Here is a 72,089-nt window from a genome sequence, read left to right on the forward strand (position 1 = left end):
TATATATCTGTAGAGTCTATATAGATGGATGAATATATATCAGTAGAGTCTATATAGATGGATGAATATATATCAGTAGAGTGTATATAGATGGATGAATATATATATATCTGTAGAGTGTATATAGATGGATGAATATATATCTGTAGAGTGTGTATATAGATGAATGAATATATAACTGTAGAGTGTATATAGATGAATGAATATATATATATATATCTGTAGAGTGTATATAGATGGATGAATATATATATATATCTCTGTAGAGTGTATATAGATGAATGAATATATATCTGTAGAGTGTATATAGATGAATTTATATCTATAGAGTGTATATAGATGGATGAAAATATATCTGTAGAGTGTATATAGAAAGATGGATGAATATATATCTGTAGAGTGTATATAGATGGTTCAATATATATCTGTAGAGTGTATATAGATGGATGAATATATATCTGTAGAGTGTATATAGATGCATGAATATATATCTGTAGAGTGTATATAGACGGATAAATATATATCTGTAGAGTGTATATAGACGGATGAATATATATCTGTAGAGTGTATATAGACGGATGAATATATATCTGTAGAGTGTATATAGATGGATGAATATATATATGAAGAGTGTATATAGATGAATGAATATATATCTGTAGAGTGTATATAGATGGATATATATATATATATATATATATATATATATATATATATATATATATATATATATATATATATATATATATTGTATATAGATGGATGAATATATATATGTGTAGAGTTTATATAGATGGATGAATATATATATATATATATATCTGTAGAGTGTATATAGATGGATGAATATATATATGTAAAGTATATATAGATGGATGAATATATATATGTAAAGTATATATAGATGGATGAATATATATATGTAAAGTATATATAGATGGATGAATATATATGTATAGTGTATATAGATGGATGAATATATATGTATAGTGTATATAGATGGATGAATATATATCTGTAGAGTATATATAGATGGATGAATATATATGTATTATAAACATTTTATTTACAATTATACCAATACAAATCAATAACCATACAGTTGAACAATAATGATTACAAATCAATGACCATATACATATATATATATAGTGACAATCCAATTACAGAGGACACAAAGGGAATCCTTACCCTTTGTTTGTTGCAGAGGTACACCATACACGCCCACTACCTAACTTTACAACAAAGACCTCTTTGGGTGACCATGCCATCCCCTGCAAAGGAACCCACCGCTTTGGGGACCCAGCAATTCAACTGTCCATCTATATAAGCCTATACAAATCAATTCTCCAATGCATAAAGCACAATAAACTGAAAAACGTAACACTATCGCTTACTTACAACAATAAAACAATTAGTCTAAAACAAACTCATAAATATAACAAAACACAGATTTTTTAAAACACTTTAACTAGAATAAAGCCCAACCATCATGATACAACTCTGCTTTAAAACCCTTATGTATTTAAACACCTTATGTACAATAATACCAATACAAATCAATAACCATACAGTTCAACATTAATCAATAGAAATCAATGACTATATACATTTCTGTAGTGACAATCCAATTACTGAGGACCCTAAGGGAATCGTAAACCTTTGCATATTGCTAGTGGTCACATCTTCAGAGGTCCAGAATACCCACCCTCTAATTAACCTCACATGAAGGACCTCTTTGGGTGAGCATGCAACCCCCTGCAAAGGGACCCATCCCTTGGGGAACTAGCATTTCCATTGTCTAACTATACAAAGCAATTGTCGAATACACTAAGCACAAAAACCATGAAAATGAAACACTATCACTTATGAATAACAAGAAATTAATATATAGAGAATAAATATTCTAAAACTAACTAACAAAACACAGATATATTGAAACACCTTATCTAAAATAAAATCCAAACCATAACAACATAACCCTGGATTTAAAGCCCTCATCTATTAAAATGTAAAATCTAAGAATATAAATTCTCAATAATAATATACGTATGGAATAAAAAAATATCAGCTTTCTAAAACTGCATCTTAGGTTTTCTAAAAATGATTTACATTGTTTTCATCTGTTTCTTTCCATAGTTTTTGACTATGGTTTAAGGCGGGGGTCAGCAACCTTTACTATCAAAAGAGCCATTTTGCCCCTCTCCCACTAAAGAAAAATAGTCTGGAGCCGCACAACATAACACAGCTTATAAAATTTATTTAACCTTTTTTTAATTTTAACTGTTACAACAACAGAATACTACAAACAGAAGTGCATTGTGTATATGCAGGGCTACTTTGAAATAAATTAAACACTGAATAGCCCTATTAAATGCTAGTGTTCTCATCTGTTTAATGTGACTTCTATTTCTGAAGCTCCATGCTGATCGTCTCTCTCTTGTCTTGATTGTGCGACCGTGGTAAGGACCATGATGAATCATCTTGCTGTGGCTCAGTCTTGCCTGTCACTCCTGAGATGTCTATACAGCCCTCGCACCTGCTGGCGGCTTCTTGAGTGTGCTTACCGCGGTCGCACACTCAAGAAGCCACCAGCAGGTGCGAGGGCTGTAAATACGACCTAACAGGCAGAGCCGAAAGACTGAGCCGCAGCAAGCAGGATGAAGAGCCGCATGCGGCTCTAGAGCCGCAGGTTCCCTATCCCTGGTTTAAGGGCTTGAGCCCAAATTAGGCATTAAAAAAAATTGTTTTCCAGGCTATTTTACACCGTTCACTCACCTGCTTAATATGGCAGCTCAGTGGCAGTTATAAACTGTCCCATAATAACAATGCATGGACATATATAGCAACATACATAATTGAAAATGTGTCTATTTGCTGGGTTTTCCCATACCAAAAATTGTCCCTGACAAATTACATTTTTTTTTTTTTTTATTGAACATGTGTAACAGAACCTAGCCTCTACTCCAATAACAAAGATATGCATGGTTTATATGATTTATGTATGTAGTTAATCAAACTATTCACTGACAAATTAAATTTTGGTCCAGAAAATCGAAAATCTATTCTCAAAACATGTGTTTTCAAAACAAACGCTGCTGCAAAATCACAATACACAATTTAGTTAATTAACAAGAAGCAAAAAATCATTTTACCAAATGCATAAAATCAGCTTTTTAAAAATAAAACTTACTTGCTTGTTCTTCTCTTTACATTACGTTATTTTATTTCCATTCTTTTCCATCTCTTTTAGCAAGGTTTGAGACCATGGGCCCAAATTAGCTAAAACAATTTTGTTTGCGAGGAGTCTCTCTTACACCATTCACTCACCTACTCAATATGGCAGCTCTGTGGCAGTTATAAACTGTCACTAGACTTTGCACACAACATCCCATGATTACAACGCATGGACATATTTACCAGCATACATAATTGAAAATGTGCCAATTTGCTGGATTTTCACAATACACAATAAAGTTAATTAATAAGAAGCAAAAAAAAAATTATTAAATGCAAAAAAAATTCTGCTCTTTAAAATTGCAACTTACTTGCTTCACACCCCTGCCCATTCATATCTTCTAGAGGTTTGCAAAATATCTTGCTCTTCTTCAAAAACCTTTTATTTTTATTTCCTTCCTTTTCCATCTCTTTTAGCAAGGTTTGAGGCCATGGGCCCAAATTAGCTAAAACAATTTTGTTTGCGAGGAGTCTCTCTTACACTGTTCACTCACCTACTCAATATGGCAGCTCTGTGGCAGTTATAAACTGTCACTACACTTTGCACACAACATCCCATGATAACAACGGATGGACATATGTACCAGCATACATAATTGGAAATTTGCCTATTTGCTGGATTTACACAATACACAATAAAGTTAATTAATAAGAAGCAAAATAAAAATTACCAAATGCAAAAACATCTGCTTTTTAAAGTTGCAACTTACTTGCTTCACACCCCTGCCCATTCATATCTTCTATAAGTCTGCAAAATATCTTGCTCTTCTTGCAAAACCTTTTATTTCCATTCATTTCCATCTCTTTTATCAAGGATTGAAGCCATGGGCCCAAATTAGCTAAAACAATTTTGTTTGCGAGGAGTCTCTCTTACACCGTTCACTCGCCTACTCAATATGGCAGCTCTGTGGCAGTTATAAACTGTCACTAGACTTTGCACACAACATCCCATGATAACCACTCATGGACATATGTACCAGTATACATAATTGAAAATGTGCCTATTTGCTGGATTTTCACAATACACAATAAAGTTAATTAATAAGAAGCAAAAAAAAATTACCAAATGCAAAGAAATCAGCTTTTTAAAATTGCAACTGGATTCTCTATGGAACTGTATGGTTTATACGCTGTACGTATTTAGTTAATCAAACAACCCTTCTGCTAAATCAAGATTTACACCAGAAAATGGAAAAAAAAAACTATTCTCAAAACATATGTTGTCAAAAGAGCTGCCGCAAACTCACAATAGAGTTAATTGACAAGATTTAAAAACAAACAAACAAAAAAATCACCATAAGCATGAAATCAGCATTTAAAATTGTATCTTACCTACTTCCCTCTCCTGCCTGCTCGTCTGCTTTCATGATTTTTTTTACAGAGACCTCTCTTTTCTACCCAGTGTTTTCCCCTTGTTCCCTACCTTTGTCATCTTCTCTCTTTCATCTCCGTTTTCCAATTTTTGACGTGTCAGGACCAAAACTGCTGAGGAAATCACCTGTTCTTCGGCTGATCGGCTCTCCTAACTGACAGAGAAACGGCAGTTATCTGGGACATGTGACCATGGATCATGTGATCACGGCTATGTGTGTTTCTCTAGAGTTGTAATACTTGGATATTTCTTTTAATCAGAAGGTTAAAAAGCCACGGCTCACACTCCTGGCATCTCAGCAGAAAGTTCCCAGGAAGTCTCTTAGTAAATACATTTTAGCCCTGGGTCTAGACTAGAGAGTTGTGTTTCCCTCAGGCTTCCCCCCTTCCTGCAGCTCACACCATATTGACTAATAATGATACATTTGCACATACATTATTAAACACTTGAGATATTGTTCAGCAATAATGACAATTTGGCCCCATGATCTTTGGCCACTTCACAACTCCCGGCTGCACTCCCTGACAGCCAGCCTGTTACTTTATAATCCTGGTATAGCTTTATGGCAATGACAGAATATTTGACATGAATCTTTCAGGGGGTTAAAAAAATATCCACCGATGGTTGTCATGCCAGACATTGGTCATTGATCAATTGACATTGATCATTCACTGACATTTCTCAGCGGCGGTGAGCAGACACTGACAGGGCAGCAATACAGGTCGCTGGCCTCAGATAACACGACCCAAATTTGAAGTATAAAAGGGACGGGAGAGACGGAGGAAGAAGTGCTGATGATAAGGGGGCGGGGTTAGCTGGCCCGGGGGTGTGAGGGGAGCCCGGTACTAACTTTTCACAGAGTCCCCTGGGGAAGTAGTGAGGCCACTGCCAGTGTCTGCATCTATTGCCGTGCCGATACCCTACCAGACTAACTCAGCGCAACAAGTGCAATTAGTGAAATAATTAAGTGCTACTTCCTGTCATTCGGCGCGATGGCTCGGGGACATTTCCACATGTTCCTCAGCTACTCGTCTCGGCTCCTGGAGATGGATGTAGGCAGCCGCATCACGTTTTCCTCACAACTCCATGGCGTAAGAGATGCAAAAGCAGCAGCGTGACGTGCAGTTACTTACTAATCACTGCTTTGCCATTGCATTGGGCACGTGCTGAGATTACAGCCTGAGCTAATACCGGTCTCCCTTAGTTACACCTGTACCATAGAGTCTGACAGCGGGACAGGAGTCTTTCATGTCAATAACAGTAGCGTCCTGGCGCGTAACACGCACTCCAGCTTCTGATTGGACAGAGATAAGGGACTTGTACCCTGAATTCTCATTGGCTACCCGCAGTGAATCCAACAAGTGTCAGAGTGTGGCTGCTGCACCAGGGAACGGCACAGGTTACTGCCCCAGCGCTGACATGAATTCCCCGGCACTGAACAAATGGCCAGAATGACCAAAGGTCTGTTTTCCAACACAGAAACCTGTACTGTAGCCCCTGAATAGCAATTCGCTGGTGTTAGAGCTCTGTGTATGAGGCCCCTCTCCCGTTCAGACACGCAAGTTAAGAAGCGACAGGAGACACTACTACATGGCCATATTCTGCCCTATTTTCAGACAGTCGTGTTAGTGAGGGCGCAGTCGGGGGGGACCTCGGGACAAGAGTGACCCGCACAGGGTCCTGGTGAACAAGCGAATGGCGGCAGCCGGAGGAGGCGGAGGACTGGCAGGACCGGGAACAAGATACGGAGTAGGAGATATCACTTGAGTTCTGGCAGGGCTCCATACAGCAAGAGCCGACAGCAGCAGCAGCAGGTTTGTGTACAAATGGCGGAGAGGCCGGGACACGTGAGATTATCCACATACTGATTCCTTGCTAAAGGCAGCAAATCGCCCAGCGAACTTCAGTTTGTTAGAGGTGGTCAGCAATTCTGTGCCGGGGGTGTCGGACGTGTGTTGAGTGGGAGAATAGGGAGTCGGCCCATTTGTCACAAGCAGCGGCGTGATTCCTGCTCGTGTCAGTCACGTTCCTACTTGATGTCCCTGTGTATTAACAGGACCCACTGCGGACTCCGTTCTACTTATTACACTTTAATAGCGGGATAAGACAAGGACTTCCAGTGTACAACTGCTCACTACCCACCGGTTACACCTGCTGAACTCACTGTGTGTCGCTTTATGACGATCCTAACTGGCTACTCTTTAGTCAGCCTCGACTTTTGGCACAATTGTGACATTAGTTGTCACCTTAGTGTCTGCATGTTATAGACCCCAGTTTAATTGGGCTAAAATATATATATATCTGCATTCTATATTTTATAATCAAGGAGATGGGAAACATCAATGATTTTACTCACCTGGCAGATTTGTATGTCATTAAACAGTTCCCTTGGTTTACAGGTGCTTTCTGGATTGTTTGTGATGTTTGTCATATTTGCAAATCATTGTTTTGTGTGCTATAGGCAAAATATTTAACTGATCTTTTTTTCACCACTATCTGGGTTGTTTTATTTATTTACCAGAAGGCGAAGTCACACCTATCACAACATAAATCCTCAATTAACTTGGGAAATGCAAACCTGCCTGTGTCAAAACATTTTTGGGACTTGGGTCATAATGCAGACCAATTGAAATGCACGGTTTTAGAAGGAATTCCACCCCTTAAACATGGAGGAAACCGTGAAAACAGATTGAAACAGAGAGTGGTATGGTGGGTTAATAAAATGAATTTACTGACACCATACAGACTCTGTAGGGATTATGAGAGATAGATATATAGATAGATATCCCACATGGGCAAGTCAACTCATACACAACATACTTGGAAGTACATGAGTAGTGTCCCATAACTGAACTGTATGGCCTGTACCAGGGTGCACAAATTCCTTACCCTTGATGACATAGCGGTATTGTGTACAACCCATACACATATACATCCCAGGAGTCCTCAAACCCCAAAATGTATCTTTGTTCCTGTTCTTTCTTAATTTTATATGCTGCTACCAATAGTCCTACCCCTTCGATACGATTGTATGATTGCAAAGGAGGCTATCCAAATTCCCTAATGTGGGGCATATGTTCGCTGTAAAATAGAGCGAGATATATATATATATATATATCAATTGAAGATGGACCAGCACTCCGTTTTCTTTATCAAAAGTGTTTATTCAATACACTGTGCATCCAACGTTTCGGCCCACATTGGGGCCTTTATCTGTCCAATCAGAAGCTGGAGTGCGTGTTACGCGCCAGGACGCTACTGTTATTGACATGAAAGACTCCTGTCCCGCTGTCAGACTCTATGGTACAGGTGTAACTAAGGGAGACCGGTATTAGCTCAGGCTGTAATCTCAGCACGTGCCCAATGCAATGGCAAAGCAGTGATTAGTAAGTAACTGCACGTCACGCTGCTGCTTTTGCATCATCCTTGATAAAGGCCCCAATGTGGGCCGAAACGTTGGATGCACAGTGTATTGAATAAACACTTTTGATAAAGAAAACGGAGTGCTGGTCCATCTTCGATTGATACATATCCTTTTGACCGAGCACCCGGCAAGGAACTACAGAGGATAGAGTGCAGGTGTCTCACATTGAATTATATATATATATATATATATATACACACACATACATATCCACTCATATATATATATATATATATATATATATATATATATATATATATAGGGCTTAATATCCTGAATGTTTTGAAAAATGGGTGCAAAATGTAGCTTCCTGGCAAGACCAGCAGTATCTGAAACTGAAACAGTATTTTTATACACCAGATCAATTATTTACTTTTACAATAGAGGTGAATCTGTGGACCACATTTAAAATAAACATCTTGGCCAACCACCATTAATGAAGTTTCTGAATGCTGAACTGTGGTTAAACAGTCACAGGCCATGCAGACAAATGCTTTTTGTAGTTTGTGAAGGAGTAGGATCCATCTTCAAGTGAGACACCAAGTACCTTTTGTGCATGCAGCTTGGCTGTGTTCTGTTAATTCTCCATAGCAAGGATTGCCATTAAATAGTCTGTTTGGGGTTTACTATACAAACTAGATACAAACTAAATTTATACTGTTTTTTTGTTTTTTTTAAGTAGCATATCTTGTGACTTTTATCCTATGATCTAAAGCAGGGGTCCCCAACTGCTGGGCCTTGGACAAACCTGAACTGGGCTGCCGAGCCTGCATTTGAAGTAGTGCCCCAATTTGACATGGCGCGTGCGAAATTTATGCGAAATCTTTTTTTGTTGGACATTGTATGTGTTATAGCTGCTTTGCACGAATGCCTACTTTTCAAACATCTTATTTAGCTTGCTACACTATAGGGCTGCATCCACATTGTTTTGCCTCTGCATTTCTTTCCTATCCTTCAGTTTGTGACTGAGTAGATTTCTGCAAATCCTTTGCCCAAAGGGAAAATATACAGCCCTTTTTGACACAAGCTTGTTTAATTGGGCTTATATAGAAAAGGTCCACAAACGATATTCAGATTTCCAAATTGTAGTATAGTATAATGGTTTGCTTCAGAAAGATTTTATAGTTTATCCTGTGCCTTTTCTCCATTTTCAGCTTTAAATGGCTGTCTCCACAACTACCCAGCACCTTGTTTATATAAACCATAGTAGAGTTGCTGAACAGGGATGGGCGAATTTGACCCGTTTCGCTTCGCCAAAAATTCGCCGCCGGCGAAATGTCGCAGACACCCATTAAAGTCTATGGGCGTCAAAAAAATTTGTCGCGCGGCGAAACTGGTTTGACGCGCGTCTTTTTTTTTGACGCACGCTGCCATACGAGTCTATGGGCGTCATTTTTTCGGCGAAAAAATTCGCCCATCCCTATTGCTGAAGCAAACACACCAGTTGTACCAGTGCAGGCCAACAGTACATTCTATTTTAATTAAATTAATACACTTTCATTTGTTGGTGTTTCTGTTCCTTTAATAATCTTATCAGTCTAAGGGCAGTGGCAGGCTTGGAGATTTGTCATGGTGGAGAGATCTCCTGAAAATGCCTCTGTTAGAAATAATAAAGTTTCCTCCAGAGGCAAGTTTGGGCGACTTGTTTGGTCTCCAATCGGATTCTCCACAATCGTGTGACCCTAGACTAAGGATAAGCACTGGCTGAGAAACAGCCCCTATGCGCAGATCTACTGTCTTCGCCTTGAATTACTGCGTCTACTCTGGTACGGATGTACGGAGTCGATTTCGGCAGAAAAATATGTGAGAATGGACTTCAGAGCCTTAATCCACTCTGTGTGTGTCTGCACCTGGGCTAGCACAGTGGCTCCAGTGCAGATATTAATGGAGGGACTGTTTCTTGTCCTGTGCTTATACGTAGGCCCGAAAACAGTCCAGTGTGGCATTAACCTAACCCTTCAAAATAAATTGTTGTAAAATGATTCAGAGTGCTTCTAGGCAGTTCATGATTTATTTTAAAATTTGCAATTTTTACATATTGAGATGAAAACTTCACTTGTGGTGCTGATCAATTCTATGAGCTATCTGCCGATTGTATGTCTTTACCCAGATGTATTAGAGGGCAAACCATGAGTAAATGTATATAATGTGAGTAAATTTTATACATTGTCTGGCACTTATACTTCTTATATCTGGTAAGTAGGACATCTCCCCAGAGGGGCACATATCACTGATATATAATCAATTTTACCTATGGTGTGCAGTTGTGTGCTATAATATAATTCACTTGTCTTGAAATTCTATACTATGTACTTTTTTATTTTGCACCTTCCCACAGAAGTCATTCTCCAGTGCATAAATAGTGTATCTTTCAGATCAATGTTTTTGTCATGGATAACATGCAAACAGTCACATCTAATTGCACACATAGCTACAGACAATACAAACCTTCAAACTCACCCCTGCAACAAATACCGACCTGCATATTCAAACGTAAACTCTCCATTCTCGAAGCAGCAAAAAATTAGTTTTTAAAGTAATAAAAATATAATGTAGTGTTTCCTCAACTGGTCAACCTGTTGTTTGTTTCAGAAACACTTAATATTGTTTATGTAAATAGGATTCTGTGTAGCAATGGGGGCAGCCATTCAAAGGAGAAAAGGCTCAAGTTACACAGTAGATAAGCTCTGAAGAACATAATGGTGTTATCTGTTATCCACTACTTAACCTGCGCCATATAGCCTTTTTTCAATTTCCACCATTGCTACACAGCAGCTTGTTTATATGAACTATAGTAGTGTTTCTGATGCAAATAGATTCGTTTTACCAGTGCAGGGCAACTGTACATATTTGCATTACTTTTAAACACTTTCATATTTTGCTGTTACTGTTCCTTTAAGCATGCCTTTCCTTTATGCCTTCCCTGGATACATGTTGCCCTTAGCACTCCCCTTGCAGTCCTTCCAGCAGGGGCTCCAACCTTTTTTACTCCTGCATTCAAATGTAAAAGGTGATGGGGAGCAACACAGGCATGAAAAAAGTTCACGGGGATGCTAAATAGGGGCAGTCACAAATCCCACAAACAGGCTTGTAAAATAACTTTTTTAGCCCATAAAGTAAATTATTACACAGCCTTGTGTGTTTTGTGCCTTTAGGCTCTGATCATAGGCTATAACAAATTGATGGTTTTGAGGTATGTATTTGGTATACCAATCACCGAAGTACATTAATTAACCAATAGGATAGAACAAGGGATGAGCGTGAAAAACTATAAATAAAAAGGAGCTCGGCAAGAACTAAAACATAACGGACCAACTTTCCTGTTTCTTAAGTATTTATTATAAAAAGGAGGGGAATTTTTTAAAATGCATACTTGAGGGAACAATGAACATTTTTCTTTTTTTTTTTTTTTTGGCAAGCACCAACACAACCCTCTATTCGATTGTCTAATGAACACAAATCAAGTGCAAAAAAAAAAAAGCATGTTGTGTTTAAAAAAAAAAAAGTCTGATCGCAATAAAATGCAGTTCTGAATGAATAAGTACAAATTGACAGAATATAGTGGAATCAGCTGTTGCGTTTAGGCACACTCAGACCTGCATCTGAAATGCGATGCACAAAAGCCCATGTGGAAGAAGAACTTTGCTTCTTTTATTCTCATGATTTTTTTTTTTTTTTTTATTATTCCTCCTCCTACCTGCCAACATCAGTGCTTTTCAGCACTTGCAAATGCGCACACATTCAGTTCTCTTGAGACAACTTCAAGTGATTTTGGGAGGCGACACGTGGGTTTTACCATCAGAGATTCACATTATTGCCAGTGGGAAAGCTTTTACAGGAGATAAGTTGCCTGCACAAACAGACGCTTATCGCTGGCAATCATTGCCCTGAAAAGCACTTGGCTCTAAAGGTTCAATAGCTCAAATAAATAAATACTTTTATATAATATAGATTATAGCTATATTTTTGCTCATTTTCTTTTCATGCAACACAAGACCGCAGATAACGTTCATGCTGCTTTTAATAGTTCCACTAACTTCGCCAAGAAACAAAAATATTGTTTCCATAATTCCCACCTGGTTTCAGTGTTTCTCTGGACATCACAATTACTGGCCATTGTAGACATGGAAATTATGTTCTGTCGTTTCTATTTAAAGGGGAACTAAAGTCTAAAATAGAATATGATTGGAAATGCTGTATTTTGTATACTAAAATTAAACATTCTGAACGCACCAGCCCAAAGGTTGAGAAGCCTAGTAAAACAAGCAATTTATGCTTTCAAAGTTGGCCACGGGGTCACCATTTTGTAGCTTTGTTTGACCATCTTTGCAAGACCAAGACTATGCGCATGCTTCATGTGCTCTTGGCTGCTTGTGGGAAGCAAAGCTTGGGGATCTTAGTAAATTATCACAACAGCGATGCACTGGTTCTTGTGTTGCCATATATTGAAATGTGGGCTTTATAGTTTTGTATTTAAAACTTTTCTAGTTCTCCAAAGCCAGAGAATTGGAGAATGCAGTTAAAGCCCGATATCCTGCCCAAAGACTGTTTTATAGGAAACTGCAGTCTTACTGCCCAGTCAGTCTTATCATTCTGTCCATATATAATTTTTATCATTTACACTTTTTTTTTTATTGAAAAAATATACTTGCATATATACATTTTAATATATAAAAACAAAACCATTACAGCACTCCTATTGCACATACGTTTTGTTTTTTGAAACCCGGAGACCGTGCTTTCCCTGCGAGTCTTACCCGAAGGCATGGGCTCTGATACCCAAGTGTCCCAGGCCAGGCCAAAGAACAAGTGAGTAGATGGGCTCACCTTCGCCGAAGCTAGGGTGAACCCCATCTTCCTCAACCCCCCCCGGCACACAAGGAGCAGGCAGGGGACTAGGGTCGTTGGGCTCCCCTTCGCCTTGCGTCCAGTGGGAGTCCCATCTACCCTGGCTTCTGCCGAAGCTTCCCCCAGGGCACAAGTCTTGACCTGGGATCAAGCACAAAGGACTATGACCCCCATCCAGTGAGTGAAAAAGTGTAAAGTGCCTGTTAAGGCTCCGGCTTGTGGATGGAATAAAGAAAAAAATTCCTTGCCTACCTAATGGCCAGAGCAGAGGAAGTGATTAAAAAAGAGTGATAAACGAAAAGTGTAAGTGCCAATGTGTGTAACCCAGCAGTAAGTCAGGAACCCCCCGTAGGGGGCACTGCACCTCCGCTTCCATCATGCTTTAGGCCTCTGGCCAGAGGACCAAGTGTTTGTCCGTCTCATCAGAAGGGTCTGCCACCCCCAACTGACAAGAACAGATGCTGCACGTGATCTTAGCCAAAAGGCAGAGAAGCACATACAAGTAATGCATATGGTTTCTCCTCCCCCTCTAATACTTGTCTACTCTACCTGTATAGATTCATTCGACCGACTCCTTAATTATGTGAGGGAATAAATACTAACACAGTTCAGGAAACTAGGGATGGATTGAATTAAGAATTGTTCAGTATAAAAATAAAAACTGAGTAAATGGGCTGTGCAAAATAAAAAAAATTCTAATATAGTTAGGCAAAAATATAATTTTATAAAGGCTGGAGTGACTGGTTGTGGCACAGAACACTACTTCCTGCTTTTCAGCTCTCTTGGTCTCCACTAACTGGTTAGTGACTTGAGGGGGGGGCGACATGGGTCATAATTGTTGCTTTTGAATCTGAGCTGAATGCTGAGGATGAATTGCAAACTCACTGAACAGTTATGTCCCATGTGGCCCCCCATAAAGTCGCTGACTAATTTTAGAGTTAGCAAGATGAAAAGCAGGAAGTTGAATTCTGGCTATTATATTAGACATCCAGTCACTCCAGCCTTTATAGATTACATTTTTGCCTAACTGACTATATTAGAATTTTATTTTGCACAGCCTATCCACTTATCCAGTTTTTATTTTTACACTGACCTGTTCCTTTAAAGTCAAGCTCTAAGTTCAATGTGTAACAGCTGGGCAGCCAGACAGGGCTGTGGTTGGCTTGTATAAATGTTTAATAGTGAATACGCAGTGACTAAAACAAGCTGGCAGAGGAAAGCAGAATATTGAGCCTGTCCTTAAGTTCAGGTCACTGACCTTAGCCAAGAGCAGAATGAGCATGTGCAGTAGTTTGGAAAGGCAAAAGATGGAGAGCTACTGTGGGCATCTTCAGAGGCATGGGTCTTTATTTCTATAGAGCTTTGGTGACTTTGAGTTGGGATAAGAGCCCAAAACACACAGACAAACATTTCAAACCATATTCTGATTTAGGTTTTAGTGTCCCTTTAAATCCGTGAGAAACACCCTGATAGAAAACTGACCTATGTGATGTGATTTAACTAAAAGCACAAAAAGAACACAAATTGCATCCTGTTGCTCCCATTGACGTCAGTGGTAACTGCCTAAAAGCATCTGCATTGGGATTATCTAGTTGCATTTTCACACTAAGTAACGCTGCTTTCATGCATATTCATTTGAAACTTTAAAGTCGCAGGATTACGTTCTGTGTTTTTATTAAAAATAACACCTTTTCCTGGTGCTCTTCTTAAAGGACAAGGAACCACAAATTGTGGGATACCAATATGTTGGGTATTTCCCCATCCAGCCAGAGTCAATATCAATATCGGAGTGTTACAGGCAGCGATTGTTATGGGCTCCTATAAAGTTTAAGGCATATTGTGTTGCTTTTATAGACCATTTTTTGAGCTTTAGTTCTCCTTTAAAGTGCTACTGATAGAGGTACATTGTTCTAAATGCAGTAATTAGATCCTTAACCTGGCCATATATGAACTATTATGAGATTTAATTTTTCTCTGTTTGACCAGATCAAGGTCAGATGGGCACTATAACTAAATAAGCCGCTGACTCTGACTATACGGAGAGTCACAAGTTTTTATCCACCCTGTATAGCCACCCAACTCTATTGAGGACACTTCTCACTTCCATTAGAACACTCATTTCTTATGTTAATATTTTAGTGCATTGTTATTACTCTTATAATTGTTAATTTGCTTTTCATTGCTTAACTCCTGGATGGTTGCAGAAGTATTTTAACAAACAAGAAGAGGAACGTGGCCGAGCACATAATGCAAGTGAAGTTATTGTGAATGATATTGAGGTCCAAGAAAATAATGCTGAACGCCATATATATGATGAGGATGAAGGAAACTCTGCCACTGATTGCAGAGTCACGCCTGAGCCAATTATTAATGTCGATGAAGAAGGTTTGTAAAAATCTCATTTGTACTCTTTTTCTTAAAGGGATTCTGTCATGATTTTTATGATGTAGTTTGTATTTCTAAATTACACTGCAAAAAATTCTCTCTACCATATAAAATTGAATTTCTGAACCAGCAAGTGTATTTTATTTAGTTGTAAAATTGGTGTGTAGGCAGCCATCTCGGGTCATTTTGCCTTGTCACGTGCTTTCAGAAAGACCAAGCATTTTAGGATAGAACTGCTTTCTGGCAGGCTGTTGTTTCTCCTACTCAATGTAACTGAATGTGTTGCAGTGGGACCTGGATTTTACTATTGAGTGTTGTTTTGAGATCTAATAGGCAGCTGTTATCTTGAGTGCTTGAGAGCTGCTATCTGGTTACCTTCCCATAGTTCTGTTGTTAGGCTGCTGGGGGGAAAGGGAGGTGGGTGATATTACTCCAACTTGCAGTAAAGATTGACTGAAGTTTATCAGAGCACAAGTTACATGGCTGGGGGCAGCTGTGAAACTGACAATATGTCTAGCCCCATGTCTGATTACAATATTAAATCTGTTTGCTCTTTGGAGAAACGGATTTCAGTGCAGAATTCTGCTGGAGCAGCACTATTAACTGATGCAGTTAAAAAAATAAATAAATACATTTTTCCCATGACCAGTTTTTGCTCTCATGGACATGATACACTGAGGTTGCACAAAACCATACTTTTTTTGCAATTTATATTAACATAGCTTTTTTAGAGGTTAATTAAACAAAATGACTAGCCTGCTTCCAAAAGTAACTACATCTGCATTTCATAGATTCCTGAGGAACCTTTGCACCATAGGTGAGTTGATAACTAGATCTGCTAAGCTTGTGTAGGACATGGAGAGACTAGGTAGCCCAGTACAAGAGATCAGAGCTAAAACTGAGATCTAGTAATTCCCCTAAATCAGGCATGTCCAAAGTCGGGCCCGGAAGGCCAATTGCGCCTCGTTTTCAAATTGACACCGGCCCTCGGCCTCCATCATGAAATTAATAATAATGTGGACCCAACAATATCTTCGGGCCCCCATTGGTCCTGCCCACCCCAGATCCAGCCCACAACACCGTTAAAAGACCACACAGACATCTGCGCTAAAAACAGTAAATCTCACACACAAGTTATAAAAAGCCATTGATGGCCAGGGCCCTCTATAAGTTAAAAAAAAACTGTGGCACCAGGGCCCCCCATAAAAATAAGATCGTTACTCCAGGTATTGTCGCGGCTGCAGGACTTCAGAAGAGACAAACACATTAACCTAACAAATTACCCTAGCAACCACACATTGATTTGAACTAAGAGACTGTGAATAGGAGAGGGCCTAAATATAGTAATAAAAAGTAGCAATAGCAATACATTTGTAGCCTTACAGAGCATTTGTTTTTTAGATGGGCTCAGTGACCCCCATTTAAAAGATCAAAAGAGCCAGAAGAAGGCAAATAATTAAAAACCTATAAAAACAAATAATGAAGGCCAATTGAAAAGTGTGTTTCAAGGTGGCTGTACTCACACTGTGGCAGGAGCTTCTCGTTCCGTTTCCCTTGCAGCTTCTTCTTGTAGCAGGGGAGGGGAAAGAAACGTGCAGTGTACAGCCACCGGGCCCGGGGCAAGTGTCCCCCCCCCCTGATGGCGGCAGTAATATTTGGGCATGATGATCTGCAATAGACACGTACTGGCATGTAGTGGCGCGCTGCTCTCGCATACTTCTTTAGGGCTGAAGGTGCAATAAAAGTACTAACATGCCAGTATAGTAAACTAAAGACATATGCGAGAGTGGAGCATCACTATGTGCCAGTACGTGTCTATTGCTAACACCTTCAGCACACCGGCAGCAATATAGACGTTCGTTTCACTAATGATGTGCCCAAATATTAATGCTACGGCTACGTGATTTCTTCTTTAAATGAGGTGCGGAGACCAAGTCCAAACAGACTCAACTTCTCCACTTCTTAAACGCCGTGTACACTAGAATCCTTCGCGGGTCCACTTTTTGGAACCCGTACTGTACCCACAACCTGCAGCCCGGAACCGCAAGCCGCATTCTTACCCGTTTGGACCCGGTACCCGACCTGCAGAACCGCCGACCCGCGTCGATACCCGGAACTTCTACCCGCAGGGTGCCGCAAGTTTTTGCGGGTACCCGTCCCGCTGCAAGACTCTAGTGTACACGTCCATCTCCAATAGTGAATTATCCTGATCACAAGCTAGCTACATCGGAATGGTTGTCAGGCTGAATGGTCAGCCCTCACACATTTTCACTTCACCAAATCTGACCTTTGTTACAAAAAGTTTGGACACCCCTGCCCTAAATGGTGCCATTTGTTATGTAGTTATTCTCCTGAAATGTTGGTACATAATTGTAATATAATAATTCTTATGAAATGTTTATAATGTAACTAGTGGCCCTGTCTTCTCATGTAGGCCTATGGCACTCAAGGTGTGTTCACATTAAGGGACAGATTTATCAAAGGTCGAGGTTAATTTTGGAATTGAAAAAATTCGAATTTCAAGCTATTTTTGTGTTCTTCGACTATGTAATAGTCCAAATTCGATTAGAATATGCAAAAAAATGTAATTTGAATATTGAAATTTATCATGTACTTTTCTCTTTAAAAATTCAACTAAGACCATTCGTCATCTAAAACCTGCCAAATTGCTGTTTTAGCCTATGGGGGACCTCCTAGAACCTATTTGGAGTCAAAATGCGCAATTCCTTTGATTCGAACGATTCAAATTCAGCTGCATACAGACCTATTCGATCGAAAATTGACCTCTTCGACTTCATTTCGGTAGGTCTTTTTGAATTCGAATTTCAACGTTTTTTCAATTAGAAATTCGACCTTGATAAATCTGCCCCTAAGAGGCAAAACCATGGCACGAATAAGTGTGGCTTTGCAGCCAATTCTCATTAATATTATGGGGAAACATATGTGCTGGACAGTTAAGCAGAAAGCCGAATGTTTTTTCCTAGTAATGAGAAACTGGTGTATGTGGTGGAAAGTTTGTTCTGCTATCGTTTTCCTGACAGGAGTGGCAAAGGCCTAACATTCTATATACAGCGGGGAAAAATAAATATTGAAACATCACCGGTTTTCTCCGTAAATCTATTTTTACAGCAATAAGGTTGCGAAGGTCTTGAGAGAGCTCCTTGCTTTTACCCATCATGAGATGCTTCTTGTATGGTACCTTGCTAAAGAGAAACCTTTTTATAGGTCATCAATTAAGACTAAAGCGTCTTATTTATTTACACAAGATTGCTTTCAGGCAGGTTTCTTGGTTTTTCATGCCTTTTTGCACCTCATTTTCTTCATACTGGCAGTCAGGTAATTGACAATTTACTGTTTATGTAGGGCAAGACCAGAAGATAGTCCTGCTTTGGAGGGGTCCATTTTCCCTGTCAAGTTGTGTGCCTTGTGGCTTTTTGTAAGACATTTATACCATAATAGCCAAGCTAACAGAGGTTAATTGGTAGTTGGTGGACTACAGTGCAATAGAAAAAACATTCAAGTTGTTTTTTTTTTTTTTTTTAAGGATAGATACCCTTTAGCTTGACCATCTTTAAAGGGATCCTGTCATCGGAAAACATGTTTTTTTCAAAACGCACCAGTTAATAGTGCTACTCCAAACGATACTCTCGCATACTCGACGCCGATCCAGGACACCATATGAGGACAACAGCGTTTGTGTAGAATTTTCAGCTTTATTTCAACAAACACACAGGTAAGGGTGCAGCGGTGGGTGTACAGGGCTGACTTACACGGTCTTGCCGGATCTCCCGGCACTTCCTCAGTCGTGAGATCTGGCAAGAAACGCGTGGCTGCACTTTAGGAGAGAAATGCTTTCTGGCAGGCTGCTGTTTTTCCTTCTCAATGTAACTGAATGTGTCTCAGTAGGACATGGGTTTTTACTATTGAGTGCTGTTCTCAGATCTACCAGGCAGCTGTTTTTAGGGAGCTGTTATCTGGTTACCTTCCCATTGTTCTGTTAGGCTGCTGGGGGGAGGGGGGTGATATCACTCCAACTTGTAATACAGCAGTAAAGAGTGATGTTTATCAGAGCACAAGTCACATGACTTGGGGCAGCTGGGAAATTGACAATATGTCTAGCGCCATGTCAGATTTCAAAATTGAATATAAAAAAATCTGTTTGCTCTTTTGAGAAATGGATTTCAGTGCAGTTTTCTGCTAGATCAGCACTATTTTTCCCATAACAGTATCCCCTTAAGTTACTTTAGCTCATATAGGCAAGTGGCTAGTAGGCATTTAGTTGGGCATGTCAAAATAAAGAGAGAAATTTACTGTGGGGTTTTTTTTTATGTTCACTTTATAGTTCCGTCCACTAGTCGGTCAGCAATAAGCGACACAGATGCCCTTGCTAGGCCATCATACACCGTGCAAGTCTAAACTTCAGCATATTTGACTCTACGGCACTGAACTGCCAGCCATCAACATATACATTTCCTATTGGCACATCTGGCTTCTCGCTTGTAAAAGAGATCAAGGACTCTACCTCGCAACATGATGACGATAACATCTCTACCACCAGTGGGTTTTCCTCTCGAGCATCTGATAAGGGTAACTAAATTGATCTACCATCAGTTCATTAAGTAATAGTTTTTACGTTATCAGTTTACCGTATATATTAGAGTATAAAGTATAAATAAAATGTGCTGAAAAAGTTAACCTCGGCTTATACTCGAGTCAATGGCTGCGCTTCAGCAGAACACACGCTCCTGCGTGCACGCCATTCACTTCCTATCTCCGCACCTCCCGCTGACTCACGCCGCCGTCAGTGATGTCATCAGAGGCAGCCGGCAACATGTCGACGGGCATACTGGAAGTTCCTCCTACTGCAGCCTCCCCGCCTCTGCAGTCCTACGGCACATGCGAGGACTCACGCTAGAGGCAAGTAAGTGGCTGGTGTTCTGCATGATGGGTATGTGGCACACTTCTTAGGCAAATGAGGGTGCAGAACATTAGTTCCATGGGCTGGGCAGCGCGCACACTCCCTCTTACCTTTCACCCTGTGACGTCACCGTCTGCTCCGGACGCCATGGCAAACCCGGGGGCAGAGTCTTCCTTACTATTCTCTGCTGCTGCTGGACCAGTGTGACGTGTTCTGTCAGTCTGTGCATCACTCTCATACAGCTGCTTGTGTCCCACACCACTATTATTATATATATATATATATATATATATATATATATATATATATATATATATATATATATATATATATATATATATATATATATATTAGTGACATCATTATCTACCCACTTACCTGTGGGACTCCTAAAGTCACCCCATAGTTCTCTACAGCACCCTAGGTGCATTCTGGGAAATCACACCTTCCTCTTGTACAAATTGAGTAGAACACATGTACTGTGCAGCACTTGCTGCCCATGGTTCTTCCCTAGCAGAGCTCATGCAGCTTCTGCTGAAGATGTCCTAAAATGCATTTCTCACCCCTAGACTTATACTCGAGTCAGTACGTTCTACAAGTTTTTGTAGGTTAAATTAGGTACCTCGGCTTATACTCTGGTCGGCTTATTCTCGAGTATATATGGTACTCTATTTCTGCACACTGTTAAAGGCTAGTACTGTCTTTTAGGTTATATTGGATGGATTAAGTATATTCTAGTACTTCCTAGAATGCCCTTGTGACATTTTTAGGAGTGCTGGTTTGTAATGTCTGCATCCTGCATGTCTCTAATACTGAATGCACATTTCTTTAGGGAAGGAAGTGTTGCTTAGAGTTTACTATGTTGATTTTTTTCCCCCTCAGATGTAGCAATTTCAAAAAAATGTCAGCATGCCACCTCTTTGGTCTCCTGAAGTTGATCGCTCATAGTCTTTGTCCCATAACTCCTCCATGACCTCTAATCTGTCTGCTTTCAGTTCTGTCACCAGTAAGTACTTTACTCTTGTGCTTGATAGCTGTTAACAGTATTGCCTTTAGTCTCGTTAGATATTGTTGCATGGAAGCATTTATTTTCTTAACTTGAATAATTTGACCCTGTAATAAACATTACTCCTTTTTTGTAATTTCAATGTTACTAGTTTAGCAATTTATTAACTAATGTAATAAAAAAAAAATCTTATAGGTACTTTACAAACTTTACTGGGGCAGGGACTAATATGAATGAGGTATAATTTCTGTAAATCGGTATGAAAATAGTGTTGGTGCTATATAAGTGCCAGGAACGATGTGCCACTTCTATCTAGAAATTGAGTTGAGGCTTCTGTTCTTTTAAATTGTGTAAAGAAAAAAAAAAAGGGTGTTGTTCACCTTTTGAGTTAACTTTTATTATGATGTAGAGAGTGATATTCTGAGACAATTTGATTTTCATTTTTTATTTGTTTTTCGAGTTAATTCGCTTTTTATTCAGCAGCTCTCCAATTTGCATTATAAACAATCTGGTAACTAGGGTCCAAATTAACGTAGCAGCCATGCATTGATTTGAATAAGAGACTGGAATGTGAATAGGAGAAGACCTTATTAGAAAGATAAGCAATACAAAGTAGCTGTAATAATGTGTTTAGCCTTACAGAGCATTTGCTTTTAGATGGGGTCAGCAACACCCATCTGAAAGCTGGAAAGAGTCATAAGAAAAATGCAAATAATTATAAAACTGTCAAAAATAATGAAAACCAAAGAAAAAGTTGCTTAGAATTGGCCATTCTATTACATACTAAAAGTTTACTTCAAGGTGAACTACCCCTATAAGGGAGTAACATCCTAGCAACAGTAATGCATTTAAAGGAATGTGAAAATTGTATTTATTTTTTTGGTGTTACTGCTGTTACCACAGTTCTTGTTTTGATTGTTACCATTTGTTATAGCACTACTGATTTGTAAATTGAACTAAATTGAAATAACCCCCATCGTTTATTCTCATTGTGTTCTAATTTGCAGTCTCTTGGAAACACATCTATCTTAAACAGTCAGCTTGGGGATTCTCCTTTTTATCCTGGCAAAACAACATATGAAGGTGCAGCTGCAGTCCGTCCCTCACGTGTGCGCTCCACCCCATATCAAGTAAGACCAGAAATTACTTTGCATGTTGTGTTGATATTCAGCTTATGAAAACCTGTGATCTCCAAGGGTAGTCATTATGGGCAAAATAGATCTGTCCAATTCCAAAGGTTTATCCTATATTTTTACTATACAAAGTTTAATTCATTACTTGCAAAGAAATTTTGACTCCTCCCCCTCAAATGCCTGCATTTGCCAACACATTATTGTGACTGGTTTGATAAGGCACAGTTAATAGTTTCAATTTTTATTCCATCATTAAAGGAACAAAAAAAAAATACAACTTGGTACAGACATAATATCTTCCCTTCTAAAGATACTTGGATAAAGTGAATTCTATGACATTAAAATTATGACTAAAATTCTTGTTTTTTATCATTGTGTTGCAAAGTAACGACTTGATAATCTGGCAATAGTAAAATCTGATGCTGTTCAAGTATCAAAGCTAATTCTGCTTGGTTTTTCAATTTTAATAAAAAGGGGCACTAATGTTAACTTATAAGATTTTTATGAGTGTGTGCTCTGTAATCCCTCATTAACAATGCAATGATAAACAGAGAATGATACCTCACAGATAAGGTCACATACACTAAAAAATAATTTGTGTTAAATGTGTTTTATATTGAATTGTTTCAGTGAATGAAAACAAGTAGGATTATGTGAACTCCTCAAAAGTAAATGAGGCAGTGCAGTGTCGGACGGGGGGGGGGCCCACTGGGCTGCCACATCAGGGGCCCGCACACACCTGACCTGGGCCCCAACTCCAGCCCCCCCCCCCTTTCCAGCCAAAATCCTCCTTCATTCACCCCATTCTCCTCCATCACCAGCATGTACCTGCTTTTCTTCTATTGGTTGGGGCAGGAGAGTTCAGGCACAGAGTTTCAAGCAGGGGGGGAGTGGATCTGGGCTGGTGGAGCTCAGAAGGCCCAGTGTTACCCTGAGGTAGTGATTATAAAAATCCTATTTTTTTTTATTTTTGCACACCGTATGACTAAGGCTTTAACTACCTCTACATAAATACACTACTACTGTACCTAAGTATTTAGAAATTCTTTTGACGCAAGTATTCTTTGACGCAAGACCACTAACACACACGGTACCATATGCTTGTTTATTGTATTTTTTATTTAACAAAATAAAAATTTCACCTTTAAAAAAAAAAAATAGCCAATGAGGGGGAAATACATCATTTTTAATACTGCACAGCAAATAAATGCAGGTGTTCTACTTTTCGTTTAACATTTTCAATAAATACCGTATTTACTCAAATATAAGCCGACCCGAATATAAGTCGAGGTACCTAACTTTACCTACGAAAACTGGGACTCGAGTATAAGCCTAGACACAACTAAGACCGTTAGACAAGCAAAATGGTACTTTCAGCACTAGGCTGCCAGTTGGTGCCTGAGGCTCAACAAAGACTGACAGGCAGGCATTTTACTTATTTAAAAAGGCTTGGTATTACAGGTTATGATACAGAATCGACCAAACCTATCCCTTTGTAATCGGATTGTAGGTCAAGTACACACCTATCATGATCAAGTAGCTTCTTTCTCATCATGACCTGAGAAATCCCAAAACGAGCTAGTTCAACTACAACTCCCAATATATAGCACAGCAGCCAAGTTGCAGATCAACAGCTGGAGAAGCATTCCGATCTCCCTGGTAATAGGGCACCGTATAGGGTACAGTGCTCCCAATTTTGAAATTATACACAGCCCCCTCTCTCCCAGCAGCGCACATTCTGCCAAAGCGACCCCCCCCCCCAGTGATCACCTGGACTTCTTTGCAAAGTTGATGGTGACAGAGAATTGCCAAATGGAACGCGTTACTGTGTGCATTGTCCCACTGCCATGTGTTCCAGCGCGATTATACCCCAGCCATCAACTACATCTATGCAAACGTCTGACAAGAAAACGCAAATCATTCGGGCCGACTTTGCACAGGTCCAATAAAGTCGGCTCTTCAATTCGCCGCGGCTTAAGTGTTAACAAAGTGCTGAGCTTTGTGCAGCAGCCCCTATTCCCTCGCACAATTGTTATAGAGGCACAAGCAGCAGACACTTTACCGCTCTATGCACAAGCCATTACCGTATGTTCTCACAGTTACCGTCCATGGTGTCAGAGCAGCAGGAGGCCTCCTGGGTGGACCCTTCATTCCTTCTCTCTTTTTTCACAGCTCGCTTGCCAAATGGGTTGCCCTTGGCAACCAGAGCAAGCTCTGATGTGTGCACAAGCTGTCAGTGAAGGCTAGCACAGGGAGGGAATATATCCACATGTGTGTCTGAGGCAGACTGTTAGCACACGGCACTGCTAGGTTATAAAAGAGTAACCCCGGCTTGCTGCTGCTGCACGGCGAATCACTGGGAGTTCATAGAGAGCCACGAGAATTATGCTAACATTGGGTAGCAGAAGGGGATGCACAGGGCCTTTATTTATGCGTGCGCATGTTCCTTTTTCTGATTAACCAATATAAAAATTAGTTCCGCTAAATAGTTTCTCAATAACTTTGTTTATACAGTATGTGGTTTCCTGGACTTGGTTCTCCTGGAGGAACAGTGCAGGGGCACGGGACTCCTGTCAGTAGCCCAGCCACTCGTATACTGACTCGAGTATAAGCTGAGGTAGACTTTTTCAGCACATTTTCGATGCTGAAAAACTCTTGCTTATACTCGAGTATATACGGTAAACTAGTGTCGCAGTTCTGACTCCTATATAATTAGGTGACTAATGAGATTTTGTATCGACACCTTTTTGCTTTACAGGTTAACTGCTGTTTATCTCATTTCAAGTTTTTCTCTTATTTTTTAATATAATTTGCATTTGGGGGGCTGGAGGAGCCACCCCAGAGAAATTCCTTCTTGGCCTGAGAGTCGTGACGTGACAGTTCAGTGCTTATTGGTCCAAACAGAGTTTTAGTTGTTCCTTCAACCAATGTAAACCTGACTTCGTAAGTATACACACAAATACCCCTTTATGGAGTTAAACAGTTTGGTTTGGGGTAATGGGGTTTTGTCTCCATTTATAGACTATGTCACACGGGGTATGCTCTATATTTTTTGTGCTGAAATTCACCATGTGTCTGCACCTGGGCCAATGCAATGGTTCCAGGTGAAAAAGTAAGTCCTGGGCAAAGAAGAAAGCTAATGTCAGCGTTGGAACTGATTCTCGGCCTGTGCTTTTCTACTATAGTGATTGGATGCTCAGTTACCCATTAGCGGCAGCATATGTCTCTAGAACTCCTTGACTTTGACCATTCCTTAGCTATTGTTTCTGTTGGCTCTCACAGAGCTGGCTGAAGCCAAAGGGACCATTGCATTGAGTATGTTTGGGATGAACATGTATGACTTATACAAAAAGTATTTTTGTGAACAGTATCTATACCTTTGGGTGAAGTGGTGCTTTGTTTATGGTGTACTTTTCACAATGCTTAAAGGGATACTGCCATGGGAAATTTCTCGCATCAGTTAAGAGTGCTGCTCCAGCAGAATTCTGCACTGAAAAACGTTTCTCAAAAGAGCAAACAAGATTTTTTTATATTTAATTTTCAAATTTTATATTTAATTTTGAGCTAGACATATTGTCAGTTTCCCAGCTGCCCCAAGTAATGTGACTTGTGCTCTGATAAACTTCAGTCACTTTTTAATGCTGTACTGCAAGTTCGAGTGATATCACCCCCTCCCTTTCCCCGCAGCAGCCTAACAGAACAATGGGGAGGTAACCAGATAGCAGCTCCCTAACATAAGATAACAGCTGCCTGGTAGATCTAAAAACAACACTCAATAGTAAAATCCGGTCCCACTTTGGCACAATAAATTACATTGAGTTGGAGAAACCAGCCTGCCAGAAAGCGGTTCCATCCTAAAGTGCTGGCTCTTTCTGAAAGCACATGACCAGGCAAAATGACCTGAGATGGTTGCCTACACACCAATATTACAACTAAAAAAATATATACTTGTTGGTTCAGGAATGACATTTTATATGGTAGAATGAATTATTTGCAGTGTAAACAGTGTCATTTAGAAATTAAAAACTACAGCATAAAAATGATGACAGCATCCCTTTAACTTTCCATTTTTACTCTCTATAGATCAACGACATGAGCTGTGATCAAGGAGTATTATTTAGCAGCCTTACAGAAGGTAATATGGGAGCTTTGCTGTGTTACCGCTATATCAAAATGGCAAATTTATGACTTGTGGTTTCAGCTCCATGCGAACTATATATTTTTTTTTATTGTCAGACATAAGATTGTGTGAGTCAAGGATTTGGTAATCAAATGTCTTCTTGCGCCCCATTCCTGTATAAGCGACCACTAAATCAACTGAAACAGAATGATAGTTGAATAGGTGTATGTCCAAACGTGATTCATTCAAAGAATTTACAAGGCCGACTTCATACTTGTGCTTGTCTTGCTGGCAAGAAGTCTCTTTTTGTGGGAATATTCAAATTTGGTCCATTTCTCCTGTAAATGTTACTATTGATGATTGTGATACAGTAATAATTGGTCTTTTGGTCTATAACAAAACCAAAAAAAACCCAGCCTTTCCTGTTTCATCTGTCTGGTTAGAAAGTTCCATGAAGCCTGTTATTACATAAGCAACCTAAATACCAAAACAATACAGACCAAACTGGTTTTCACTAAAATGCACATTATTATATACTGCTAATTGGGTCACCACATAGAGCAGAAGTCTTAATGGGGACCCGTCACCCCAAAAAAATAATCCAAATCCTATTTTAACATGTTAGTCAAGCAAAATGAACTTTAATTACACTGTGAATTATTCGAATCTTGTTTCCTTCAGTTTGTGAATTCGTAATTATAGCAAGCAGGCAGGAGCCATTTTGTGGACACTGTTATTAAGACAAGCCTTGCATAATCTCTGAATCTTGTTTGTGCACCAGAATGGGGGACCCAATGTTAGCCCTTTGGAAGAGACATTTTTGTAGCCTTTATCAGAAGTGTAGACCCCCCCCCCAAGATATCTCTAATAAAAGTACACTTGTATAGGCTCACTCATCTCTACACCAACAGCAACTTCTGCAGCCTTTGTTCCAGCTCATGTTCTGCACTCTATGATTTTCCTCCGCTTCCCAGGCAGCTTTTCAGAACCAAGATGGAAATCTATTCCACTTTGCTGCTATTCCCTGCTATTTTGGCAGAAGGGAAAGATTCTCAAAAGCTAAACATCCCTTTATTCCTTTTGATTGCTTGATCTCTGTCAAATATATCATCAATCATTAACTGGGTATCTGTATAAACTTGCACTGAAAACTCCAATATCTGTGACTGTAGCATAATTATTATGTGAATAAGTATATGATTTGTATTGCTTTTAAATGACATGGAGAACTTTGTATTTCAATTGAGTATTCCTTCATTCCTGGGCATGTCAATTTCACACAATTCTGGACCTTTTGATAAGTAGAGACAATTGAAACCATTGAAAAGTAGAGGCTAAAATATTCTAGATTCAGTGTTACTGCATCATATTTTGTATCATTTGTCTCACGTTTAAGGCAAATATAATGATTTACTGAAACAAAGTAGTCAAATAAGTGACTCACATTTAAAGCATTCTTCAACTATTTGGGTCTTCAAAAATATAACAATACTGGAGCCGTTACTGTGCAGTTTGATCTAATCATTAATAGTTATCTGCATTCCCCTGAATATTAAATATAGCATATATACTTTATTTGCAACTGTGAGGCAAATTATTAGACTTTCTCCAAAAAATTGCTTTCATTAATAAGACGCAGCTTGAGTCATTCTGCATGAGCAACCCAGTCAGTGTACTCCTCACTCATTTCTCATTCTTTAATGACTGAATGGCTTTAATGAAAGAATCCCTTGTGCCCACTACCCAACCACATCACTGCCGCTGAATAAAACTCTACTGGCCCCTTGTATGTGGTCTAGAAAGCTGCCCAGCAAAGTTGGTGGCTGCCAAATTGGCCTGATTAGGCTTCTTGGCTATCCCAAGAAAACAAACTGGTCCTTTCTTCATTTAGGCACACTGCTGATAGTGTGTAATGTGATGTGAGCACTTTGTAGGAATGACAGACAGCTGAAGATTTAGGGCAAAACTCTACTTGGACTGTATCCAGGGCTATGAGTAGGTGCCCATTTTGGGACGAACACATTAGGCTAATGCATGTCCTAATAATGATTTTATTAATTTTTAACATTATTTGGGCTACTTTTTCACTAACAGTGGATCTCTTACCATCTTTTGCTGTAGATTTACTCAACAAAACTCTTGTTGGCTCATGAAATGGGCAGATTTGGCTCAAAAATAGAAACGTGAGTAATCGAATGACCTTTCCTGAGAATGTCATTGTTGTTTTCTAAACTTTAGCAGTGCATCAATAGAAATGACATGTATGTACAGGTAAAAAAAGGTATGGGTTTTGAATTTTCACAACTGAATTGTATTTTCTTCAAGTATAATAATAAACTAATTTATTTTAAGATAATCTGACTTTCTTTTTTTGTGCAAAGTTGGCTTTACGTTGGCAGTTTCATTTGGTTGGAACTTATGAAATCTGTTAAGGAACCCATGGGCCTGCAAGTCTGACAGACACACCCCATTAGCAACCAGTGTCTCCAGAATTAAAATCTGGTTCTAATTAGTGAATGTTAAAGGCAACGAGTTTCAGAACCACTTATTATTCTAAACCAATACGCAGCCACTCGCTCTTTTGCATTAAATCCATTGTTTCATCTAAGTCACGAAGTTTCGGAAAAAAGAAATCAGAAACTGTGACTTTCGGGCGCATGCGCAGTAGATCCTTACTGGTAAATGCCTCCTACTGTGCATGCACCACCAAACGCCGCTTAATACAGGAAGAAGAGCGCTCAGGAGAAGATGGCTGCCATGAACTCCATTTGTACACAAAAAGATTGCCAGCGCTGGGACTCTTGTAGAATTAGGGGTCTTGATGTGGCAAGTGAGCTTACATGTTTTGTCCAGTGTGGTACTAACACTTAATTTATTGTAATATTTAGTTTTAAAGGCAAACCGTGCGCTGGCAATCTTTCTTCTTTTTGTGTACAAATATTGGCTTATTTATAGCAGCTGGTTAACTCTAGATTATGGGTTAGACCGAGCAATGGCACTAGGGTGCCTCTAGAATTTGGTCAATGGCACAGTGTGGGTTACACCAAGTGCTGGCGATTTCTTTGTGTTTCATGTACAAATTGTAGCCAAATATTGCCTATAGCTGCCATTCAGCCTTTAAAACAGAATTATTCACAGGTGTATGTTAATTGGCTGCAGTGTAAACACTTCCTGCTTTCTCACTAGAGGGGCCTTGACGTGACACATGAGCATCCATATTTTGGCCAAAGTGTGATACGAACACTTATTTTGGTTTATTTATCATAACATTTTTTTTTAAAAGCAGAAGAGGTGAACGTTAGAGTTCATGGCTGTCACACTAGCATTACAACATATAGTATATACACTCTCCCAGGAAAATGGAACAGTAGTTCTGTAATCCTATTAAAAAAAAAAAAAAAAAAAAGAAGCAGAAGGGCTAGCCTCTAACAGGAGTTGATTCTTCCTGTATTGGTGCCTTTAGCACTACATCCTTTCTGAAGTTGACTATATTGAAGCTCAGAATAACATAATGAGCAACATCTTGGTTCCAGACCAACAAGATTAAAATTATGGAGTGGGCAGCCCAATCCCTGAATTTTAATCCAATAGAAAACTTGTGGGGTGACATCAAAAATGCTGTTTCTGAGGCAAAACCAAGAAATGCAGAAGAATTGAAGAATGTAACAGGTGCCAGAAGTTGGTCGACTCCATGCAACACAGATGTGCAGCACTTCTCAGAGACACTGCTTATACAACTAAATATTAGTTCAGTGATTCAAAGGAAAGCAAAATCTTGAAACATTTTTCAGTTTATACAGTGAATGTTTGTAAAGAAAAATCAGACACTATTTTTTGGAACAGCCTAATCCCTTTTCTTCATTTTCTGTAAGGGAATAACACCAATTTGATAATGTGTTCTTCATGTTTTAATTTAGAATAGAATGTGCTGTGTCCCCAATGCATTTGTGTGTATGGAAATAAAAGCTATTACAAATATGAGATCAGTTACCTGGAAACCCATTATCCAGAGAGCTCCGAATTACTGAAAGGCCGTCTCCCATAGACTATTATAATCAAATAATCCAAATGTTTAAAAATTATTTCCTTTTTCTCTGTAATAATAAAACAGTAGCTTGTACTTGATTCAAACTAATATATAATTAATCCTTATTGGAATCAGAACCAGACTTTTGGGTTTATTTAATGTTTAAATGATACTGTCAGAATTAAGGTAAGAAGATATAAATTATGGAAAGATCCATTATCAGGAAAACCCCAGGGTATGCTTATTTACATATCCCAGTACTTACATGGTTAGTGTGGATTGGGTCAGCCCTTATGTGTGAATCCCCCCCGCATCACGGATTCACATTAGCAGAGAAACACTTGATGACTTTGCATCTCTTTGTAAATACATACCAAATTGTACACATGCAAAAAGAAAATAAAAACATAAATCTGTAGCCCTGATGATTCTGCCACTTCAAGCTATCGTAAAGGCATTAAAGGACATGTAAAACCTACATTTTCCCGGCCACGTATATAAATTGGGCACATCTCCCCCAACCAAATGGCATTATTTGTTCTGCTTATACCCCCTCCGTTTGCCAGCATCATTACATATACCTAAAACAAATAGCAGCTTTCACTAGGGGGCCATTTTCCCTCAAACACATTGTCAATGCATTAATATCTGCAAACAGCACATATGGGATGTAAAGTCCATGCAATTGAAAAATGCAGTCTAACACAGGCAGACTTTACTATGATGACAAGTCCTGCTTGGATTGAGCACTATAATGGTTACTCTGAGCTCAGGATTTAAAAATAGGAGCAGACCGCTAGCGCAGAGTTTCTATGGGAACCAGCAATGTCATCTCTTCATTGGCTACTAGACTGGAGGGTGTGTTTAGTAATCTGAGTTGAGAAGAACTGAGCATGCTCATGAACCAACAGCCAAAGCAAATTCCCGAGGGAGGGGGCAGAGTGGGTTACAGGAGGAGAAAGAATCCTAAAGGATTAAGGCGATGCTGCAGCCTTACTGTTACCTTTGAACAATCAGAGTGGCAGTTATATAGAGATTTCTTTTTTTGGGTGGGGGCTTTACATGTCCTTTAAGGGAATCCACTATGGCAACACCCTTTACTTTTACACATGTAAAGGAGCAAGCCTGGCTGACCAGTTACAAGAAGACACTGCTACACCTGGGTGTATTGGTGACTTGTTTCTTTCCCAGCAGAGTAAAGGAAAGAAGTTAAGGTCACAGCAAACTGTTGCCAAACAGTGATTGGGTAGTCACAGAGGACCACTACAGTTTTATTATGTGCAGAATGAGGGTGAAATCAGCAGCTAGCTGTGCTAACAATGGCTGTCATCCAAACTGGCCAAATACCAATGTGTTAAGGTAAAATTGGTGCCTCTCCATCTCCAATGTAACCAGCACTTTCAGGCTTCATTAGAAGTAATGTCAAGCAGGATGAATAAAGGAATGAGTCTCTCACTTATGAGAGAGGAAATTTAAACATCCCTTGACAATAGCTGACATTACAAAAACACATAAAGCTCCAGTCACCTTGCTCAGGTTATTCATGCCTAAAGGTTTCAGTGATATACACCCCCCAGTCACATCACACAAGACAAGTTGGAACATTTACCCGTTGCCTTGTTGGGCCACTCTGCCATGGTTTCCCCAGTTATGGACAATGGCTATAGATCAACCAATTAAAGGAACAGTAACACCAAAAAACAAGTCTTTTAAAGTAATGAAAATATAATGTACGGTCATGCTGCACTGGTACAACTGGTGTATTTGCTTCAGAAAGTAGACTATAGTTTACATAAATAAGCTGCTGTGTAGCCATGGAGGCAGCCATTCAAAGCTGAAAAAGGAGAAAGGCACAGGATACACAGCAGATAACAGATAAGCACTGTAGTCTACAAATTCAGAACGTATCTGTATCTACTGTGTATCCTGTGCTTGAATGGCTGCCCCCATGGCTACACAGCAGCTTGTTATATAAACTATAGTAGAGTTTCTGAAGCAAACACACCAGTTGTACCAGTGCAGGGCAACACTACATTATATTATCATTCCTTTTAGAAGACCTATTTTTTGGTGTTTTTTTTTTGGTTACTGTTCCATTAAGCTCCAGTTAGATCCCAACGTACAGTACTACTCCAGTGTCCTATGTAAATCCTCATTCCACACAATTCATTTAATAGCCTGCAGACTAGGTGGGATCACGCAATCAAGGATTAAATACATATTGTACTTTCGATAGGAATGAAAATTATTTTGGTCCAAACAAAAATGGATCAGAAAAGCCAATAAACACTTTAAAGAATTTCCAATTTTCTTTAAAGACTTTTAATGGATTTAGGCAACTTTGAATAATGAGACTTACATAATAAAATCTGAGATACTTCTAAACAAAGAGGAGATTTGCAGTAAACCGAAAGGTTATGCTGAAGGGTACACAGAGAAACAAATGTATGTACATGAATAGAATAAAATAATGGAGGAAAGTAAAGATGACAAGCGCTGAATGAAAACGGTGAAGTAGGAGGAGAAGAAGAAAAGGCATATGTTTGAAACAGACAACTACACATCTAGCATGTCCAGCTGCGGCATAGAAATAGGTTGTCAGTCTCTAATTTATACACGGCCCCTCACTCATAATTACAATTAGAAAGCATCAATAAAATAGTGGTGTGGATGAAAGAGGTATTATACAAAAGCCATTTGCTGTGCAGGCTATAAACACTTGTATAGCCACATCATGCCAAGTCAGGTAACAAAGGAGGTGCCGGAATCAGATTTCTTGGTTAACAAAATTCCCATCACCATGTTTTAATTACAGAGGGAAAAAAAAGAGAGAGAAAAGTTTCAGCATATTATATATATTGTACTTGGCTGATCTGACTCCCACTACACACAGCTTGAGGTACAGGATTTGCACATTGTGGGAACCATTCATTTCTTGAAAGAACGATTACACATTTGATTATTTTCTTCTTCTGGCCGCCCTTATCTTCCGATTAGAAATAGAAGATGCTGGAGTTGTCCTGCCATTCGTTCTGAAGAAATAAAAGCACTAGTTACACACTTGTATGATACACGGCAAAGTATTTCCCATTGTATGAAGCAGACATAATTATTTCCAAAGATGAGAATGATTAGGAGGGATTCTTTGCTCTACTTCAACTAAAGTTTTGTCTTCTTTTACTCAATTCTATTGACATTACACTAACACACTGAACAGTAAGAGGCATCATGTCCACTTGATTTTGTACAGCTCCTCCTTTGTATCTTTTATGGCTTACTCCCTAATGTTCATACCTTATGTTTACTCCCTATTGTTCATTCCTCATGTTTACTCCCTATTTTTCATACCTCATGTTTACTCCCTATTGTTCATACCTCATGTTTACTCCCTAATGTTCATATCTTATGTTTACTCCCTATTGTTCATTCCTCATGTTTACTCCCTATTTTTCATACCTCATGTTTACTCCCTATTGTTCATACCCCATGTTTACTCCCTATTGTTCATGCCTCATGTTTACTTCCTATTGTACATGCCTCATGTTTACTCCCTATTGTTCATACCTCTTTACTCCCTATTGTTTATACCCCATGTTTACTCCCTATTGTTCATGCCCCATGTTTACTCCCTATTGTTCATACCTCTTTACTCCCTAATGTTTATACCCCATGTTTACTCCCAATTGTTCATAGCTCATGTTTACTCCATATTGTTCATACCTCATGTTTACTCCCTATTGTTCATGCCTCATGTTTACTCCCTATTGTTCATGCCTCATGTTTACTCCCTATTGTTCATGCCTCATGTTTACTCCCTATTGTTCATGCCTCATGTTTACTCCCTATTGTTCATACCTCATGTTTACTCCCTATTGTTCATACCCCATGTTTACTCCCTATTGTTCATACCCCATGTTTACTCCCTATTGTTCATACCCCATGTTTACTCCCTATTGTTCATACCCCATGTTCACTCCCTATTGTTCATACCTCTTTACTCCATATTGTTCATACCTCATGTTTACTCCCTATTGTTTATACCCCATGTTTACTCCCTATTGTTTATACCCCATGTTCACTCCCTATTGTTCATACCTCTTTACTCCATATTGTTCATACCTCATGTTTACTCCCTATTGTTTATACCCCATGTTTACTCCCTATTGTTCATACCTCATGTTTACTCCCTATTGTTCATACCTCACTGGAGTAACCATATGCAAAAGTTTTGGGTCAGGAGTTTCCTTACATTAGTAACAATGAGCCATAGTAGTGCCATTTTCCCCCTTTGCTAAATCCCAGGACAGAATTATTTCAGCACTCCATCATAAGGAATGCTTAGTGCAAGGAGCACTGGATCTGTTATGTTGGCCATATATAGGCTATGGCTGATTTGTCAAGGGTTGAATTTCGAATTCATGCAAGTTTTTTTTTTTTTTAAATCCCCATAAACTTTAAATTCGACCAATCGAATATAATTTTTTTAATATTGGGTGAATAGGATCAACCCAAAAACTCAAAACAAATTCTAATCTAATTAGATTAGGTTTTAAAAGAGAAATTTTTTTCTCTCCCAAAAAACACTTTAATGTCAGTAAGGCTGCAAACAACTCCAAATTATTCCCAGGACGTCTCCCATAAACTTGGCAGGTTTTAGGTGGCGAATTATGAAAATCTAATTTTTTATAAAAATCGAATTTGGATAACTTCCGTGGTGAATGTGCCAGTTTTGACAATAAAGAAAAACTCGGAAAATCTAAATTTTCAATTCGGCCCTTGGTAAATCTGCCCCATAGTCAGACAGGTTAGTGCTCTTACCCTTTGTTAAAGCCTGGTGTGACTACATTAAACATAAAGCCTGGTGCAGGTGGCTGGGTGGTGGATTCGGAATTTGCATTAAAAGTGAAGACTCAACTTGAAGAATTTGTGCTGGTAAAGTTGAAGTTTGGGTTGTTGCCAAACTGAAAACAAGATCCTAAAAAAGAAAACACAGCCATAATGTAAGGGCAATGTGTCACTTAAGTACAATATATCTATTATACTCCATTAGGGAGATCAGCTGGCAGTATGAAGGCAGATGGATGAGAAAAAAATTACATTTTAAAACAAAAACTAAAAGCTGGCGATTTGTCAGTGGCCATTAAATGCGAACTGCAATGTGTATAAAAAGTTATCTTTTGAACATTTTAAATAAACACCTGCGTTTAATCCAGCAAATGAATTCGAGTTTGAGAAATAAATGTGTTGACAACAGAAAATCCAGCTGAACAAATATGGGTGTATAAAATATAATATTTTCCAGTGCCTTGATATTAAGCGGTTACTTACCAGCGCTGGGTGCAGCAGATGATCCAAAAGATGGCTGAGCGGCTTGCTGAGGGGGTTGGGAACTACTAGACCCAAAGGCTGGCACTTGCTGAGGATTACCAGTTGGAAACACTTAAGTTGAAGAACCAAAAGCAGGTCTGAGTGTGTGTCTGTGAGTGTGTGTCTGTGAGTGTGTGTGTGTCTGTCTGAGTGTCTGTGAGTGTGTGTCTGAATGTGAGTGTGTGTCTTTCTGAGTGTGTGGCTGTGAGTGTCTGTCTGTCTGAGTGTATGTCTGAGAGTGTGTGTGTCTGTCTGAGTGTGTGTCTGTCTGTGAGTGTGTGTCTGTCTGAGTGTGTATCTGTTAATGTGTGTCTGTCCGAGTGTGTGTCTGTGAGTGTGTGTCTGTGAGTGTGTGCCTGTCTGAGTGTGTGTCTGTGAGTGTCTGTCTGTCTGAGTGTGACTGTCTTTCTGAGTGTGTCTGTGAGTGTGTGTCTGAATGTGTGTGTGTGTGTCTGTTTGAGTGTGTGTCTGTGAGTGTGTGTCTGTCTGAGCGTGTCTGTCTGAGAATGTGTCTGTGAGTGTGTGTCTGTCTGAGTGTGTGTGTCTGTTAGTGTGTGTGTCTGTCTGAGTGTGTGTGAGTGTGTGTGTCTGTCTGTGTGAAGGATTTGATACCCTTATTGTTTTACTTTATTTTGTTAAGATGTTTCCGTTTACGAATTTAGCTAGTTTTGGGCTACTTTTAAAATGTCGTTTGGCTACTTTTTGGCTAGTTTTTTGATAGTCTTTGGCTGGTTTTGAAATGAAAACCTGGCAACCCTGAGAGAGCAGAAGAGGAGGGTGAAACAGAATGTAGGAAGAATGTAGGGTGGACAATATACAGTAAGGGGCAGATTCATTAAGGGTCGAATTTCGAAGTTAAAAATACTTCGAAATTCGACCCTCGAATTGAAATCCTTCGACTTCGAATATCGAAGTCGAAGGATTTAGCGCTAATCCTGCGATCGATCGAAGGATTTTTCGTTCGATCGAACGATTAAATCCTTCGAATCGAACGATTCGAAGGATTTTAATCCAACGATCGAAGGAAAATCCTTCGATCAAAAAATCACAGGCAAGCCTATGGGGACCTTCCCCATAGGCTAACATTGACTTCGGTAGGTTTTACCTGCCGAAGTAGAGGGTCGAAGTTTTTTTTAAAGGGGAAGTACTTCGACTATCGAATGGTCGAATAGTCGAACGATTTTTCGTTCGATTTCGTTCCAATTCGAACGAATTTAACCAATTCGATGGTCGAAGTACCAAAAAAATACTTCGAAATTCGAATTTTTTTCATTCGAATCCTTCACTCGAGCTTCATGAATCGGCCCCTAAGTGTAAATAAATGGTGGCTGGGGAGAAAATAAGATTCCTTATAATACATGAGTGATACTCAGAGTTCCCTGTATAACTCAGCCTGCAGCCTTGTGCCTTTATATGGTCACAGAACCGCTCAGTGACTTCTAATATCCTTATCATTTACAGTAGCGGGTACATTATCCTTTATAATACATGAGTGATATTGAGAGTTCCCTGTATAACTCAACCTGCAGCCTTGTGCCTTTATATGGTCACAGAACAACCCCCCAGTGACTTATAATATCCTTATCATTTACAGTAGGGGGTACATTATGCCTTATATCATTATAATACAGTGAAACCTCCATTTTACATGTCCTTTTTACATGTAACGTTTGGATTAACTTTTAGAATGTTATATAATGGCTAATTCTAAGCAACTTTTCATTTGGTCTTCATTATTTATTTTTTATTGTTTTTGAATGATTTACCTTCCCCTTCTACATCTTTCCAGCATTTAAATGGGGGTTATTGACTGCATCTAAAAACAAATGCTTTGTAAAGCTACACATTTACTGTTGCTACTTTTTAATTTGTGTATATAGACCCTTTTCTATTCATATTTCAGTCTCTTATTCAAATCAGTGCATGGTTGCTAGGGGAATTTGGACACTAGCTACCCGACTGCTGAAATTGCAAACTGGAGAGCTTCTGAATAAAAAGCTAACTAAGCCAAAAACCACAAATAATAAAAAATGAAAACCAATTGCAAATTGTCTCAGAATATTCCTCTCTACATCATACTAAAAGTTAACTGATAGGTGAACAACACCTTTAGGGGGGCCCAGTTGTAAATTTCTGTACCGGGGCCCTTAGGGGTATAGTTACGCCACTGGGTATCACTGTGCCTCTGATTTTCTGTGCCAATGGGGGGGGTATCACTGTGCCTCTGATTTTCTGTGCCAATGGGGGGGGGTATCACTGTGCCTCTGATTTTCTGTGGGCTGTTGGGGGGTATCACTGTGCCTCTGATTTTCTGTGGGCTATGGGAGGGCTATCAATATGGGAACCTGTCTGTATTGGAACTTTGAAAGTGATGATTAGAAGCTGTGGCTTACAGAAATTATGGTTCTCAGCGTATGAGGGAAAGAAGCCGCTGCAAGTTGTTTCTCTACAGCTCAACACAAGAAGCGAACGTCACGTTCAAGCTTTTCGTTGCTTGGGAGCAGTGTGGCTCCCCCGTCACATGCCCCGCCCACTGGAGGATCCCAGGAACAAGCCGCAAGTGTGCAATGTTAGAGACTGATGAGCAAAGAAGAGCTGTCCCTCTATGATGGGGGTCCCAGGACCTTGTGTTTTAGGGCAGGTGTTTGATGTTCATAAGGGGAGCAAACACTATGGCTTGGGGGACTCATACAGCTTTTGTTGTAGGTCTCACTGTCACCCTGAGCAGCCTGGCACGCAGCTTGTGTGAGACCAGCAATGACAGTGATTATATTTAATGAAATTTACACAAAAATATAGAATTGTGTCTTTAAATAGGACTATATGAAATAATGGAAAAATACAATGTATTTCAGGGTTTCCTGTATAATGTAATTCCAGATAATAGATCCCATACCATAGTCAAAGCGTAACATTATGGGGGTTATTTATGAAAGTCCAAATTTATCTTAATATTTTCTGCTACAAACTCCGATCAAATCCGCTCACGTTTTTTACGCTTATTTATTATTACATTTTCCCGAAAATTTGCTTTGTGGAAAAAATAACATTATCATGATTTTTTCCGATTTGTTTTCATACAGATTTTTCTGAATTTTCACTCGAAAATATTGCACGAAAACCCAGCTGACATAAAAAAATCATTGGGACTTCTATTGATTCTTATGCAACCTCGACAGGTTTCAGATTCTGACTTTTCCATCCTCAGGGTTTAATAAATTCCGAAAAATTTGTGATTTTTTTAAAAGTCTGATTTGGTGCATCCTTGTTGGTACAAAGGAGTGGCCACATTCCTATTTGAGTGGAATTCTGCAGCCTGAGTACATGTGGATATTTGTCTAGTATTGGACAAATTCAATGGAATTCAATGGAAAATGTGTAAGTTATCTTACCTTTAGACTGTAAGTTCTATAGCATATTGATCTCTTTTCTCTTGTGTTACTCCTATTTTTCTTCAGCTCTTAGTCTTTATAACTGTATTTTTGTTTACTGCACTGTTTGCTCCTGTTGACTGTATTAGTATTGTACTGTAAAAAAATATACTGCTCTGCGTGTACAAGACAGAAATGTTTGGCCAACATTTTCAGCCACTCTTAATTTTCTTTTTAAGGCAAGTTGTTATGATGAAAGTGGAAACCCAACAAAAGCTCTAGAAGATGCATTGAAAGTAATTGATAATGGCTTAAAGTTAAAGGAAGACAGAGGAGGAGAACACACAATTTCCACCCTGTAATTCTGAATGGAGCTCTGATAGTAAAAGAGTTTGGTGTTCTAAACACAGGTAACCAAAAATCATGTACTAATGGTTTGATCAGAATTCCAGCTGAAAGGCACACCTTTGGTTTGTGCTTTCCATGTTTAAACTGGAAAGCCCTGACTATGAAATTATAACAGTATATAGTTGCTCTCTTCTGACACAAATGTAATTGTTATTGATATCAGTGACACATAGTATGTACTAATTTATCAATGATATGAATACATACTGCTCAGAACCATTTGGCAATGCTGCAATAACATAATTCATTAGGGGAGAGAATCTGACAGTTATGCACAAAATCTAGTTTAGCTACAGATTGCAAAAGTAAGTTTTTTTTGTCCATTTAAATAAACCTTTAAATGTTATTCTTAATAATTAAAATAATTTTTTGCAGGTATATTATTCATTTGATATGTTCGATATGTGAAGTCTCCAGTGGTTGGTGGGGGCCCAGGAGAAAAGATTATCCATTACTGTTTTACAGTATATATACCCTGAAGAGGATGCAATTTTTTATTTATATATATATATATATATATATATATAGCATCCTCTTCACGGTTTCTTGGTTTCTGGGAGCTATGGGGCCTAGTCATAATGTCATATTACACCATTTAGCATGCACATTTGTAGTAAGGAATTATTTGAACTCTTTAATCTGCAAATACTTTGCTGTGATGATCAATAGTATATTCTGTCTCCTCAGTTGTGGAATACTGTGGGACTGGATTGGATTTATACAGCAGGCACTGATGGCTAGTGTTGTGTGTGTGAGAAAATATCGTCCTCCATAGACAAGTGAGCACTGATATCCTTTTGATAATCTGACCAGCCCAAGATATTGGGTCAATGTTGAACTTCCAACAATGGTACACGTTTATCACTTAACTTGAAAAAATCTAGCAAAGCCTACGCATGAACACTCATACCAATCTTTATATAATATCGTCCATTCTTTCCATGGCGGAAGAGCAAACTACCGCTGCTTGTTTGTCCATTTGCTTGACAGAGCTGCCATTTTTAATAAAACCAGGTATTCTTTCCCAGGCATACTAAGAGACTCTTCCCAGAGTCAACACATCAAAGCAGGCCCAGACTGGCAATCTGTCCGTTTGGGCAAATGCCCAAAGGGCCGCTCCATTTACTGGTGAAATGGGTCACAGCAAGCATAGGACAGCATCAGAAAGCACACTCCACACTCTCATAACAAAGTAGTATACAGATTATCTGCTTATGATACTCATGTATCAGAAGAGGCTGCATTCAGACATCTGTATTGCAGTCTCTACCAGCTTGGCATCCGGTGTTTGTGTTAAAAAAAAGGCTTTAGTTCCTCACATTTTTATGCAATCTTTTTGTTCAACCCACTGAATTAAAGCTGAAAGTCTGCAGTTCAACTGCACCTGAGTTGTTTCATTTAAAATTCATCGTGGTAATGTACAGAATCAAAATTAGAAAAATGTTGTCTCTGTCCAAAGATTTATGGGCCTAACTGTATACGTTTTGATGCAATATATGTCTGTCTGAGTACAAGAGCATTGTGTGTTTTCATGTGGGCAGCTTTGATCGAAGCAGACGTAGCAGACCCAAACAGGTTTATTCACATCAAACGTTATAACTGGAATCTCCTTGCTTGAGCACTTGGTTATATAATTGTTTCTTTGATATTGTGCAGGTGAGTTTGGCTCTTTCCGTCCTCTTTTTAACCCTTTAAGTTGCACAGATTGTTGAATCTGTGATCTTTGAATAAAGGATAACGTGCCACAGATCATAAATTCTACGATCTGCAGCACTGGGGAGCAGAGGAGCAGCTTGTAATGCTGCTCGCTCCATCCCTGGTTTTCCAAGCCCCTGGGGAATGATTGGCCCCTAAGGTGCTATAGCCCATGGACCCCCAGGCAGCAGCAAGCAAGTGGAATCTATGTGTCCTGCTGCTGCACGGTCTTCCCAGACCTCCAGCCCCTCCTACTGGATCCTGACCCAGGTCTGTTCCCCCTCTTCGTGGGACCCCCTCCAGCAGGGTTTGTGCATTTTTATCCATTTGATTGCATTTTCAGCTCTGCATATGCAAGAGCTGATTATTACACTAGGTGACAAAAAGCACTGATTTTAATGGTTTTAGTGGATTTGAGTGGTTTTATTGGATTTTAGTGGTTTTATTGCATTCTGGATTCGTCAGAATTTGTACTTTCCAAAACTCTCCGACAAGAGCACATCTGTTCATTAGAACTGCTCCGTGGCAGCTACTGATCAGCTGTTTTTTCAATGGGACTGGCAGATTTCTACAGAGAAAGTGTCAGGACAGCAAAAGCTTTTAAATGGCCTTTATTTGCCGTCAGCAACAGGTTGCAAATAAAGGCAGTTTCTTTAAACAAAATGGCTTTCAGCAGCAATAACAATACAGCAAAAAAGGCAGCAATATTTCACACCTCTAGGTAACTGTAACTACATGTGCATACAGTATATATAGACTTCTAAAAGTTTAGTTGCCAGTCTTCTCTCTTAGTTAATGATCCCTGAGAGACTGACAAGCCTGGGTTTTAGGTTGGACTTCACGATGCGAGAGGAGCCGACAAAACACATGCGATGTGTCGGATGCATTTTCATCTGACAGTCATATAAATGTAGTTCTTACCTGTGATTTCTCCTTCGCTTCCTGTTTCTTTAGAACATCCGACACGTCGCATGCGTCGTGGCTACTGATTAGCCACCTGAGGCTAATTAGACGCCTCACTCTACTACAGGAATGAACACCCAGTATAGGGGTTAATGTACCCCAAAAGCTCTTATACAAAACTCAAATAACTCCTCACGACTTCCTCACAATGTCTTTTAACGTTTGAGTCATTATAATCTTTAAGTCAATATATATAAGCACTCAACTTATATATATTGATTACTCTCTCCCTAAACAACATGTTCTACAAAACCATGCACTCCGTCCATTCCATTCTAAAGTTCATTGGCATAACTACAGTGGGAGGAGATCTCTTTGTCCCAGGGAGAAAGGCCTTTCCTCAAATTTTGGGGGCTGCTGATGCCTCTTTGCATTCTGGGTTTTTTTCTCTCGTCTGTACAAGTTCAAATTTAAAGCAACAGTAACACAAAAAAATAAAGTGTTTTAAAGGAAATAAAGTATAATGTAGTGTTGTCTTTTGTGTTTGCTTCAGGAACATAACTATAGTTTATAAAAACAGGCTGCTGTGTAGCCATGCTGTTCCGTTGCTCCTTTTTCAGCTTTGAATGGCTGCCCCATGGCTACACAGCAGCTTGTTTATATAAACTAAAGTAGTCTTTCTGAAGCAAACACACCAGTTTTACCAGTGTAGCATAAAAGTACATTATATTTTCATTATTTAGTACACTTCATTTTTTTGGTGTTACTGTTCCTTTAAGCAGCTCAGTAAAATCAGGTTTACCAGGTCATGTGAAATAGTGCAGCCCTAAGGGCAGGATGCTGCGTTTTCATCCGACAGTCGGATAATTTAATTGTTACCTGCGATTTCTCCTTCACTTCCGTTTTCTTTAAAACATTGCGACGTATCGGCTCCAATTGCATCGTCAAGTCCTGCCTTAATTGGAAACTGAATTAAATGCTAGAAAACCCTGAATAATCACTTAATTTGTAAAATGTACCCGCGAACACAAGTCCAGTGATCAAATCTTTCCTGCTCAATCCTTTAAATGCTGCTTTCTGTGCAGTTTATAGACAGCTAGGGGTAAATGTCACTTTTAATTCCTTATACAGGTATTAGATTTGTTATGCAGAATGCCTGGGACCGGAGGTTTTCCAGATAAGGGTTCTTTCCATAATTTTGATCTCCATATCTTAAATTTGCTAAAAATCGTTGAAACATTAATTAAATCAAATGATTTGAGATGATCCACACACAGCCCGTATACTGTATAAATCTTTGTTTTACATAAGTTTATCTTTGCGTCTATGGCTGGAAGAGAAAGGAAGATCTATATCTTTAAATCCCACTTGGACTGGACCCTGCTTGCTCAGTTGTAAAGCCTATGCTACATATCCTGTAATAATTTTTTGTCTGGAAGCTGGTTTTCATAAATATATACAGTAGTGATAAGAAATAATCAGGGACATTTAAGAACAATGGGCAAATTTTCACCTGCACAGTAACCCAGGGCTGGAGCTAGGGGTAGGCAGGCATGGCATGTGCCTCAGGGACAACTGGCACAAATGGAGGTGGACCAGGTAAGTGAAAAGGAAGTGGAGACCAGCAGGATGTGAGTAAGCAGTGGGGGGTCTGGTTTGCCAGGGGCGGTTTGTCAAGCGAGTCAAGCAAGTAGGTGGAGAGGCGTACATGAAGGGCATTGGTCCACGTAGTATTGCCTTGGGTGCAAATACTAATTTAGGTGGCTCTGCAGTATAACAACCATACAGTGATTAAATTTTTACAAGAAACTGAAGGTAGAACAATGAACAAAAATTTGATTGGTTGATAAGTGAGCACATATATGTGCATCTACTGTCTCAAAAAATGCCCAGATCACACTCAAGAAATGCAGTTGGTTGACAATTCGAAAGGCAAAATGGTGGCACTTCCCACCAATGGTTGGAGTTTTGGGCAAGGCATGGTGGGTCAGAGGTATGACCAGCTAGGCATAGGGGGCCCATTCTTACATTATCCAGTTGTAGAGAGGCCCAGACAAAGGAATGTAAAGTCAATAAAAGCTGGTGCTACCCACGGCATAGGGACTTTAAGCAATCAAGCTCGGTTAGAGGAGCACCACTGAGAGGGCCTTGTATTCTAGGGACTGGACACTTGCTAATGAGCACTACTACTACTGACTGTTTCCAGTGCTCTGCCTAATACCATAAGTGAATTACTGAAATATTTGTAAATTGATTATATTGTGTACCATCTTAAACTAACAGAGAGACTGGTGTAGGTTCTAGCAAATAAACAGTTATCTGTGTGTTAAAAAACCACTGGCAGTGTCAGACTGGGCTGACAGGATGAACCCAGTGGGTCCCCAGCCCTCTTGCCTGCTAGCCCAGACCTGCTGTTGCTGCTGTCCCAAACCTCCCTCCCTAGCCCCGGTTGTGAGGGTTGTGGAGGCCCCTGAAGCAGCAGTCCCAGTGGGCCACAGGCCAACCCTGCACTGGCACATTGAACATCTTTAAACTGTATATGAAGTCAATGTGGAAACCCCTACAGCCAGGGCCTGTCTGAGCAAAAGCCCTGCTCTGCTGGGAGTTACAGGGAGTTGTTACTTTCCAGGCCTGTATTAGGAAGGGAAAAGCAGTTTCCTTTGGTACAGCCTCCTAAATATCATTAGATATGTAAATACAAATGTCTATTGATATCTAGTTTGTGGCCAGCAAAATGCCCCAAAATACCTCTCCATAGATAAAGATAGCAAATGTGCTTTTATCTAAAGGAGCTTCAGATGCAGATCTGAAAAGCCTTGTATGAGGGGTTATTTACTTGTATGTATTTTAGTTACCAATTAGGACATATAAAAGTGGTTAATAGAATATTATGTAAAATGGTTACATGTGGTTTATTGCTATTGCTTATTTCAGTCAATAGATGTCAGTGTGAAACAAGAAATCTCTATAGTGTAGATGGTTCTGTTAGGATATGGCCCCCTAATGTCCAGTAGTGTGGAGGGGATGCCCTGGGAATGTAATAAAAGGGTGATGATAGTGCATTTTTGCAGTGGTTGTGCAATCTGGGACACATACCTGTGGCTATTAACATTCACAGCAATTGCAAGGTACTTTGGGGCACTGTTACCAGTGGGAGTGATGATTTGCTGTGGGTCTCATCACCATAAGGAAGTGAAATGTTGGCACAGATGTACTGACTGTAATGAATGAAACTGAAAGCCTGAGGATACTGACTATTGCATCACAATCGCTCCTCCAATGTCACAAGCCCAACCCCTCACAAACATTTCCCCCACCTGGCGGGCAAGAAAGGAAAAAGGTGTCAACCCTAGTCACAGGCCACCTAGCTGTGTAGTTTGGAATCCACCAAGGAGTTAGTATCCAGCACCTGTCACTATCCTGAAACTAAACAAAAATCTGGCCAATACCCCTCTCTGATGCACGGTCCCGGATATCACCCGCGTGCCATTATCTCGCCACAGCATGTCACTGACCGGCCCCTCAGTGTGGTTTTTGCCAAGGTTAAATGTAGCAACCCTAATCCCTGAAGAAGGAGAGCAATATGCACTATAAATTATAACAAATGTAGCTATGTGAGCAAGATTGGCTGGTTAAGTCTGGTGATAAAGTGTTTGTGTGTTTATCTCTAAGAACTGTGTGGTCCCTCAGTTTATTCAGCACTAAAGTGTTTATACTCATGTGTTGTTGGCATTCGAAACTCAGTTTAAGATTTATTTCTACTTCAAGTAAATGAATAATTGGAATGAGGGCTTCTGATGTTGAGTAAATACATGTCTATAAAATTTTTAAATTATTGCCTCCTAACAATATAAAAAGAAATATATTCGCATGGTAGGTCTTATCCATAAGTCAGGAGGGGAAATGTGATATTATTGGCATTGCTAAAAGATGCTGCCCAGTCACATGACTGGGCAGCAAATATAGGGGGCTATACTTTGTTTCAAAGACGCAGGAAATAGAAAGAATTAGAGAGTCATTATAAAGAAAGTAATGATGGAAAATGAGGGAGCTGAAGCCATATAGGTAAAGATTTTCACAGATTGTAAAGAGTGCAGCAAGTTTATTGTAGGGGGGCCTCTCATGTAAATGAAAAGGAGGAGGCTAAGCTCCTGATGCAAATAGAAAAGGCTCTAGTTTGACGCAAGTAATTATAATGGGGAGGGGGGGGCATGGTCTGGCCAAGCCAAACACAACACCCCACCCCACACCCTCACACACTCATGCATGCAAACAAATGTGCATAGGTGTACAAAAGACACACGTATGTGCGCTTTGCAGGACTTGTCCAGCCGTACTAGGGGTAGGCAGCAAGGAAGGTACATGCCTGGCGCCCCCCCAAGCTTTGCTTCCTAGGAACATGCCTCTTCTGCCTACTGGGGGGGGTATTACCCAGGTATTGACTGTGCAATAGTAATGCCAGGACAGTTAATGGGGACCAGTTTATGAACTTGTTGAATGACCTTTGTACAGTTTCCCAACCAGTAATCATGCTATACTGGATGTAGTGGTCTCTAATGACCCAGAATGTAAATGTAAATGTGGTTGAACCCTTGGGTAATAGTGACCATCATGGTATCTCATTTAATGTTTGGTGCAGAAAGCAAATATACACAAAGATAAACACCAAAGATAAGCTCCTTTTCTGCTAAATACACAGAACAGAAATGGTTGTTATTTTAAATTATATTAAATCATTACTGTTCTCAGTTTATTCTCGTACAGAAGATTAATAGGAATTTTTATTATAAAAAATACACTTACATTAATCAAACAAACAAAACATAATATCAGCAAATCAAAAAGCCACAAACCCACCCATACACGCTCCTGCCCACAGTGTCCATCCCTCTGTCCAGAGGCAACAGTTCAAAACCCTCCGCCAAGCAACCAATTCACAAGGCCAAACTTGCAAAGTCTTGTTTTTGTCCATATGGCTTTTAAACCACCCCAACACAAAAACAATATCCAAACTTCCCCCTCCCAATTCCAAAACTGCATGAAAAACAAAAGAAAACATTTGCAGGACATATTTCTCCTCGTACTCGGTGCTGTGTAATATCTCTGCCATCACCCTGAGAATAAATGAACAGTATGTGAGACCATATTAATACCAGTATAACCATTTTCATACAGCATATAACAAGATGGCATGTTTACGAAGGAGGAAGATGCACCTCATGCCATAGCTTTCCATTAGCCACAGACTTTCTTATCTCATTTTCATTCAGGACACTCAACTGAGCCAGAGTTGCCCTAGCAATGTTATCAGGAGTAGCACCAGAATAGCCAAAGGATCTCCTGCACCTATGCTGCCAGATCTGATACCGGGTGCAGGCAATGATACAGAAGTTAACGGCAAAGAAGCAGAGAATCTGTGTTTAATGAACATAAACACTATAACACAAGCTGTAAAGCAGCAATCCAGAAAGCAAAGATAGAATATGAGGAGCAGATTGCAGCAGAAGCTAAGACTAAGACTAACCTTAAAAGGCTTTTTAAGTATAGTTTAGTAAAAGGACATGGGTTGAGTGTGTGTGGTTACAACAGATACAGAAAAGGCAAATGCACTAAATCAGTACTTTTTTTTAGTGTATACAATAGAGAAGTCAGAGATTCACAACCCACCCGAGGGGCACTGATGGCTCAGCTCAGTCTAGTCAGTGTTTGCCGCAGGTTATGGTAAATAAAGGTTTACTCAAAATGAATGTGAACAAGGCACCAGAGCCAGATGGAATACACCCTCTGTATTTTGAGAACTTCCATTCCATTTTAGTCAGGCCAACTAAGCTGCTAAAGGGTATGGAAGGTTTCAGTTATGAAGAAAGTCTGGCCAGGCTAGGTTTGTTCATGCTGGAGAAGAGGCACTTAAGGGAAGGTATGATAACTATGAATACTTATATAAAGAGCTCATATAATAATGTCTCTTATGTTTTATTTATTATGTTTTTTTGGCAGACACAAGGAAGGAGGTTCCATCTAAATATTCAGAGGGTTTTGTTTTATAGCTGTGAAGTTGTGAAATTATCTCTATGCAGGGCCGGGAAAAATCCCGGTGGGTCCTGCCCTTGTAGGCCTTGCCGGCCCAGATCCGCTCCCTGTGCCAGAAAATAAAAGTAACGTTACGCGACATGCATTCACACACGTGCGGGGTGGTGGCCTGGACTGGCAATCTGTGGGTTCTGGCAAATGCCAGATGGGCTGCTATAAGATAGTTACTATTTAGTGGGCTGGTGGGGGCTGTTTGGGCCTCTGTGTTGGCTGATTTTTGTTTATGTGTAGTGAATGTGGCGTAACTTACATTTTTTGTTATTTACAATTTGAGAAAATTACTAACCTTCGGAACATAGAAATCCTGTTTACTTTGGGCGACTCTTATCTTGTTTTTACTATTTTGTTATACAGAGAAAAAGCCATCCCGTAATTCTGAGCTTTCTGGATAATGGGTTTCTGGATAACGGATCCCATTCCTGCATTTTTTAGCTTCTGGGATAGTTCTTCACTCTGCAAAAGACGAAAAGGCACAGGTTATATAGCAAATAAGCTGTTTAGACTACAACAGGTTTAGATTCCTGTGTGTAATCTGTGCAATTGAGCCCTATTTTAACTTGTATAGCTACTCCCATGACTACACAGCTGCAGACATTTTAACTCATCTTAATTTTTAGGGAGTCACCCTGATTGTCCACTCTTACCCACTGTAACAGCAATGTCATCTTCTGTCAGAATTTTCACTCTAATTTTATGTTTTTGCCATTGAAAAGCATTGATAGACATACTAAATAATTTAAATCAGGTAGGGCAGGGGCAAGGGGGTGACCCACAATGTACACATAATTGTGGGGCACACAAACATAACTTGAGCGTATTTAAAGCAACTTTGCAATATACTGTACATCAATTACAAAATATGCAGACTTAATGGTTTCTGACAGTTCCCTAAGCCTAGCCCCCTGCTCTCCTGCTGATCTGTCTGACTACTTTGCTGAGCTGGCTGACTACTGTTACTTTGTATCAACAGCCAGCTGTACTCAGCCTGAATCCTCCAAACCCCACAATTCCCTGCACATGTGATTTCAATAAGGAACGGGACATTACAGTGCGATGCATTGTGGGTTATGTAGTTCCTGCTGTCTGTAAGCCGTGGAGAAGTTGCTACAATTTGTAACATCAGTGTTTTAGTCCCTCCTTCCCTGCCAGGATTTCAAATGATGCAGAAAGAGAAGAACTGTTAAACAGCTGTATTTTAGCATAGAAAATGACATTATTCATACTTTTTAAAGAAACAGGTAACTGTGATGGATATATTAGGAGTGTCTGTGTTATGTGGGCCTCTTTATCAAACGTGTTCAGTTGCTAGTTAAATCCCATGAAGAATGTAACTAACTAAGCCAGTTTCTGCATGCAGCAGTGTTTTATAACTTAGCCCTATTGGAACAATACGTTCCAGGTGGTGTGTGGGTCCATTAAACACAATTCAATCCAGCTGTAAGGGTCATAGGGAGCTATAGCAGGAGACTTTGCTCTTAACTGACTGGTCACACTGGGAATTTCATCCCCACTGATCTCTTTGTAGAGCACATGCAACATGATGCACTATGATCAAATTTGACATTGAAACCTATCTTTTCCTTTGAAAATGAGATGCAATCACTTATAATCACCTGATCTGACTTGATTGACAGCTGTGTGTGTAAACCTCTTATTGTGTCATTTAGCTCTTCAATAGAAGAAGCAATGTCTCCTTTTGGACCCTAGCAACCAAATTGTTGAAACTGCAAACCGAAGAGCTAATGAATAAAAAGCTAAATAACTCAAAAATCACAAATAACGAAAAGCAATTGTAAATTGTCTCAGAATATCACTCTCTACATCATACTAAAGGTTAACTCAAAGGTGAACAACCCCTTTAAATGAACAGGCAAAATACATTTTTAATACAATATATTACAATACATTTAATAAAATTTTGGTTAAAGTGCATGTACCTGTAGGTATTCCTGACATTTTCCAAATTGGCACATCTATCAAAACCTTTTGGCACCTTTTTGTTAAAATTTATTATAATAATAATTCTACATTATACATTCAGTACCTGCCCCAGCGGAGCTTACAGCCTAATGCCTTGCATTCAAACACATACTATAAGGTCAATGTTACAGAAGCCAATCAACTCGCCTCTATGTTAGGGCTCTTACTCACGAGCGGTTGTAGCTGCGCTCCCCTGCATTCCGTTTTTCTGCGTTCAGCCGCAGGGGAGCGCAGGAATAGACGCATTACATTTTTTCCAATGGGGCTGTACTCACACAGGCGCGTGTAGGCGCCGAACGCAGGAAAAATGCAGCATGTTGCGTCTCAACCTGCGTTCGGCACCTACACGCGCCTGTGTGAGTACAGACCCATTGGAAAAAATGTAATGCGTCTTTTCCTGCGCTCCCCTGCGGCTGAATGCAGAAAAGCAGAACGCAGGGGAGCGCAGCTACAACCGCTTGTGAGTAAGAGCCCTTATTGTGGTACAGAACTGGAGTACTCAGAGGAAACTCATTTAAACAGAGGGATAATATGCAAACTGCTGTGTCAAATACATGTCACATCTGCAATTTAATGGTTTGTAATCCACAGTGCTAAGGCCTTCTGAATAGTGTGAGTCACTACTTGCAAAGGTGATTTTGTTAGGGTATTATTCAGAAATGTTACATGAATTGGGTGGGTCCTTGGATTGCCACCTGTCTGGCGGCTCAGTTTTTTAAAGAAGGAAATCTGGACAGGACCCACCCCCGATGCAACTAGTCCCCATGTCAGCACCACACACCCCTAAATCAGCCCCCCCTTTCACAGATATTTTTTTATTCAGACTCCAGACCCCAATGGGAATTTGTTTGGCCCACTCTATGGCCTTATATTTAGAAGTGGAAAGCAGTCTGTGTGGAAAACTCTGTAAGCATCTTCAAAGCATCTGTTTCAGTTAATCCCCTAGTTACTGTCTCCTGTGTCTTCTCAAGCCCAGAGGAGGAGATTTTCCATGTAGGCTGCCATATGGCAGAAATAGCTCCACAGCATACAGAGAATTTGTATTGATGCTTAGAGCATCTGTTGGCTTAGGAGGCATCCCAGCTAATTCAAGACAATACCTGCCCATTTTGTTCATAGGACACGCTCTCAAATGCCTTTTCTTTTACAACAACATATGCTATATAATGGAAGGGTAATGTGTGCTCTGGAGAGAAATGGCCAGGAAATGAGGCGTGCACTGGTATGCACACATGTACTCACATACAGTCTTTTCAAAATGCAGGAAGTAACTAAATACAGGGGGGTGAGAACAAACCATGAACATTTATTAAAGGGACAGAAACTCCAAAAAGTCATTGCATTTTATATAGACTTTTATATGCACATAGTTGCTCTGAAATGTCAGTTATTTAATAAAATCTTGTCAATTTTAAGGAATCCTGGGTGCCCAGATTCCTTTTGATTTCAAAAGAGAAAAGCAGCCATTTAGATACCAGATTAAAGGGCAATATCACTCTCAGAACAATGAAACCTTTTATGTAATGGCCACAAAGGCCCCGGGCCTAGGGCACCAGAATTTTAGGGGTGGCATGCAGGTCAGATGCATCGCAATGGCTTCGGAAGCACTGCGGATATGAGGGAGATTTGCTAGATCTTTACCTGAGTGCTAATCTTGTGCTCCAAACCAAAAGAGATAAGAGAGTGTGAGGACATATGAAGGTGGAAGCAGGTAGGTGAAAAGGGAGGCAGAATTGTGAGCATTCCTTGAGAGAAATGGCTTAGTGAAGAATCTTGCACCTGGTGCATGCCTGTTTTTACCTTAGATTGTCAAAACCACACCTGCAATTGCCTAAAAGTACTTGTGCAAAGGACTGTCAGGAAACGTGGCACTAAAAACATAAAAGAAGAAGTCAAACTACAATAAGAACAACACAATACACGAAAAGCACTTGATTGTTGAATAAAAAACCAACATTTTGTCACTTCTGCTGTTCCATAAACATGATATATGCTATTATGCTGCTATTTCTGTGCAGGCAGATCTCTCCATAGCAGTGACCTCTGCTTTTCCTGATCTTTTTTTTTTTTTTTTTTTTTTTTTTTTAGTAATCATAGTTATGTTGATTTTATAGGGTTTACAAGGCAAAAAGACAATCCAGTGTATAGGAAATAGCAAATGTCATAGCAATATTATAGCAAAATTGTACCAACTGTAACCCTTAAAATAGAGAGGTAAGGTTTAACAGACAGTTAACAGATACCTTCTCAGCTGGTGACTAAGCTATGGAAAGGAGATGCAGTTGCATGGCAATATACATGCTATCTGCCTGAATGAAATAATCAGCGCTAGTTTTATGAACCCAAATCACAATTTTCAACATTTGGGCTAATCGGCCAACTAGTGGTATAACAGGGAAGGCAACCTGTGTATGTCTAACCTTATAAAGTAATTGTCTGCTTCATATTAATGTCAGTTGAACTTCACCTTTAATCCCACACATTAATGGCAGGAAAGTAGCTTCCTATGCAGCCAATGAAGCCGTCTCTGTCAGTAACTTGTTCTTCCATTGTCTGTCTCATAACTTCTCATCGGTTATAATCATTTCTCCATCTTGTATCAGCGGGACAAGCTGCATTTTGTTCTACAGGCCAAACGCATGAAATAATGTTCTCCCAATATCAATGGAAATGTGATATCAAACAAAACCTACCTAGTGGAAAAATCATGAACCATTTCAAAGTATTTTAATAGAAAACAGCATCTCATATCCATAGCTGGGAATAACCTCGGCATGAAAATGACCAGAACAGATGTTGGTCTGTAAGTTTTGCAGGCAGCAAAACCCAGACAAAATACAGGTGTTTCACTTGCAGATCAAATATACTAATTTACTAGCTTACTAGCATACACATCTTCAAATAAACCGGTTACCAGGGATTCTTTAAAGAAAGAGGGCTTTAGTACTCACAGCACACATGAGTGTGTTGTAAGGAGCACATAAAGACACCGAACATGAAAATCGAATAGGCACAATCGAATCCATTAGATTTTACTGGGCCCCACAACAAATTAATTTTAGGACCCCCAACATAACCAGAGGTTGTCCTTTTTTTACCAATATATGTTGAAACTGCTTCACTATTGGAACTGACAATCACAGCAAACAGATAGGCACCATTTTATGGACACTGTTATTAAGGCAAGCTTTACATCCGTCCAAAATCTTGTTTATGTACCAGAAAGAGGGAACATGATTCACATGTCCATGCACTGGTTACACAACAAGAAGGGGGGATATAGGGAGTGCAGTGTCATCTTGGAAGTGCAGAATGGAAAGAGAAAGTAATTACCTGCCCCGCCCCTATGCCTGAGGCATAAAGGTAAGGCAGGCGATATATGATTGACAGCGGAGATTTTCAAATACTTTTATAACAGATACAGATATTTTTTTATTTTTTTTTTAACAATTCTTTATTTTCTCATTTTTTAGAAGAAAAAAAAAATTAGGGAGGGGGGATGGGGTACAAAAGAAAAAAAGTAGGGAAGGGGGAGAGAAGTATGGTTCCAATTAACCTTATGTACATTAAATACAGTTGTGACATAAAGCAACAAGTTCTTTCTTAAATCAAAAACAAGATCTATGAAGACAAAGCAAAACAGAGAAACCCGAAAAGGGAATAAATAACTAAAAGGTCACATATTTTATCTATTATTGTTCCCCTATTAAAATACGGAGAAAAAAAAAAAATCACATGTTAATTTATCTTCTTCATGAATTCTACCCATGGATGCCATATTGTCCAATATTTATCACTATTTTATCACTAATATAAATAATTTCCTCCATTTGTCTCACTTCTTCTAACTTATATAGCCATTCTTTACTCGTTGGAGCTTCTATTGACTTCCACTTTATTGGAATTAAAGCTTTAGCGGACTGTAATAAATGAAGGGTAAGTGGATCTTTTAACGTTGTACTCCTATCATGTTTCACGTTCAACAAGATTGTCTGGAGCATATCTATTTGTATGTCTTGTTGTGTAACCTCATTAATTATCTGGAGGACCTCTTTCCAGTATGCCTGAATACCTGGACAGGTTATCCACAGGTGCGTGTGGTTTCCCTCCGATATATTACATCTCCAGCATATATCAGTATTATTAGGATAAAGTTTTTTCATCTTCCTTGGCGTATAATGCCAACGTGTTAGGAATTTATATGCCGCTTCTCTAGTTCTGGCGGCTTTTGATGTCAGAAATATGGATTTATGGAATGTCTTTCCACATGATATCATTTATCTCTATGTTTAATTCTTCTGCCCATTCCTGACGTTGAGAGTCTGGGCCTACTAACAAAGTATCTACTAAAAGTTTATATAGTTTGGAGAGGGGTTTAGCGAAGACCTTTGAAGAAGAGAGTAAGGTTTCCCACTCTGTTTCGGTTCTTTGCCAATCAGTAGATACTTTTGACTTTTGAGATACACATACAATTGATTATATCCCCATATGTCTCTGGGGTGTTGATTCCATCTTTTTTGTATCTCGGCTAAAGAAATTATATTTCCATTATTAATAAAGTCTTTTAAAATAGTCTCCCTACTACCCATCTTTCCCCATCTAGTAAATGACCCTTTTTCCAAACTTGGAGGAAAATCAGGATTAAACATTAAAGGCTGTAAAATGCAAGGGTTGTGTGTTAGTTCTAATCTAATCTCATTTTTATGCCACACTCCTAGCGTGGCCCCCACTAAAGGGTGATGCAATGCTACTTTAGGGATATATTCCTTCTCTATCCATAAATTATTAGTTAAGGGGAAGCCTGTCGTAAAATGTTCCAACCTAATCCAGTCTTTTTGTGGATTACCTGAGGACCACTCTAATATCCTGACTAGGTGTGTTGCAACATAGTATAGATATGAATCGGGTAATCCCAGGCCCCCTTTTTCTTTTGATGCTATTAATATAGTGTGTTTTAACCTTGGTTTCTTCTTCCCCCAGATGAATCTAGAAACCAGGGATTTGATAGATTTGAAAAAAGATATTGGAATCACTATCGGTAAGGACTGGATGAAATATAAAAGTTTAGGCATAAAAACCATCTTGATAGCCTGGATTTTGCCAAACCATGACAGTCTAAGTTTGTCCCAACCGTCTATCAATTTTTGAAGAGATATCAACAATGGAGGATTTGGTCTGCACTTATTGTAATGCCCAGGTATTTAATATTTAACTCAGTCCATTTAAAGGGGAAACTAGATTTCAGATATTGTGTTCTATGGTATGTTTATATTCAAAATCTCTGATTTATTATAATTTACCTTAAAGTTAGAAAGTTCCCCAAAATTTTTCATAATACCCATGATCTTTGGAAGCGATGTAATTGGCTTCGTAAGATATAGTAATAGGTCATCAGCAAATGAAATACACTTGTACTCCTTACCCTCTATAGTAATGCCAGATATGTCAGGATCTTTTCTAATATGAGAGAGCAATATTTCCATAACCAAGATAAATAAAATGGGAGACAAGGGACATCCTTGTCTCGTCCCATTGCAAATTTGTACTGTAGGGGACAATGTCCCATTATTCTAATTCTAGCTGTGGGCCTCTCGTAAAGAGCCATTATTCTATTTATCATTGCTGGGCCGAAGCCGAAACTATGTAAGGTTTGTTCAAGAAAAGTCCAGGACACCCTGTCGAACGCCTTTTCAGCATCCGTAGTAAGAATAATTGAAGGTACCTTGTTCCCTTGGGCATGTTCCATCAAAGATATAATTTTAAATATGTTATCTTTTCCTTCCCGTTTAGGTGTGAACCCCGTCTGATCAGTATGAATAAGGTCCGGTAAGTATCTCTTTATCCTATTAAGTATTTTAGCATATATTTTCAAGTCTATATTAATCAGAGAAATCGGTCTATAACTTGGGCATAGTTTTGGATCCTTGTCCGATTTAGGGATTAAAGTAATTTGCGCCTCCTGTGCTTGAGGATAAAAATTATTACTATCACCAATACTATTGTAATAGCAAAGGAGTTGTGGAATTAATTCTTTTTTGAAAGTTTTGTAAAAGGAAGCAATATACCCATCTGGTCCTGGACTTTTCCCTGCTGGTAAAGAGTCTATACAATCCTCAATTTCTTTCTGTTCAAACGGGGCATCCAACTCCTCACCAGAGTCTCCAGATAATTTGTGTATGCCTGCTTTCTCAATAAAGTCCTTCAGTATATGTGATATCTTTTTCTGTGTAGATGGACATTTTAAACGATATAGTGTTTGATAGTATTTACAAAAGGCCTCAGCTATACCTTTGGTATCATGATGAGTTATGTTTCCTTTGTCTTTTATTGACATGATATGTGTTTGCGGTTGAATTTTTTTAATCGTCCTAGCAAAATATTTATTGCATTTATCTCCTAACTCATAGTATTTCTGCTTGGTCCTCATGTAGCTTTTCTGGACTTTTTGGTTTAATAATGCCTTGAGTTGTAACCTTTTACATTCTAAAATAATCATTGTTTTATGAGCAACATTTTCTTTATGAGATTGTTCTAATTGTGAAATTTCTTTAAGTAATGCCGCTAATTTCTTTTCTTTTTCCTTCTTAAGGTTACTACCCATGGCAATTAAATTACCTCGGAGAACGCACTTAATGGTTTCCCATAACGTTTTCGGAGATACTTCTGGTGTTGTATTATTGTCTCTATCCAAGTTTGTATTTGATTTATCCCACCTTTTGTATGTAAAAAGAACTCATTAAAACGCCACGTATATTCAGCTCTCATCATTTTTGGTATGGCGAATTTTACTATAACCGGTGAATGATCCGATAGAAGGATATTGCCTATGTCTGCTTTTAAAAATAATTTTAACCAATACTGTGACACGAATATGTAATCAATGCGTGAATAAACAGAGTGAACTTTCGAGAAGTGTGTATAGTCTTTCTTCGTCGGATTCAGTACCTTCCAGATATCTATTAACTGCATCTCTGATAAACTTTTTTTAATTTCCTTAAGGCCCTTATATGAAATTTTTGTTTTTTTAGAAGACGAGTCTACTAAGGAATTCAGCGTAACATTAAAATCTCCCCCTATGATTATAAGACCTTCCCTGAAATTTTCTAAGGCCTTAAAGAAATGTTTTAGATACTCCACTTGACCCGTGTTTGGAACGTATACATTTGCAATAGTACAAATTTGATCAGCCATTTTCCCTTTTACCATAACATATCTGCCTTCCTTATTAGTAATTGTCTCTAGCTGCTTAAAGGGGAGATCTTTGTGAATTAAAGTCATAACTCCAAGGGATTTCCTATCCGGGTTATTACTCATGTATATTTGGGGGTAATATTGTAACTGAAGCACTGGGATATGGTCCTTCTTAAAATGGGATTCCTGAATCATTACAATCAATGCCTTTTGTTTTTTACATTGATGGAGTATCTGCGCCCGTTTAACCGGTTCATTCAGGCCATTGACATTGAAGGAAAATATATTACCTTCCATATTAATTGTGTTAGCCATAGGCATCCAGATACAAGGTTTGCCAATAATCATATATTTCCTCACATTTGCCTTTTATTTGCATAATGAGTATAAGGAACCAAAGTGTGGGGGGAAAAGTGAAAAAAGGGAAAGAAAGGGTAAACTTATGCCGCGGAAACCTAGTCAGGGTACAGTCCCTGAGCTGTGATAACTTAACAGCGGCCCGGTGCCTAGCACCGTATAATTTGGGGTATGTGGTTGGGTGAAACCCGTTAGGATCATAACTAGAGTGGTCACCCCTCCGGTCCCAACCCTCTTGCTATTTAAATATATATTAAAGTGATAATGATGGGGGACAAATATAATGACAGTTACCTTAATTCAAGAATAAGAATAAGATACAGATATTTTAAAGTGGACCTGTCACCCAGACATAAAAAGCTGTATAATAAAAGTCCTTTTCAAATAAAACGTGAAATCTATATTCGTTTTTTAGTAAAGCATTCACAGCTGTTGTAAGTTCATTTAAAAATCTCAGCTGTAAATCAAATATTGCCTGCCCAGCGTCTTAAGCTGGCCATAGACGCAAAGATCTGATCGTACGAATTGAGGATTCGTACGATATTCGGACCGTGTGTGGAGAGTCCCGACATTTTTCGTTTGGCGGAGATCGGTCGTTTGGTCGATCGGACAGGTTAGGAAATATATGTCGGCTGCCGATAATATCTCTGCGTGTATTGTCGATCGTACGATTTTCAGTGGGAGACTGTCACTCAGGGCTGATCCTAACAAATGTGGGGCCCAATTGGGACCATGTTGGCGGGGCCCCTAGACAAAGTGTTGCTGGCTACTGACACACCAAGTATTTAGGAAAATAAGGGCATACAGGCACAAAATAGAAAGGAAAGGGGCAGACAAGGTAAGAGAGTGAGAGGGATGAAATAGGGGCACATAATAGGGGCACACAGGGTAAGAGAGAGAGGGAGGAAATAGGAGAGTGGACTGGGCCAATTAGTTTGGGGCAGGCTGGGCCGATTCAGCTTGGGAGCAGGCTTGGTTGGATTGGGGGCAGGCAGGGCCTATCAAGGTTGGAGGAAAGCTGGGCCTATGAGAGTTGGGGGCAGGCTAGACCTATGGAGTTGAGGGATAGGCTGGCTTATCAGAGTTGGGGTTGGGCTGGACCTATGGATTTGGGGATGGGCTGGACAAAGTTGGGGGCAGGCCAGGCAGCATCATGTGCTGAGGGAAATATTATCTGTGGTGCGGGGCCCCCAGAGGTGCGAGGCCCTATTGGGCCCAATTGGTCCAATAGGCCTAAGGCCGGCCCTGCTGTCACTAGCTTTGGTTAGACATAGATATCGTACGATTGCTGTCAGGGGCAGAATATTGCTGATCTGTTCTTTTACTAATCTGGTAAGACTTTGATCTGAATGGTTAGTGACGGGTCGGGAGATGGGAAAGTCCGATCGTACGATGATTCGTACGATCAGATCTTTGCATCTATGGCCAGCTTTAGGCATAGAGGTGGGGCAGGTAATTACTTTCACTTTCCATTCAGCACTTCCTAGATGTCACTGTTCTCCCCACATTCCCCCGTTCTCTTTACCATTTCATTGTGTAACCAGTGCATGGGGATGAACAGGTCCCCCAATCTGTTGCAGAAACAAGATTTTAAGCTGATGCAAGGCTTGCCTTAATAACAGTGCCCACAAAATGGCTCCTGCCTGCTTGCTATATTTATGATTTCACAGACCGAAGGAAACAATATTCAAATAATTTATATAGTGTAATTAAAGTTTATTTTGCTTGACTAAGGGAATAAAATAGAATTTGTAATCATTTTTTTCGGGTGACATGTCCCCTTTAAGGATAAAAACAATTTCATGTTCAAATTGAAAAGGACTTTGTTATACAGATTTTTTTATGTCTAAGTTTAGGTCCCCTTTAAGGGTAATGGCAGAAGCAAGTTACCTTAATATGGATAGTGATGCATATAGTTTCCACACCGGTGATTTCTATAAATGCAGGATCGGAAAGTATCCTCAGAGGTTTTCTTGAGCTAAGCACAATAATAATACATGTGCATGATTGTTTTCTTGCTTGCCAATTTTATGATGATAATTTTGTAGGAAAAAACCCTTGCCTTTGAAGAAATATGCACTTGCACAGATATTAAATTCCTGATAAAACAGGAATTTGCATTGATCAGAATGTAGGAATACCTTTGTGGAGACTGTGCTGTGTTGGTAACCTAGGGTCTAGATTGTAGAACCTAGGGTAGATTGTTGTAAATAGTAGATGCAGTCAGAGGCCCTTCTGTCCAGGTAGTGGTACCAGAGTACCAGGGGTGCAAAAAAAAATAATGTCTGGTAACTTTATGTGTGGACATTTCATTTTTTTCAGATTGGAAACTCTGTTCTTTTAGAGCACAGATGAACTCCTCACTAGGACTCCTCCTTGGAGTGGCCTGAGAACAGAATCAACAGGTTTCTGCCAGCTGAAGGATTCAGCCATACCTGGAAACCCATGTATCAGCCACAGACTCCTAATTGAGCTAGCTTATTATTTAAGATATTGCATGTTTTTAATATGTCTGAATTATAAACTGTAAGATCTGTGGAGAGCCCTTTACTGTGTCTGAACAATTCCGTGTACCACAACTATCAGTAATATTATCCATTCCCTAGGGATGTAACTACAGAGGAAGAAAAATTCTGTGACTGCTGGGGGCCCAAGGTGGTATAGAGGGCCCCTGTTTCAATTTAGAAGTAAAGGGGGGTTAAAATGAATTTGCTGTGGGGGACCATGAAACATATTCTTATTTGTACAGATTCTGAGTGCCTTGATATTTATAGACCCCTGACCATCCCAGAAGGGGACAGGGGACCAAACGCAAGTCTATAAAATGTGCCAACAGAGACTATATTTTTTTTAACAATTTGCGTTTTATAAAACCCCTTTTATTATTATGAGGGTTATATATGTAAATCTTGTTCCCATAGCCCTTGCAACTAGAACAATATTTTACTGCATCCTAGAAAAGCAAACCTTGAAAATGATCTTTATTAGTGGATTTACAATGCAGTAAAAGGGATTAGTCAACTGTGCACCTCATAATTAGCCCTCATTCAACCACCTACTATTGTACATTTTTCTTTCAGGTCTTCCAAGCTGCTGAATGCAACGACACATGATAGGTATCATTGTATGATTCTTTTAAACTTGAAAATGATCTTGTAAGTTGAAAAACTATTCTTTTACTTGGGAAAGTCATCTCATACCACTAGGGGGAGCTCAAACATTCAGAGTATTTTAACTAGAATCTCAAAATGAGAACTAAAAAAGAATTGTTAAACAAAAAAAAAGACATGCATAGTATTTAAATACTTAGTATATAGAAAATAATATACAGTCTACAGCTCAGCAGTATATGATACATTCATACATTTTAAGCTCTATAAGGCAAGGACCTTCTCTAATGTTGCTTCTCCTTTCTGATCTGTTAATGTATTAATTCTACTGTAGAATCCTGTATATAACTATATACATATATACAACTTTTGTTTACAATGTCTTGAATAGACTTTAAAACATTCATGGATTAAAAGGGACATAAACCTGCAAATGAATATGCTCTGTTATACACTTTTCCTATTAATTTTTTAATGATTCCTCAGATAATTAGGATTTTATGCAGCTTTTTGTCCACAGTTTGGTTTATAAAGTATAAAATAGCTTTTACATTGACCCTGTTACACTAAATCGGCAGCAGCCTCATGATAGCTTTATACTTTCCCTGTAGCTGGGATGGAAAAACAATGAATATACAGAGTACTTTCTAACCTGCATATTCAGTTAACCCCCAGGCTGCCAGCTCAATAGAGCTCCGACAGCATTGCTGTCTAAATGAACACAAAATGCTGCATAGAAACTTTATTATTTAAAATAAATTGCATTCAGCAGAACAGAGCTAGGATAGAGCACATGGCGTAATGATTGGCCTATTTGTTACAAGAAAAAAAACCAACAATATTGGGCAACCACCTTGCTATATGTGTCAAGCGTTCAGCAGCTTGTGTATAGTTTTCTGCTGTACTCAATCTAAGCTGAAAAATAGCAGCAGTACCTGTGTCTTAAAGAAGAAGCAAAGCTTAACATTATATCAAGCCCACTTCTACAGTAACAAATCACTGTACAATCACTTAATTGTATACGCCAGGATGCAGCTCTCTTTAGAAAGCTTTTGGCCTGATGTAACTTCTGCTCCTAATACTCCACCCTTGATATAGAGCATGCACAAGACTCCACTCTGAATTCTCATTCAGGCTTTCTTTCTCCTCAGCTACGGAAATGATGCCGGATAATGTGGCTGGCCTGTACATGACTGATTATATGGCTTTTTCAAGATGGCAGCAATGGTGAGAAACAGGGGGGGAAAAGGGTCGAGCAAGAGCAGAAGCTTTATAAGGGATTTTGGGACTTCAGAACAGTGGTTGAAGAGGGGTAGTGCCACAACATATAGTATGGCAAAACAGTTTGACTTATCCCTCAAAGATGAATCTACCACATTGCAATGAAATTGGTATCTTTACCAAACCCAATGGATTTAGACAGACATTGTACACAGAATATTTAGATATAATTTAAAAAACAAAAACATATGTGACCAGATATAAAAATATGTATCAGAACATGCTTTTTTTTCTTTCATACATTCTTTCCTTTTCCTTTATACATTTATTAGAACGGAAAAGGAGCCTTGAAAGAGTCTTGAAACATGTCTGATTTTCTTTTCTAAGCTGTCCAATCATGTATATATAATATGTGCCCTAGACCTGTGCATAGACCTTCTCTGCACAAATATCCTTTCAGTCTGTTATACACAAATTAGCAGTAATTTAAAACCCATGTGGGCCACTGCAATTTAAGGGTAAGGACACACAGGGAGATTAGTCGCCCCGGCAACAAATTGCCTCTTCTTCAGGGCGACAATCTCCTCAAACTGCCGTCCTGCCAGCTATAATGAAAATTTGCCAGCGGGATGGCACTCACGGTGCCACGTTTTCCGAAGTTTCCTCGTGAGGCAACTTCGGGTGAACTCGGAAAACTAAGCACCAGGCCATCAAACATGATTGAAATCTACTTGAGCATTTGATTATACCTCTATGAGCCAGCCTATAATCATTTTAACTAAGTGTAGTCAACCATAGCTTTTCTCAATCTATGGCAACATAGGCATTCCATATTACTAGTTAAACACAATTGTTCTGGATATATGAAGGCATAATAAAAGCATTTATATTAAAGGAAACCTGTATCTTTCACAAGAGTATTTCTCCAGCCAAATGTTGCTCTAATACAACTAATTTTTCATTATATTATCTAACGTTAAAGAATGATAGGCGGCATAATCTGTAGTGATGTGCGAATTCCCGCGCTAATTCCCGAAACGGCGCCAGCGTCCATTTTTTTTACGCTGGCGAATTTTCACTGTCTTTTCGCGAATTTTCATGAATTTGCGCCTGTCGAATAAATTCGCCCATCACTAATAATCTGGCAACCACATAGATGCATTCTTAAAGTAACACTGCACAATATTTTTTTCAAATTCATGCAAGGATACCTAAATATACCAAAAAATTCAAATCTCTCAGGTGTCACCACACCGAATGGAGACTGGGCGACTGTATCTAAAATTCTCCTGTTTATTCACAAACAAACACAATTTAGTCTATATTAATATGGGAGGTGTATTTTTCCTATTAATTAAACACTACAACAAAATCCTCAACCGTTAAAAAAGCCTGCCAGTTATTACATGCAAGAGGAGTCACCCAAAGCAATTTGTATCACTTTAACCTCTGATGATGAAACCAGATCTCATAATCATGGTTAATTTCCATTATTGTTGCTAATAACATGTCTCCCTTCTATTTTAATATTTTACAAGTAATAATAAAATCAGATGATGTTTACATAGCCAAGGGAAAAGTACTTACTAACATTTCTCTTGTCATTGGCTCAGATTCGCTAAAGAATACTCGCTGTCATAGTCTATTATTACATATAATTATTACAGATTTGGCAACAAAAACACAGACATAAAGCCATATTGCAAGACTGAACTATAATCATAAAAAGATAAGGTAAATTAAAAAGGTGAAATATTGTGAAAATATTTTAACCAATGAAAATAATATATCTATAATACAGCAACCTAACCTAAAGAATCAGCTTCCAAGGCCAGAACTGACATTAGAGCATCCAAACAGGGGTGTCTGCCCTACCCCTATAGAGGAACATCGATATATATATAAAGAAAATTAATCTTGTGGAAGGTGTAGAATTATGCTAAAAATAAGACTTATTCCGTGAAGTTTGAGCACAGAACTCCAAATTACCTAAATAAGTCTGCAATGGTATCCTTTTTAAAATATTTTTATGAAATTTTGTCATACAGCAGAACAATAGCAGAGTGTAAGCAAGCATAGAAACGTGGGGGTGCCCCAGTTGTAAAAAAAAAAGTAGTTCCACAATGCCAATAGGACTATCATTCAAACCGGTGCTCTTTGAGAGCCAGGGGTACCCCTTAGCTTGCCAAAGTAAGCGCCAAGGTACAGTAAGAACTAGGGGAGCTAACACCAAGTCCGTACCCTAGGAGACTATAAATGTAAATCTTGTAACAACCGACACATAAGTAGTCCCCAGAACAAAAATGCCGTTAGACAGATTAGTTTTGTTTACATAAACAATAACTCAAAAATCCAAAATAAAGTGTTAAACTAAGCAGGGAAATAACAATACAAATAAAAAGAAAATGAAAATAAAAAACAAAGAATAAAGAGTGGTCAAACATACTTGAGGTACTGATAGTGGGTGCCACATCTGGTACTTGACCCATTAAGACATCTCTACCTGGTTAGGGATAGAGGAGGGACCTGAGGGACCTGAGGAATTATGTCTACAGCGGGTTAGGTGGGAGGGACCTACTAAATCTATATAATAGCCATGGTTGCCAAATTTTCAAGGTCCTTTGGGAATTCTCGGAAGCTAGACCAGTTAGCCTTTCATTCATGTAAATCCAATCTATTTTATTCTTAAACTGAGAAAAGTTAATAGCAGGAGATTTCCAAGCTTTGGCAATAGATTGTCTAGCAGCCAAGAATATGTGGTTTAGTAGTTTCAGTTTAATCTTTGGGGTCCCCTTAGGAGGTATTCCGAGCAAGGCCTCCTGAGGGGCCTTTGGTAAGTTCAAGTGTAAAACTGAGAAGATAAGGTGATAGACCCTAACTCAAAACCTGACGACTTTCGGGCAGGTCCACCAGATGTGGGTCATAGTCCCCGGGGATGAACAGCCCCGGAAACATTGGTTGTTAGAGCTATGATGGATTTTAGCTAGTCTAGCAGGGGTCAAGTACCATCTGAAAAGCACCTTGTATCCGGCCTCCTTTGTAATAGTATTAAGGGAACTATGATTCAAATTATCCCAGGCTTTCAGCCAATCATCTTCTGGAATGGTGACACCTAGTTCCGTTTGCCATGCTTTAATATATGACAGGTCAAGCAGATTAACCGGGGACACCATATTCCGGTATAACCGTGAAATAGTGCGCGGGGTTATGGTATTGTTGGTGCACCAACGCTCAAAATAGGTCTGGCTAGCTGCATCGGGAACTCTCAGGGTGCAAGCCTCCCGTGCCCAGTGTAGTAGTTGGGTTTCCCTAAAATGTTCCACGTCAGGAAGGTTGTAATGTTCCTTCAGGCTCGAAAAAGTTAGGGGACCCCTAACCGTAAGCAAATTTCCCAACCTCGTCAAGTTATTGGAGAACCACCAGGCAAAGGAGTGAACGTGGAGGCCTGGAGAGAATGTTGGGTTGCCTGCAATTGGAGCCACTGGAGAATGTGGCGAGGTTAGGCGGTATAATTTGGCATTTTGGTCCCATAATGAAAGCAAGAAGCCCAGACTAGGGCTCAAGGTCCGAGGTCGGAGTGTCGGGGCTGACCACAGTAACCCTTCAGCGGAATATGGAAGTGAGAGAGTGTTCTCGAGTTCCACCCACAATGGGGGAGAACTGTGAAGATGTAATAATGGTATCTGAGCTAGCTGGGCAGCTATAAAATATTTTCTCAAATTAGGAAGACCCAGACCCCCATCCTGAGGTCTCCTTTCCAATGTCGCCCTATTAACCCTTGGAGGTTTAGACTGCCAGATAAAAGAGAGGACATGCTTTTCAAAAGCAGTAAGATCTTTCTTCACAATGTCAACTGGGAGGACCCTGAACAAGTATAACAGTTTTGGAAGGAGCGTCATTTTCACCGCCGTTATACGGCCTAGCCAGGAGATGTGATACTTGCCCCAATCTTCCAATAACTTCCTAAGCTTCCCAAACATATAGGGGTAGTTTGCCCTGTAGAGGTGTTGATACAGGATTGTAAATCGTACTCCCAAAATAGACATGTGCGATTTGCACCAGTGAATGTCAAAATTTATCGTCAAAAGCTTGAGCATCTCGGGGGGCAAGTTGATATTTAACGCTTCAGTTTTGGTGGGGTTGATGGCCAAACCCGATAGTTGTCCAAAATTTAGCAGGGTCTCAAATATATGGGGAAGGGATGTTAGTGGTCTGGTAATAAGCAGGGTGATATCATCAGCAAATAGGTGTAGGGTATGTTCCTGGGTCCCAACCTTTAAACCATGTATTTCAGGGTGATCTCTGATCATTATAGCCAAGGGTTCCAGAATTAAGTCAAATAAAAGGGGGGACAGAGGGCACCCCTGTCTTGTCCCTCTTTGTATTGGGAAAGTTGGAGAGGAATGGGGTCCAATCGTCACCCTGCCGAGGGGATTATGATATAAAGCCTTAATCCAGGACGTGAAATTAGGACCAAAGCCCCATTCAGAGATAGTGTGGTAGAGATAGGGCCATTCTACTGAATCGAATGCCTTTCTGATGTCTAGTTTGAGTAGCATAGAGGGAATTTTCAGTTTGTGAGCCTGATCAGTGAGGATAGAGAGTCTTCTTATTAGGTCAGTGGCCTGACGACCTCTTACGAAGCCCACTTGGTCCCTGTGTATCAGCGAGGGCAAAATCAAGTTTAAGCGCTTGGCCAGGACTTTCGCTAAGAGCTTAATATCTATAACTGAGGACCGAAATGGGGCGGTAATTTTTACAGTCTGTGGGATCAGTATTGGGCTTGGGGATGGGGGTGACATTAGCCGTTAACGTCTGCTGAGGGAAGTTATCACCTAAGATTATCTGATTAAACAATTTGGTAAAATGAGGGATGAGGATATGGGAGAATTTTTTATAATAAAGTGCCGAAAAGCCGTCTGGGCCAGGGGATTTAGAAGTTTGGAGGTGCCGAATTGCCAAGGTAACTTCTTCGCCCGTTATTACCTTTTCCATGGAATCCCTCTGGGGATCTGTCAACGAAGGAAGGGTCAATTTGTGAAAAAATTTGGAGAGCTGAGACTGAGAAACAGATGCCGAAGTAGCATATAGGTGTCTGTAGAAGTTGGTAAATTCTTGTAAAATTTTTGGTAATGCATTAGAAGTATGCCCTGAGGCAGTTTTAAGAGTGGAGATGGGTGTATAATCCAGGCTATGTCTTAATTTGCGATCAAATAGTCGGCTTGGTTTATTAGAGTGGGCATAAAAGCGTTGCTGAGTCCATTGCAGTGAGTGCTGGGCTTTAGAGGAGAGCAATAAATCGAGCTCTGTTTTGACTTGTTGGATTTGTTTGGAAAGATCTACACTGGGGTCGGCAGCTTGAGTTAAGATTAGGTCGTCCAGCTGCTTGGACAAGTTCAGTTGGTCTGCGCTGAACTGTGACTTTTTGCGGGCCCCTAACTGAATTAAGTGCCCTCTCATTACTGCCTTATGGGCTTCCCAAATATTGGTGTATGACGGGGTTGACGAAGAAAGTTAGTCCAGCACCCACTGTTTCATGAATAAAACGGCCTTTATTGGACCAAGGGCATTACAGCAACGTTTCAGACCAACTGGTCTTTTATCACGGGGTTGACCCCGTGTTGTTTTCGAAATATTCCTTAAGGAATGTTTCCAATTGAGTAAAGGTTTCTGCTGACTTTAGTAAGAGATCGTTAAGTCTCCACCTCGAGAAATTTTTCTTAGCTTGGTAGAGAGTTATGTTATACATCAGGGGAGAGTGGTCAGACCAGGGAACATTCAAAATTTTTGAGGACTGCGGAAGTGAAACCAAAGATTGGGACACCCAAATGTGGTCGATTCTGGTGTGTAGTTTATGAGGGGCAGAGTAGTGGGTGTAGTGTCTAGTCCCCGGGTGCAGTTCCCTCCAGATATCTACTAATCCCATTTGTGATAGTAACAATAGAACCTTGTTGCCTTCCGCACCAATGGGAGACTGGTTTTCACGGGGTGACTGACCAATCAACTGCCTATCCCAGAATCTATCCAAAGTAACGTTAGAGTCCCCTCCTAAGATTATATTCCCTTCCGCCCAGTTGGATAGGAAGGCAGACACTTTTTCAAAGAAACTGTATTGACCAGAATTAGGTGCATAATATGACATCAATGTAATTTTCTCATCATTATGGATAAATTTAAGGGCTAGAAATCTGCCTTCAGGATCCTCAAATTTGTCGAGGAATTGAATGGGTAGGCCCGCCCTGATGCATATAGCAACCCCTTTCGTTTTAGTTACATTATTGGCCATATATACCAGTGGAAATTTTTTGTGTAGGAATTTAGGGTGGGACCCTTGAGAAAAGTGAGTTTCCTGAAGGCAGAGTATATCAGCGTGAACTGAGGCGTAATAAGAGAAAGCCTTTTTCCTCTTAAGCGGGGAGTTTAAGCCTTGAACATTATGTGAAATAATCAACAAACCCATGTTAGCAGTGGAGGTAGCATTGCAAATAGAAACATTCCCAAAATAACCTCTGGCTTAAACCAGCATTTGTGCAGAAAATGATACTGACAGTAATTACATAAGAAGAGGTCCATTGTCGTTTGACCAAAAAAGGGAAAATAAAAAAAAGGGAATCCAAAGGAAAACAAAAAAGTAGAGCTGCAGTGGGAAAATCCCCTAGTAAAACCAGTAATTGTGTAAAAGTCAAGAAAAAAAAACAACACTAATAGAAAGAACTTGAAGGTAGACGGAACTAAACCTGGTATGGCAGTCAGTGTCCATTTGCCTTCCGAACCAAACATGGGGGAAGGACGAGGTGACTGACTTTTGGGGGTCATTCGAGGTTCCTTCTCTACGCTTGTCCCGCAGGTTGAAACCACAAAATAGTGTGGGGGCATAACAGGAAAGCCCCTGGAGGGGAAGCCCAACTGTGGGCAATATAACAGTCACATGAAAAGTACGTATGGGAAACAAGGGAAACCCCTCCTTACCCAATCTGAGGTAGGTGGTGGAAGTAGATCCAGAGGGGGAGTAAGGTGGGAAACCATGTTACCTTACTTGAAGAAGTGGGTCACCAAGGAGACGAGGCACGGCTACGGGAATAGCCTTAGTCGAGTCAATCTGAAGATATCAGGGTTGGTTAGGGAAACTCGCCCGTCTGCGATGAGAAGCTCCCGCTTTTTCCCATATAGGAGAGACTCTGCGTGGCGGTGAAGGTTGTGAAGATCTTGGGGTGGCATCCGCAGGTTTTTCCATCAGCCCTAAACGGTGAAGAAGGTCCGTTCCGGCTCGAAGGGTATTAGTGGAGTATTGGCGACCTTCCATCGTGAAGGCCAGTTTGACAGGAAACAGCCAACGATATCTGATATGGTGCGTTTGTAGGGCTTTCGTGAGTGGAGCAAGGGCCTTTCGTTTCTGGAGAGTGGCTGGTGCCAGATCCGTATAGATCTGGTATCTGTGGCCTTGATACTCCAGTTGCTCCTCCTGACGAGCTGCACGTAGAATGCACACCTGAGATTGATGGTAGTGGAGGCGTAAAATGATGTCCCGTGGGGGGTCGCCCTCCTTCAAAGGGGCGCTCAGATGCTAGGTTGGGTGCTATCTTAGTAAATATAGTATGGACCGCTTCCTGCAAGTCCGTAATGGATTCCGGGAGGCCCCTAATGCGCAGATTATTGCGGCGGGAACGATTGTCCGCATCTTCTATTTTGTCTAGGGCTTCCAGCAGTTGGCCTTCCAGGCAAACAATATCTTGCTCATGAGCATCAAGTACAGTAGTGATGTCATCTACCATGTGCTCGAGAATGTCCGTCCTGTGGCCCAGTTCCTGGATCTGCTTGGATATGTCCGACGTGATCGCCGTTGCAGTTGATGCCAGCTCCGTTTGAAGCATAATCTTAAACTTGTCTAGGAGAGCAGGTTCAGCCACCGGAACAATGACCGGAGAGGCCGAGAGCAGAGGTTGGGAGTCAGGGCCCAGCCACGAGTCCTCTTGGGAAGTCATCGTGGGCAGAGGAGAGGCTTGCGGCCTGGTTAGGAAAGCTGCGACACTCCTCGTGGTGTGCTGTGGTTCAGATACTGGCTTTTTCTTCGCTCTCCTACGGTTTTTGTAGGCCATATGTTGATACGAGCCGTCTCAGCTATCAGGAAATAGCAATTTATCCCTCTTCTGGGTGCTTCTGCGAGGTGATCAGCGGGAATTACCGCGTAGAGAAGCGCAGCTCTGTCAAGATGCGGCCATCTTGGTTGGCTGCTCACGAGCGCCCCCCGTCTGCAATGGTATCCTACCATAAACCTTATCACACCATAAATCTTAAAGCCCACAGGTGTCAGGGGGGCTATCGGCTCCCAGTGGGAGTAGTCAGGACCAAAGAGGAAGCCTTAGGGGTTAAAGTCCAAGTTTGGGGTACAAATAGAATCAGGCGTAATTGTGGTCAATATCCAGGCAGGAGTCCAAAGGCAGGCAGATAGGAAGCAAGGTCAAGGTTCAGGCAAGGTCAAAAGTCCAGGAATCAATATAGCAAGAATTATCAAGCACCCAGGATCGGGTATTGAACCGGCGTCCTTGGCGTCTTTTTATTTTTAATTTCGCGCCAGGCATGTGACGTCACATAAGCCAGAGACGGGAGCACCGTCGGGCGCTCCTGACAACAGAGAGGGTCTGCGAGTAACAGGGGGGGGCGTGAGTAACACGCGGTTCATGAGCAATCGCTGGTTAGTCACGATTTTTTCACAGGTCACCTGCAATTTCATCCAAGGGGAAAAAATGTAGCCTAAGGGCTAAGTGAGCCAGTAAAGAAGAATATGGGCAGCCAGTCCAACACAATGGCAGTGCATACAAATTGCAGAAAAAACTCTTAATAATTCCAAGTGCAAAAAACATGAAAACATGTCTGCTAAATGTGTTATAACTGCATGCCTAAATGTACATTAAAAATCGTCAAGATTTTTCAGAGGTCTGTATTAGCATCTCCCTAAAAGTAAATTCTTTGCAATATTAGACTGGGCACGTTTTGAGAAATGCTCTGTCTTTTTTAATTTATAAGCCCCTATGCAGTCTACAAGTTTATCTTACCTTAAGTGCTTAGTCTATTACTGAAGAATTATTCATGGTTCAGAAACCACTTCAAACTGCTAACAATATAATACTTGTGCAATACAGATAAGCTGTGCCTCAGAGTTATATCCATGACTTTGCATTGGATTGTGTTTATTTCTATAGCATTACAAATGTATGCAGAACTTTACAAAGAGTAAACACAGAAATGTAAACTACAATGTGCTTAGTGCAAATAAATACATTAGTGTTAGAGATTTCATTATACATTTCAAATGAGGTCCCTGCTACGATTTTCTACAGATGTCTTTCAGTGGCAGCAGATTTACTACTCTGCTTTATGTGGCAGCTGTGAATACTCACTGTTAATGTCTTTGGTAAACAGGTATATTTGATATTCTATCAAATAAATAAATAAAAACAGTAGATAATCTGGAGAGTACAAAAAATCCTATTATAAATAAGATGCCCAGGAAATAAACAGGTAACGCTACACTACCTTTTTTTACTATCCCATTTAACCTGGCAAGCTTCAAATTTCCCATGATCTGAATAATTAGCTGAACAGCAGCTATTATTCAAAGGTTCACTTGCATCACTATCATTACTTATCAGTTATGAATTAGTCCTTACAATAGCTGTTCAGCATGTAACTTATAACATACTGTATGTGTTTGTTCACTGTATCCTGCTCTCACACAACAGAGAATCCCCTCAAGCAAACTTCTGTCACACATTTTCTGCTCTGAGATAAAATGTTTGTTGTGACAATGTCTCCATTGCATAATGTAACTTTGTGTGTAGTTAACACAAGACAAAACAATACAAAGCATTATACTTACTTATTCATAAATACAGAGAGCATAAAATATGTAGAACAGTGGGTTAGAA

The 72,089-nt window shown here is 39.8% G+C and overlaps 2 long non-coding RNA genes across 3 annotated transcripts; one reads left to right on the forward strand and one right to left on the reverse strand.

Moving 5' to 3' along the window:
• The first annotated feature begins 19,498 nt into the window (after positions 1-19,498).
• Positions 19,499-28,992, forward strand: LOC108719712. 2 transcript variants are annotated; one of them, XR_005962251.1, is made up of 4 exons: positions 19,499-19,853; positions 21,067-21,190; positions 22,198-25,266; positions 26,407-28,992. It is a non-coding gene; the product is annotated as an uncharacterized LOC108719712 (long non-coding RNA). The 2 variants fall into 2 exon arrangements; XR_005962250.1 differs by lacking the exon at positions 26,407-28,992 and having other exon boundaries at positions 19,515-19,853; positions 22,198-25,830.
• A 3,756-nt stretch (positions 28,993-32,748) lies between these two features.
• On the reverse strand, positions 32,749-48,753 carry LOC108695243. The gene is made up of 3 exons (XR_005962252.1): positions 48,591-48,753; positions 35,289-35,445; positions 32,749-33,502 (listed from the first exon to the last, which is right to left on the reverse strand). It is a non-coding gene; the product is annotated as an uncharacterized LOC108695243 (long non-coding RNA).
• Between the last annotated feature and the right edge of the window lie 23,336 nt (positions 48,754-72,089).

Source organism: Xenopus laevis, chromosome 6S (assembly GCF_017654675.1).
Source record: "Xenopus laevis strain J_2021 chromosome 6S, Xenopus_laevis_v10.1, whole genome shotgun sequence".
NCBI classification, from domain to species: Eukaryota; Metazoa; Chordata; class Amphibia; order Anura; family Pipidae; genus Xenopus; species Xenopus laevis.